Here is a 62,826-nt window from a genome sequence, read left to right on the forward strand (position 1 = left end):
AAGACTCTAGTTTAGACATGAAGCTCTTGAATCTTGGCATGTTGAGTTTTTGAGTTATCTTTAAGCTTTCACTAATTCCTTTGTCTTCATCAAAACATAGGCAAGCTAAGTGCTATCTTGACACTTTGCACTTTCAAGATATAGGATATATTACCCTAACATCTAAAAGTTTCAGCACTTCTTTCCTAACCACTTCTTTCATATTAGGATTTAGTCTCCTCTGGTTTTCAATTGAAGTTTTATGGTTAGGTTCCATGAAAATTCTATGCATACAAAAAGAAGGGTTTGTGCCCTTTATATCATTCAATGTGTATCATATTACCTTCCTATGCATTCTCAGGACCCTTAGCAATTTTTCAATTTCCAAATTATTTAATTTAGTATAAAAAACAATTGGATAAGATGAATTGGGTCCAAGAAATTCATACCTCGGGGTGGAGGGGAGTGTTTTTAATTCAACCTTAAGTGTGTTCCGTCCTCCCAGTCTTCAGATTTGGGCATTACCTTCAAGTACTCATCTTGCGGGTTGTGAGGAAGTGTTGGGCTTGCATTCAGAAATTCAATAATCTCAGTCACTTCCTCGTCAATATCCAAAGTGTCACCATCTACCATGCATCCCGACAAGGGATCTTTAGATTGCACTCAATTGCTTCCTCTTTCATAACTTGGTTTAGCATATCAACCCTGCAACATGAGTCCTCAAGAGATGGTTGTTTAATAGATGTAGCAATATCAAATTCAACCCTTTCATCCCCTATGCTTAGGGAAAGTTTTCCATTTTTTACATCAATTATAGCATCAACGGTAGCCAAAGAGGGTCTACCTAATATGATTGAGATTTGTGAATCATCTTCCATCTCTAGTATTACAAAATCTACTGGAATGAAATATTTCTCAAATTTAATAGGAACATCCTCCAAGATGCCTATAGGGAATTTAACTGACCTATCCACTAAATGAAGTGATATAGTAGTGGGTTTTAGTTCATCCACATCCAATTTTTTGCATACGGATAAAGGCATGAAACTCACACTTGCCCCCAAGTCACATAAGACATGATCAAAACTAGTATTTCCAATTAAACATGAGATAGAAAAACTACCAATATCTTTTAATTTATGAGGTAATATATTTTGAATTAAAGCACTGCACTCCTCAGTTAAAGAAATTGTTTCATAATCCTCTAGTCTTCTTTTTTAGATAAAATATCCTTAAGAAATTTTGTGTATGTGGGTATCTCCTACAGTGCCTCAGTGAAGGGTAAGCTGATATATAATTTCTTAAGAATATCCAAAAAAATCCAAATTTATTTTCTAATTTTGCCTTTGCTAATATTTGGGGAAAAGGAACTAGTAGTACATATGGTGGCGGAGCTACATACTTAGACACCTTTTCAAAATTTTGCTCCCCTTCAGGGGGTTGTGTCTTAGTATGTTCCTCTTCCATTTGTGCATTTTTTCTAATTTGAGGAATATCACTTAGTTCCTTTCCACTCCTTAATTTGACAGCTTTAGAATGTTTATTATTTGGATTTTTTATGGTTGTCCTGCAAACATCCTTGTTTGCCTATTAGGATTACTAGCTTGTTGGGCAATTTGTGTTTCCAGCATTTTACCATGGATGGTCAGGTTTTCTATTTTAGAATTCAAGTCATTGAGCATTTTTGAAGAACCTTTATTAATCATGACTTGATCTTCATGAAAAAAAATTTGGTTAGCAAGCAATTTTTATTGACCCTCCAATAATGTTTTAAGAGTAGGATCAATAGGAGAAGATTGTACCTGTGAAAACCTTCTTGGGGGTTTCCTGTTACCTGGTCCATCCTGGTATAGATGATTCAGAGTGTTGTTGCTCCTCCAAGAAAGGTTGAGATTGTTCTTTCTGTATGGTGGGCTTAATTATTGCTCGCTCTCTCCTTGTAGCTATAATAGTTGCATGATTCAAGTTGTTCATTGACCAATGCTCCATGTTCAGGTTCAGTGAAGTATTTGCATTCGGACCACTCATGACCTTTTGCTCTATACCACTCACATGTTGTATTATACCCAATAGCATTAGCATGGTGTTTTTCTATCTTTCCAAACCTTTGAGAAAGATTCTTCATCATGGAAATTACCTTCTCCATCTGATTGCCTGAATATTATGGACCAGAGTTTCTTCTTAGATGGTGTCTCCTCTCATTCACCCATTGGTGATTATTAGAAACTACATTCTCTATGATCTTTAAAGTAATAACATCAATTCATTTGCACATAAAGGCACCACATGTTGAAGAGTCCAACAATTATTGTGATGGAAAGTCTAGCCCACTGTAGCAGTTCTGAACCAGCATCCACGGTGGAATACCATGAAGAGGGCATGCTTTAGTCAACTCATTTAATCTTTCCCAAGCTTCAGCAATTGACTCTTCATCCTTTTCACTGAAGTTTTGGACGAGGTACCTGTAGTGCACAGTTTTGGAAGGAGGAAAATATTTGTTGAGAAAAGTCTCCTCCAAAGTTCACCATGTTGCTTGAATTTCAGCATTTTGATTTCTTAGCCACACCTTATCTCTGTCTCTAATATGGAAACATGCGGAGACGAATGGCATCTTCAGAAGTCCCATGGATCCTTACAGTCTCACAAAATTCCAAGAACTGAGCATATGGCAAAGAAAAGTTCAATGCCTCAATAGATGGGCGGATTATTCTATGGCGTGATTTAGGAGCATTAGGGGCTGCATAGTCGCGAAGTGGTTTTTTATCTCGTTCGGCCATAGTTTGTACATGCGCGCGTCTTTCCTTTGCTCTTTCTCTTTGTCGCCTTCTTCTTCTATGAAAAATCCTTTCTGGCTCTGAGTAGTAATTTGAACTTTGCATAAACCAAATGGGAAACTTGCAGAGGTACCAAGAAAAAGGAAAACGTGTAATACACTAGAGTAAAGTAATGAATTAATTGAGAATTAAAGAAATTTTGACACACTCCCTGATAACGGCGCCAAAAACTTGACAGGGCAAATCGCAAGTATACGATTATGTCGTCAAGTAATAAAATATCGATCCCACGAGGACTGGAAAATTCATTTAATTATAATAATTAATTTATCCTTAACTCAAATAAGAATTAAAAGTGAATTAAGAACAATTGAACGATTGCCAAGAATAATTATGAAAATATTAAAAAGGATTGAAATCTAATTTAGGAAGAGTTCCCAAGATAAGGGTTACCGCCTTTACACTCGCAAATCTTTATTTTGCTCCTTTTCATGAACTTTAAGGTATGAGGGTGGGTGAATTGCTCTTTGATATGTGTCATCCTCTCTCGAGCTCCGACACATGTACTCAATTGCAGTCGACATGCTCTCGTGGTATGATTATCAATTGAATCATTTACTTGGATCTTTCTATCCAATCACTTTGTAGCAACCCAAGTGAATTCTAGAGACACCCGATAATCCTAAGACTACTCTCGTGAATGAGGATTCTAGTTTGAATAACTGAATGATCAGATAGTTGGGTTCACTTCTCGGTCCTTCCCCAATGTATCTAAGAGGTGTAATTTGTTGGCCACGCAACTCACACGAATAAAACTCAGTTTAATGATTCAAATCACAACACTCAATGAAATAGAAATAAGAACAGGTGTTTATTAAATGTAAAAGGGCATAGCCCCAATTCTAGAAACAAAGGGAATTACTCACTCATGATAGAGAAAGGAATACGAAATTCTAAATTAGAGAACTGTAATGTAAAGTGTAAAGTGTTTGAGAGAGAACCCTCATTTATCCTAATTACAAAATGTTGGGCTAAACCCAACAAAACAAATATAAAAAAATTATAATAAAATATAACATCCACGACTTCTTTTGACCCTTCAATTGGTCTTCATATAGCCTCAACACTGGATTTCATCTTGTTGCACCTAATCTCTACTCTTCTTAGCTTCAATCCGTCCAAACTGCACAACATAGCCAAAAACACCTACTCAACCCGAACAAAGAGAAATAAAAGCTAAAAATAATTCTAAAGTCTTAATTATGTCCTAAAAGGCAAGTTAAATGCAATGCAAATGTAACATAATTTCACCCTCATCATATTCCACGAAAAACTAACTTCACCATTCCATGATTTTAAAATCATGTAAATAATAGTAATTGACATCAATATTCTTAGTCATCTAATGTATCACATGATTTCAGAAAGAATATTGATACACTCACAATTTTCAAATCTAATCTATTCAAGAACATCCTTCACTCAAACAGTGGCAAGCACATGAGGTTGCTACCACATATTCATCTTTTATATAGAAGATAAGATAATAGCTTGCTTCTTCTAGTTCTAGGAAACATTGTTTCACTAAGGAAAAAGACATACCTTGAAGTACTATTTCTTTCATCCAAATCTCTTACATGATAACTGTTTGTATATGCCAAAAGATTCAAAGCAATCACTCTTCTATAAAAAAAACCTAAATCTAACAAACCTTTCTAAATACCTCAAGATTATTTTATAAATCTAAATGTGTTTGTCCTTTGGATTAGCCATGTAGCATGAGATCAAGCACACTATGTACATCATATCCAGATGTGTAGTTATTAGGTACATCAGACTTCCTACTAATTAATTGTACAAGGTTATATGGAGATCTTCCCCAACTTCTCTTAACAAAGTATGTCCACATGTTATTGGATTTTTGACAAAATTAAAATTCCACATATTGAATCTTTTTCGATCTTATCTTCGTTTCTTTTAGTATTGGTGAATTCCATTTGCACTCTGACTTACTTAAATTCCAAGGAAGAACCTTATTTTGCCAAGGTCAATTGACTCAAATTCATTCTTCATTAACTCTTCAACTTTGAACGTAATTCTTCATCGTTACCAGCATATATCAAGTCATCAACATAAAAATTCACTTTGATTAATATTTCTTTTATTTTTTGATGAATAAAGTATTGTTATGAGCAGTACCTCTCAATCATGATAAACCACCATGTTCTTAGCATCTTCTTTAGCTCATATCAAGCTTTGTTATGCATATACACCTTGTCTTCTCTCCTTGTTTGATGAAGCCCTCAGGTTGATCAATGTATACTTATTTCTTCCTTTATCCATATAATAAGGCCCTTTTTCACATCTTGTTGGTATAGATTCCATACTTTTTGCGCTACCACTACCAACCAGATTCACATTGTATCATGTCGAGTTACCAAATCATACACATTAGTATAGTCTACTCTTTTGTTTGTGTATATCGTTTTGCAACAAATTGGGTCTTGTACATGGTAACGTTGCCTTCTTTATTCAATTTCTTTTTTCAAACCCACTTCAATCCAATTTTCCTAGCATGTGCTGGCAGAGTCACTAGCTCTTGTATTTTTTCTCTCGATGGCACTAATCTTAAGTTGCATTGCCTCTGACCATTTTATATCATTCAAAACTATTGGGAACAAGCAAGCAATCAAATAGTAAAATAGTATAGAGAAAAGAAAATAACACAATGGATTTGGTAACAAGATTCGGCCAATTGTGCATATATCCCTGAGAGCATTGAGAGATTACCAATATGTATTATTAAAGAATAAGGATTTGTGTTTGACTATTCTTCTCCTTATTACATTAGGTTTACATAACATAAATATATAGTCATCTACTCCAACCCATATATATCAGCCCAAGCTCATAACTTGTATTGTTGTTATCTAGATAATATGAGTCATTGCACAACAATCTCCACCTTGATGAATATATCAATCTCCATCTTCTGCCATTGGGTTGAGGCGCTCCATAGTCTAGCAATAGTGAATGTTCAGCAAGCTCAGGCAATGCTTGAACTTGTCCATAGTAACCAGCATGGTTAACATATCAACTACATTTTCTGAAGTGTGAACTTCTGCAATAGTATATTCTCATAAGCTACCAAGAAGATAACACTCTAACTATCAAAATGCAGCGGAACTCCAACTTGCTCAATGCCTAGTTCATTTACCATCCCTATAAGTCATATGGCTTCCTTAGAAGCTTCACCAGTTGTCATGTACTCTACTTCTCTTGTGGACATAGCAACAACAAACTGAACTGATGATCTTCACATAATTGGTCCACATCCAAGGGTGAATACAAACCTCGTTGTGGACCTTCTATCATCCAAATTTCTTGCATGGTCTGAATCAACATAACTAGTAATTGAAGACCTACTCTGTTGGTTGCCAAACATAATATCAAGACATGTAGTACCCTTCAAATATTTGAAAATCCATTTGACTGCTTCTCAATGTTGTTTCCCTGGTTTAGACATGTACTTCCATACTTGACTAACTACTTGTGTCAAGTCTAGTCTAGTACAAACCATAACATACATCAAGCAACCCAATACACTAGCATATGGAACCTTTGACATGTACTTGTTCTCTTCATTTGTCTTTAGATACTTATCTAAGGAAATCTTGAAATGATTTTCCAATGGAGTACTCGCTACTTTAGCATTGCTCATATCATATCTCTCTAAGATCTTTTCAACATAGCCTTGCTGGGAGAGCCATAGTTTTTTGCTCCCTTATCCATGTGAATCTCCATCCCAAGAATCTTCCTAGAAACCCCTAAATCTTTCATGTCAAACATAGTACCTAGCATGATTTTCAACTCATTGATATCACCAAAATGATTAGCAGCAATCAGCATATCATCAACATATAGTAACAAAAAATAAAAGAATCATCATCAAGGCTTTTCACATTAACACCACAATCATACTCACAATGTTTGTAACCAAGCTTCAACATATAAGTGTAAGACTGAGATTGCAATTAAGAGGGGGTGAATTAGTTGATTTAAAATTATGGCCACTTTTTCTGCAATATCAAGAGTTAAGAGCAGCAGAAATAATTTGCAGAAAATAATAAGTAAATAATTGAAGAGATAAAGGGATAAGAGAGTACACCATAATTTTATACTAGTTCACCTTCTTGTCCACCATAGGTTACATCCAGTACTCTTGCAGTACAAGAGATTTTCCACTAAATATTATGAGTTGTAATTACAATATCTCATCCCAAGAATTCTATGTACCTTACACACTCACTAATACTTATCACCTTGGAAAACATCTTTCCAAGTAACTCTACCCCTTTTCTTATCACACCCCGTGAAAGAAAGTATTTACAATGAATGAAGAAATACAACACTGGCTTGGATTGTCTTTACAAGTATGAAATGTAATATCACTTGCAATCCAATAACTCTCTTGTATACTAAGTAATATTGCTCAATAAGTTTGTAAAACTTTGAAACAATTACTTCAAGTAACTCAGACAAATTCTCTTTTGAAAGTTTAAGAACTGAGTGCAAAAGTGCAGAAAAATAGTGAGAGAATGTTTCAGAATTGTGTCAGAGTTGTATGAAAGTTGTGTGTAGTGATTATGAGTTTCAATGCCTTTATATAGGCTTTCCAACCAACAAAAACGCCTCTTGGAAAGGGTAGGAATTGATTAGAATGAAACCATGTCTATTGGGTTGAAACTCATTCACTTTGAATTTGAAAATCTCATGCAACAACTCACAATAATCGGTTACAGCATTAGGTTATCGGTTACCCAAATGCTCTGTCCAACAGTGAATTTAAAATTCACTTAGAGTAATCGGTTACTCATATTAGAGTAATCGGTTACTCAAGAACTTCGAAACTTGAGTAATCTGTTACCCAAAGTTCAATAATGGGTTACTCAGTTCAGTAACTTGGATAACTGATTTTTCACTCATGTAACTTGTTACTCAGATTTCAGTAACTTGTTACATAGTATTTTGAAAATTGTTTTATTTAAACTTGAAGTGTTTCAATTTTATTTTAAAGTATTTTGAGCAATACTACTATTATATATTGGTGTCTTCATCAAAACCGTGTCAAGGTCAGGAGCATAGATCTTCTTCACAATCTCCCCCTTTTTGATGATGACAAACCAATATCTTCTAAACAATGTAGTTTTATGAGAACAACATACTTTGTGATATCTTTGACTTGTGTTGAGTATGCTCCCCCTATACTGTATGCTCCCCCTTTCATTTACAGTTGTGTGCCTGAAATAATTTTGACAGAAAATACACTCTCCCAACTTTTCTCCCCCTTTTGACTTCATCAAAAAGTAGAAAAACCATGAATTTTCCAGCACAATATATATAGCATACATGCAATAAGAAATATATCTCATACATATAATAATATGGATATCAATATATAATGGAATTGGAGTAATAGCATAAAAGTAAAAAGATGTTCAAGCAGTAACAATGCAAAACAACAAAAAAAATACAAACAACAGAATAGAAATTTGTCTGAAACTAGAAGAAAAAAATAACATTACAACCAGAAAATACTAACAACAGATATAATCTAAGACTCAGACTCAGAACTGTCTTCATCAATGTCCATGCTACTCAGCTTAAAATAGAAACAGTGAAGTTCAAACTAGATTTGTTGATTCTGTGTATCAAAGGCATCCATCTGGTTAGTGATGTAGCCTCAAAGAGAGAATAACTCATCCATTATCATCTAATTGGTAGGCATGGGAGCAGATGAGGAAGGTTGAGCTTGGTACTCAGAAGGTTGAGCTTGAAACTCATAAGGTTGAGGTTCATAGGGATAAGCAGGGGCACGTTCTGGTTTAGGAGCAGGAGGTCTATCTTTCTTATGCTTGTAGGTCCGGTCACGAAGATTATATGTGAATCCTATTTTGTGTAATACATCCACATCAATATGGCATTCACGAGGGTTAAGCGGGACCTTAGTTTCTCCAGCAGTAGAAACACAGAAATGCTCAAGGATTTTTGTTATGAAGATTGTATATGGCAAAGGGCTTTGGGTTCATCTTACAGACCACATTTGTCTCATTATCATCATAGTCCAATTGATTTTCAGATTAAATTTCATAGAATTCATCAATTGGAGTTCTATGTCACTTATTTGAGAGTGGTTTCAAAATTTTGGTAAGATGACATAGCTCAGAAAATAATGAAGCAAACGGTCTTCCAGTTTGAGATGTCCAGCAGATAGGATATCTCTATTTTTAACAGTTTCACCATAGCCATTTTGCTTAAGCGTTTCTATTTCATCTTTCGTAATTCTACACAGAGAATAATAATAAAAAATTTGATCATAATTATCTCATTCGCATACAAGGCCGAAACCTGCAATGTTCCCCTGATAGGGTATTTTACAGCACAATGAACTCATGGTTTTCAAATCCAAAGTAATGTATTTTCCTTTTACATAGGAAGTAAGATGGTTTTTCCTCAAGTTCATGTTACAGTAAAATACTCTAATCAGTTCAGGATAGATTTCATTTGATTCACAACAGAAATCAAAAAAGTTTTGTTGTCTAACAAGATAAGGAAATAGAAAATCTTCAAACTCAAAATTCCCGAGATTACCGTATTTCGGAGGGAAGATAGTGCGACCATGAAAGTGTTCCTCAAAGATTTTATATTGTTCATCATTTTCTAGAAGTCGCGCTAAGTCAAGAGGGTTGGACTCTAAGGATGATGTTCCTTGCTTCTTTTGAGTCGGATTGGCGTGTTGCTTCTTTGTTCTTGAAGAGGAAGTCATGGATTGAGGTTTTTGAGTTTTTAGGTTTTTGGGTTTTGGAGAATTTGGAGGATTTTTATTTAGGTCACTAAACACGAAAATGATGGTTTAGAAGTGTTTAGGAGAGAAAATGTGATATGAATGCATACAAAGATCACTCAAAACGGATTAAAATGAAGATTTTAGAGAGAGGGAGATGGATGGCCACGAAGAGGGTTTGAGATGAGGAAGAAGAAGTGTAAATAACGGAAATTTCATATAAATATCTGCTGAGAGTAATCGGTTACTCACCTTTGAGTAATCAGTTACTAAATTTAAAAAATTTAAGAATTTCAAACAGCAGGTTTTGGTAACCGGATACTCACTTGGGTAATCGGTTACTGGCCCCAGAGAAATTAATGTTTTATACAATTTTAAGCTATGAATAAGATTTAAACCCAAAATTTGAAATATTTAAACATAAATAAACACTTTTAAGTACAAGTAGGCATGAGATAAACATGATGAAGTACACATATAATCATATAATCATGTTAAGATAAGTAAGCTTCATCAAGAATGCCTAATTCTCGTCTAATTTTATAAAAAGGTTATTTAGCCAAGGGTTTAGTGAATATATCTTCTATTTGGTTATGAGTATCAACAAATTCTACCGACACATCCTTCTTTTGGACATGGTCCCTAAGAAAGTGATGTCTTATATCAATGTGTTTGGCTCTAGAATGTATAATAGGATTCTTTGTGAGGTTTATAGTACTAGTATTGTCACATTTTAAAGGAGAGCACCCCAAGTCTAAGCCATAATATTGTAATTGTTGTTTAAGCCACAATACTTGGGCACAAAAACTACATGTTGCTATATATTCAGCTTCAACAGTGCTTAGGGTAACACAAGATTGTTTCTTGCAAGACCAAGAGACTAAAGCATTTCCCAAAATATGACAAGATACACTTGTACTTTTTCTCTCAGATTTGCACCCAGCAAAATCTGAATCTGAATAACCAACCAAATCATATATACTTCCTTTTGGACACCACAACCCAACGTTAGATGTACCTTTAAGATATTTCATGATTCTCTAAACAACAACTGAGTGTGATTCTTTTGGTTTAGATTGATAGCATGCACACAGACATACACTAAACATGATATCAGGTCTACTGGCAGTTAAATATAAAAGAGATCAAATCATACCTCGACACTTTGATATTTCAATGCATTTTCCTGCTTCATTCGTATCAATGTAACTATCGGATCCCATAGGAGTAGTTATTGGCTTACAGCCATCCATGTTAAATATTTTTAGCAAATCTCAGCAATACTTGAATTGACTTACGAAAATGTCATTATCAAGTTGTTTGATTTGTAGCCCAAGGAAGTAATTTAACTTCCCCATCATAGGCATTTCAAACTCTCCTTGCATCATTTTTCCAAAATCACTACACAAAACCTCAATAGTAGAACCAAAAATAATATCATCTACATAAATTTGAACAAGTAGAGTATGATGATTTATTCTATTTATAAAGAGTGTAGTGTCGACCTTTCCTTTATTGAAACATTTTTCAAGTAGAAATTTAGTTAGACGATCATATCATGCACGAGGAGCTTGCTTTAAGCCATATAGAGATTTCTTTAATTTGTAAACATAAGAAAAATGTTTGTAATCTTCAAAACCAGGAGGTTGTTCAACAAACACTTCTTCTTGAATGTAGTCGTTGAGGAAAGCACTCTTTTCGTCCATTTGATATAACTGAAAATTTAAAGAGCAACCATATGCAAGTAGTAGCCTAATAGCTTCAAGTCTAGCAACCAGAGCGAAGATTTCATCAAAGTCTATACCTTCTTCCTGATTGTATCCTTGGGCTACTAGTCTAGCTTTATTTCTAACAATAATACCATTTTCATCAGATTTATTATGAAATACTCACCGAGTTCCAATAACATGCCTATTTTTCAGTCTATGAACAAGTTTCCAAACTTCATTTCTCTCAAACTAGTTTAATTCTTCTTGCATAGCAAGAATCCAGTGTTCATCCTCGATTGCTTCATCAATCTTTGAGGGCTCTATTTGAGAGACGAAGGTCATGTTTAGACATGCTATATCAAGCATTCGTTGGGTAGTGATACCCGTATTTAATTCAGTAATAATGTTGTCAATAGGATGGTATCGATGAGTTTTCCATTCTTTTGGTAACTCTGAATGAATATGCTCCTCTTGAGAGGATAGATTATCATTCATTTTCAAATGCTCAATATCACTTGTAGGTTCAATAATATAAATTTCATTTGAAGAAGAGCTTGGCAATTCCTCCTCGTGAGGAGTTAACCCATCCTTTATCTCAGGATTGGTTTCATCAAAAGATACATGAACGGATTCTTCCCTGGCTAGAGTTCTTTTATTAAAAATTCTATAAGTATAAGCTTTACTCGTAAGAGAGTAGCCTAGGAAGATACCTTCATCAGCTTTTGCATCAAATTTGCCTAAGTTATCCTTGCCATTATTTAAAACAAAGCATTTACAACCAAATACATGCAAATGATAAATGTTTGGTTTTCTACCTTTAAAGAGTTCATAGGGGGTTTTCTTAAGAATCGGTCTTATAAGAACTCAGTTTGAAACATAACATGTAGTACTTACTACATCAACCTAGAAATATTTTGGGAGGTTTGTTTCATTCAACATTGTATGAGCCAGTTCTTCTAAAGACCAATTCTTTCTCTCTACAATAGTATTTTATTGTGGTGTTCTAGGAGCAGAAAAATTGTAATTGATACCAAGATCATCACAGAATTCTTCAAGTGAAGATTTTTGAAATTCTCCCCCATGATCACTTCTTATAGCAGTGATTTTTAGTGATTTTTTATTTTGAACTCTTTTAGCATAAATGCTAAAGGCTTTGAATGCTTCATTCTTATGAACTAAGAATAGAGTCCAAGTGTATCTCAAAAAATCGTCTACTATAACAAGAGCATAGTAGTTACCACTATAACATTTTATCCTTGAGGGGCCAAATAAGTTCATGTATAGTAACTACAATGGTCTGTAGGAAGAAACCATATGCTTAGGTTTAAAAGAAGTTTTTGTTTGTTTACCCATTTGACAAGCACTACATCGTTTATCTTTAACAAATTTCATTTTAGGTAAACCAACAACTAAGTCTTTCTTAATAAGTTTATTCAAATGGTCCATATGAATATGAGTAATTCCCCTATGCCAAAGTCATGCATCATGATTATCATTTACAACTAAACATGTTATTGGTAAAGATGAATCTAGATGAATCTATGCCAATCATATATATATTATTTATCCTTTTACCAACAAGTTTAGAGTTTTGAGAATTCTTACTTTCAATGATGCACTTATCTAGGTAGAATGCTACATGGAAGCCTTTGTCGCATAACTGACTTATGCTTAGAAGATTGTGCTTGAGCCCTTCAACATATAATACACCTTCTATGGTTGTTGAGGGTGGCTTGCCAATTCTACCAACTCCAAGTATTTTTCCTTTGTTGCTATCACCATATGTGACATAGCCTTTGTCCCTTGGAGTAAGGATAGAGAACTTATTTCTATTGTTTGTCATGTACTTTGAGCAGTTGTCGTCCAAGTACCATAAGTTACAGATGACTCTCAAATTATCCTGCAAAACAAATTAAAAAGATTTTATAGGTACTCAATGTGATTTGGGTCCTGCGGGGTTAACACCTTTTTCTATCCATTTGTATTGGCCAGATGACACACCATATTTTCTAATATGACAAGTGTTAGGTGTGCGACCAATTTTATCACAATAAGAACAAGTGGATAGATGTTTATGTATCTTGTTTTTATATTTGTAGAAAGAATGTTGATCAATATTTTCTTTAGAAATATTATGCATGCAATCATTCTTAGTTTTCACAAAAGTACTCTTTATCATACCATTAGTTTTTCGGCTATTTGTGTAGCCTAGACCTCTTCGGTCATTGGTATGTTTTTTAGTATTTAAAATATTGTCCAACTTATATGTACTCTTCTAGAACATATTCATTTCTGGATTTAATGAAATAATTTTAGTTTCAAGAGTATCACGTATTAGGCAATCAATGCACTTGTCATTTGATTAGGATTTTAAAGCATCCAGATCTTTTTGTACAATTTTATTTTGACTCTAAAAAAGATCTATAGTGTTTTTATGATTTATGCACACTTTATAGAGTCTAATAAATTCTTCATGTAATTCACAAAAGACGTTATGTAACTCATTATATGAAAATTTATCATTTGGTTAACAGTTACTAACCTCTTAATCATCATTTGAATTGTGTACAGCCATCAAGGAAATATGTGATTGCTCCTTAATTTTGAGTTCTGCATTTGAACAATCATCTTTATATTCTGATATAACATTTGTTCTTCTACACTTCTTGTCCTTCTTTCTTTTGAAAGTATGGTGTTGTTGTAGACCTGGACAAGCACATTCAAGATGATCTAGTTTTCTGCATATAGAGCATGTAGAATTTTGCTTTGATGTTGATGCTTCACTATTCGTTGTAGACCTTTGTACTTCTTTGGCTCCATGTATCCTTTCTAAAGAGTCCCAAATTTCTTTCAATGTTTTGCAACTTGACACTCTAAGGAATTCTTTTTCTTCTAGAGTCAACACAAGAATGTTTTTGGTTTTAAGGTCGTATTGCACTTTCTTTTTGTCTTCATCATTCCATGAAGATTTCGGCTTCACTTCCCTTACCCTATTGATAATTGTGAAGTGTTCATAGGGTCCTTCTTCAATTGCATTCCATATGTCCAAGTCTTGAGAATCTATGAAGATACTCATTATTATATGTATGAGAACCTTCTCCTAGGAATGATCTTGAGGCCATCTTCAATATAGGATCATACTTGAGAATAACTTGCTCAAGAAATAGCTCTGGTGCCAATTATAAGATTGAGATTGCAACTAAGAGGGGGGTGAATTAGTTGACTTAAAATTATGGTCACTTTTTCTGCAATATCAAGAGTTAAGAGCAACGGAAATAGTTTGCAGAAAATAACAAGTAGATAATTGAAGAGATAAAGGGATAAGAGAGTACACCATAACTTTATATTGGTTCACCTTCTTGTCCACCGAATGCTACATCCAGTATTTTTGCAGCACAAGAGATTTTCCACTAAATGTTATGAGTTGTAATTACAATATCTCACCCCGAGACTTCTATGTACCTTACACACTCACTAATACTTATCACCTTGAAAATACATTTCCAAGTAACTCTATCCCCTTTCTTATCACACCCCATGAAAGAAAGTATTTACAATGAATGAAGAATTACAACACTGGCTTGGATTGTCTTTACAAGTATGAAATGTAATATCACTTGCAATCCAATAACTCTCTTGTATACTAAGTAATATTGCTCAATAGGTTTGTAAAACTTTGAAACAATTACTTCAAGTAACTCAGACAAATTCTCTTTTGAAAGTGTAAGAATTGAGTGCAAAAGTGCAGAAAAATAGTGAGAGAATTTTTCAGAATTGTGTGAGAGTTGTATGAAAGTTGTGTGTAGTGATTATGAGTTTCAATGCCTTTATATAGGCTTTTCAACCAACAAAAATGCCTCTTGGAAAGGGTAGGAATTGATTAGAATGAAACCATGTCTTTTGGGTTGAAACCCATTCACTTTGAAATTGAAAATCTGATGCAACAAGTCACAATAATCGGTTACAGCATTGAGTAATCGGTTACCCAAATGTTCTGTCCAACAGTGAATTTAAAATTCACTTAGAGTACTCCTTTACTCATATTAGAGTAATCGGTTACTCAAGAACGTCGAAACTTGAGTAATTTGTTACCCAAAGTTCAATAATGGGTTACTCAGTTCAGTAACTTGGATAACAGATTTTTTACACATGTAACTTGTTACTCAGATTTCAGTAACTTGTTACACAGTATTTTGAAAATGGTTTATTTAAACTTGAAGTGTTTCAATTTTATTTTAAATTATTTTGAGCAATACTACTATTATATATTCAACAGTATAGGATAGAAGTACCTATTTAGACTTAGACTAAAAATCTTGAATATCTTGAAGCTTGAATCTTCATTGTCATCATAAGTATTCTTCATTTTCTTCTTTTTGGTGATGTTGGTGTCTTCATCAAAACCGTACCAAGGGCAGGAGCATAGATGTTCTTCACAATAAGTGTCAAACCGCTTGTACCATTATTTGGGAGACGACTTCAACCCATATTGAGACTTCTTCAACTTGCAAACCAGGTAACTCTGTTTAGTTGCACTGAACCCTTCTACTTGTATCATGTAAATTTTCTTCTCTAATTCACCATGGAGAAAGGCAGTCTTCACATCCATCTTTTTTAAGTGCATATCCCAGCTGGCTACAAAGGCAAGCACTGCCCTAATAGAAGTGTGTCTCGCTAGTAGGGAGAAAATCTCATTGTCGTTGATCCCCTTCTAATGTGAATATCCTTTTGCTACTAGACGAGCCTTGAACTATTCCTCTTCTTTTTTTGATACTGTTGGCTTCCTCTTTTACACCCACTTGCACCTGATCGCACGCTTGTTTAAGGGCAATAGGATAAGCTCTCAAGTTTGGTTCTTGTGTAGGGACTCCATCTCCTATATCATGGCACCCACCAATTGTTCTTTCTCCTAGATATTTATAGCCTCTTGAAAGCTATATGGATTTCCTGAACTTATATGGAGAGCAAATGAAGCCATACCCTCAAAGTCATATCTCTCTAGAGGATCGATAAAATGTCTATCCATGTCTCTAGCAAGTGGATACTCCTACATACCTAAACTCTCCTCCTGAGAATGATCATATTCTTGACTTGAACAAGTGCAAGGTACCTTGCCTTTATTTGCATGAACCATTTTATTCTTCACTGGAATTATATTTGATTCCAAAGTCTCTCCATTTGGCTTGGGCACCTCTGTCAAAACTAATTGTTTCAACATGAAATCTTCATAAAACACTACATCTCTACTCAACACAACTTTTCTAGAAATTGGATCCCATAACTTGAACCCCTTCACACCTTTCATATATCAATGAAGATGCACCTCTTTGACTTGAGATCATGTTTAGATTGTTCATCACTAGGTACATGTCCATAAGCAGGACAACCAAATATGTCTAACATATTATAATTGACTGGGTTACATGTTCATACTTCTTCTATAACTTTACTATCCAATGAAACTCGTGGTGGTTTATTGATGAGATAGAATGCCATAATAAGTGTCTCTTCCCAAAATCCTTTAGAATGTCCAGCATCTGGTCTCATACATTTGGCCTTCTTTGTAAGAGTTTTATTCATCATCTCTGTAACACCATTTTGTTGAGCAGTCTTCTTCACTGAAAAGTGCCTCTAAATACCATGTTCCTCATAGAATTTCTGAAACTATGAGTCTTCGTACTTTATATCATTGTCTAACCTCACGTATTTGATTTTTCTACTAGTCTAGTTCTCTACCTCTGTCTTCCAAACCTTGAACTTGGCAAAGACTTCTGACTTATGCTTCAGAAAATACACCCAGGCCTTACGAGAAAAATCATCAACGAAGGTAACAAAATACTTAGAACCTCATAGGGATGGTTTCTGAGTGGGTCCCCACACATCAGTGTGGACATAGTCTAGAATGCCATGAGTCTTATGTTGGCCAGCCTTGAAACTAACTCGTGTCTATTTCCCAAGCACACAATATTTGCACAAGTAAAGCTTATATTTGCTGACTCCCCTCAATATTTTTATTTTGCATAGTTTTGTCATGCCACACACACTAATATGACCCAAACACATGTGCCATAATTTTGTAGTATCATGGTTTGAATTTACTGAAATCTCTTCAGCCACTCCAGCAACTCCACCTATAACTATTATCCCTAACAAGTGGTAAGTGTTCTGAGCAGTCCTCTTACCCTTCATCACAGTCAGAGCACCTTTGCATACTATAAGAATATCATTGTCCTTATCAGCTCTATAGCTAACTCCTTTATCTTTCAATGTCTCCAAAGAAATCAAATTCTTCTTCAAATTTGGTATGTGTCTAACCTCACATAACATCTGAAAGTGCGCATGTCAAGAGGAGCACTTTGGAAAGCTTCCTCACTATGTGTTTGGTTTTGATGAGGACAACTTGTGATTATAAAAGCTTGAAGATCATCAACAAATCAACGTGCTTAAGTCTCTAGATTGGTATTAGACTTAGACTAGTAATTAGTTTAGGTTGAGTCTAAGGCTTAGGTAAACTCAATACATGTCTCATATGCATAAAACTTTAAATCATTTTAGTTTTGAGATATGTCATTTATAATATGTTCATGCATCACATTAATACATGTAATCTGTGCATCCTAGCCATAAACTTATGTTGAACATGTATAAATTAAGTGCATAACGTATTTGAGTTTTATAATTTGAAAATATACTTGGAAATATGCAGTTCATCGATTAAGGCATGATTTAATCGATTAACATAAGTTTTTGAAAAGTTGTTGAAACTAAAGCTTGGACAAACAGAATCAGTTACGTTTTTTAAACACGTTAATTGATTAACCAAGGTCTTAATCGATTAACTAGGATGCTGAAGTGATTACGTTAATCGATTATTTCTATTCTGTTAATCGATTAATCTGGGATTATTTCAGCATTAATTGTTGTTTTCGAAAAGCGGATACTCTGACCGCTACACCTATTCAACCCCCCCTTCTAGGTGTATTTTAGTCACTGATACCTAACAACATCTTCATTACACCATCATTCATGCCAATAATTCCACATGCTTTATTATTTTCGAGATACACGAAACCAAAATTGTCTGCCCTGTACGTGGTGGACCATTCTCTGTTTGGCGTCATGTGGTGGGAACAACCAGTATTAAGTATCCACTCATCTGCACTATGATTTGATGATATAGATTTTAGACCAACTTCACTATTATAACTGGAGTCATCTTTCCCTACTAGCTTTGTAGGACTCCATTCATTGGGACAACCATTTTTGTAATGCTTAATTTGTCTGCACTTATAGCACTCTACTGGTGTTCTGCCCCTAGAATTTGGTGTTTTCCCTTTGGCAGGACCTCCATTTCCTTGTCTCCTCCCACACGCTTGGCTCCATTTCACATACAGACCATTACCCTAAGACCTTTCGCCTACATTCTATCTTCTTTGAGTGGGAGACAAAAGTACAGATATGATATCATCCAATTTGATTGAGTATTTCCTGTACGTCAATATTGTCACCAAGTATTCATAGGAATTTGATAAAGAACATAATAATATTATTGTTTTGTCCTCATCATCAAACTTCACATCAAGTTTCTGCAAGCCATTGATCACTTGATTAAAGTTGTTGAGATGTTGTTGCAAATCAGCACCCTCCTACATCTTCAGGACATAGAGTCTTTGTTTCCAATACAACTTATTTGTTAGAGACTTGGACATGAATCACTTCTCTAATGTCTCTCATATCTCTGTTGGTGACATCAAATCCATAACATGATACATCACTTCATCTGATAGATAGAGCCATATGGTTCTCGTAGCCTTCTCCTTCAACTCTTCCCAATCTAGTTGATCTATACCATCTGGTTTATTCTCATGCAATGTCTTTGATAGACCTTGTTGAGCCAACACGTCCTTAACCCTCCTTTGCCACAATCTGAAATTACCAGTTCCATTGAACTCCCCCGCGTCGAATTTGACACTTGGGTTAAGAGTCATCTGATACCAATTGTTAGGAATAAGTGAGCAATCAAATAGTAAAAGAGTATAGAGAAAAAAGAATAACACAAGAGATTTGGTAACGAGGTTCGACCAATTGTGTCTACGTCCTCGGGAGTGGAATAATGATTTGTGTTTGACTATTCTTCAACTTGATGTATTAGGTTTACATAACATAAATATGTAGCCCTCTACCCCAATCTCTTTACATTAGCTCAAACCCATAACTTGTATTGCTATTGTCTAAATATTATGAATCATTGCACAACAATAACTTTATTATGAATTGTGGGATAATCATTCACATGAATAAAACCACACATCCCTCTATTTCTTCTTCATAGATGCCTTCATAACTTTGTACTTTTGTAATCTTGTAGCCAACTATGACTTTTCTTTCTCTTAGTTATTCCTCAAGCTATATTGATTGCTCAAGGTTGCCAACATTACTCATTTCTTTTTCTACATTTGATTCTTCATCACAATCCTCAACGTTAGTTCTATCACTGCCTCAAACAAGAGTATTATGTATTGTTTATTATATGTTTAGGTTCTAATTCCATTTTCTCCTTCAAATATGACATCCATCTTGCCTATGATTTTCTTTAACATTAGATTATACAAAGGGTAAGCCTTGGATACGTCACTCACTCTAAGTAAGATACCTTTGCAACTTCTATCGTCCATTACACTTATCTTGGACTTAGGTATATGGGCATGTATAATAGATCCAAACACCCTTAAATGGTAAATCCTAGGTTTCAGTCTACTCCATCTTTCTTATGGAATCATCTCCTTTTACTACTTTGGTAAGTCTTTTGTTGATGACATGATTGGTCCACTTTGCAACTTATGGTCATAAGGTTTTTGACATCTCTTTCTCTCAAAGTAAGCAACACACCAAGGGCGGACCTTCATAGGAGCGGGGGCAACTGCCCCCTTGAATTTCTTAATTTCCTTTATTGTTGTTTTATTTCTTTTAAAATATTTACTGTTTAATTTATTAAAATAAAAATGATATATTCTCTTACAAATCAACCTACTTCATATGAAATATAACAAGTAATATGATCACAAAATGTATTAATGAGTTTTTTACATGTGACATATGTCAATTTCTTGTGGTGTAAGAGGATTTAATAGGAAAATAGAACATTAATATTAAAGTATTTATTTTATTCATTAAGTGAGTGTTTAAATTAAAACCTAATTTATCAATTTTGAACGGCACATAAGACAACAAACAAATTCATTATTCTCTTCACGCTTTAGGACACAGCCACGCAACATTTTAGGCTTGCAGCAACATTAAAAAATCAACATTGCACCATTGAGAGTGCAATTTTGTATGCGTTTTTGTTACCAAAAATTTTGTTACAAGATTCTCATAATCACTCATAAATTTTGGAGTGTTTAAAAGTTATTTCACTAATACTTTGTTTAAGTTATATTCTTATTTTCTTAATTGATAATTTAATATTACACTATAATTACTCCATATTGGAATATAGTTATAGACATTATTGATATATTATAAACTTCACTTATAGCAGACATTGATTTAATCATTAATTAAGATGAATTTGTTGATGACAATATTATTATGATTTATATTGAAAATAAAATAATTGAAATTATATATCTGATTTGTTTATTGGTGAGTTTAAATTTTTAAACGAACGAAAATCAATACTTTAAATGAATGTACTCCTCATTTTTTGTTGTTGTGTGAAACCATATGTTAATTGTTATTTTGATGTCATGCTTTATGTAGAATCGGTTGAACTTTACATGCAAATATCTTCTATGTCATACGCCATCAAGTTTTCCTCTACATTTCCCCCCAGAGAATTATAAGTTTTGGATACAGCTTCTTTTATTATGACTACCATACGTCTTTCTTGATTTTGACCTATGCGTAACAAATTGTTGGTTAGGTTTGACACAAAGTAAGCATCACCCACATTTTGATTTATTCCCTCCCCTTCAAACCTAACACTACTTTTTCCAAACACATTCCTTCTCAAGAAATCTAACAATACGCATGGAACATCATCTAGTTTTATGAATCACTTTTTTATTTCATGTCATCTGTTTTGAACAACAAGAATCACGAAACCATGCCCCTTTATCTTTAGTATCTTCGACATCATCATAGGTCACCAGGAACAACTCATTCCTTGTCAAACTCAACATAGTTTCCTTTCTTTTCTAGATCCGAACTTTCAAAATGGTAGTATCCATACTTTTGACACCGATAAAATATAATAATACTTGTGTTTACAAACGTCATAGCTCTTCCTCATTTCCCTTACATGGCTGCTACTTCATCTTTGAAATTTGTTATTTCCTCTCACAAGTCCATAACATCCTATCAACCTTTACGCGATCAATGTTCTTCTACTTTTCAATTAAGCATACAACAATTTAGAAGTTGTTTGTCAAAGATATAAGTGTCTTCTCAATGATTTTCACATTTTTCAAAGATCTAAGTGACTTCTCAATGATTTTCTGATTGGTTATATCTTCCCTGCAATTCCTCATGACATTTGTTATTTCCATTCACTCTTCCAATATAACCATTTACTGATTCACCTGCATTCATCTGTAAGAAAGTAAAACCAGAGAAGATGAAGAAGAGAATCGTGTGTGAGTGAGAGTGAGAGAGAGAACAGAAGAATAGTAAAAAAGAAATGAAAAGGAACTTTTATTAATGAATTGATTAATTGAAAAGTGAACAGATGATGAGTATTTATAAGTGCACAAACTAGAACTCTAGCACTAAAACTGAATCAGTTTATATAAAACTGATTTAGTTTTATCTTAACAACTTTCTAACTAATCAACCAACCATAACCATTATAGTATTCTATTATACCCCCTTGAAGTTGAGGGTGCACAACTTGATTAGCTTCTTCAATGATTATCTTGGAATCTGAGTTGATTTCGAAAAGTTATAAACTAATTGTGAGGAAGAGGTTTAGTCAAAACATTAGCAGTCTGAAACTCAGATGGTATATGCTTCACAACAAGAGTCTTGTTTTGAATTTTGTCCATTACAAAATATAGATCCAGCTCTATGTGTTTGGTTCTGCTATGTAGTACAGGATTGTGAGACATAGCCATTGTACTTAGATTGTCACAGAGTATATAAGGAGTGTTGAAGGGGATTCTGATTTCTTTAAGAAGAGATTCCATCCACATTAACTCTTGAGAAGCCAAAGCAAGACTCATATACTCAGCTTTAGTGCTTGATCTTGAAATAGTGTTCTGCTTTTTTGGACCACCATGTGACAAGATTAGGACCAAGATATAAGCATGCACCAGATGTAGATTTTCTATCATCAATATCAGAGGCCCAGTCTGCATCACAATATGCAACTAGAGGGAGAGATGTGTTATGATTGGCAGTAGTGATAGTCAGTCTCATAGACTTGGAGCCTTGAAGGAACCTTAGTATTCGTTTCACTACTATCCCGTGAGAGTTTAAAGGTTTGTCTAAGAATTGACATACCTTATTCACATTGTAAGTGATGTCAGGTCTAATGATAGTGGCATACTGTAATGCTCCAACTATGGACCTATAAAAGGTAGGATCGTCAAAATAATCAGTGCCATGCTTAGATAACTTGTAGTTACTAGCCATTGGTGTGTTACTGGCTTTAGTAGAAGAAAGATTGGCTATGTCAAGTAAGTCTCTAATGTACTTGGACTGAGATAAGAATAGAGAACCATCTTTCTTGTGTTTGACCTCAATGCCCAAGAAATAATCCAGAGGACCTGATTGTTTTAATGCAAACGTGTTACTAAGATCCTTAATGACTTGTTGAACAAGATGAGTTGACGATCCTGTGACGATGATATCATCCGCATACACCAAAATAAAGAGTTGATGTTTCTCAGATGTTTGAAAGAAGAGAGAGTTATCACACTTGCTGACTTGAAAACCAAGTTTGATGAGAGAGTCTTTTAGCCTTTCAAACCATTGTCTGGGTGCTTGCTTGAGGCCATATATAGCTTTATTTAATTTGCACACTAGAGTCTTGTCACTGTTTTGGAATCCAATAGGCTGAGTCATATATACCTCTTCATTTAGGAAACCATTGAGAAATACATTGTTAACATCTAGTTGCTCAATTGTCCAATGATGTGTAACAGCTAAGGTCAACAAAATTCTAATGGTGACTAGTTTAACAACAGGAGAAAATGTCTCATTATAATCAACCCCTTGTTTTTGATGAAAGCCCTTTGCTACCAATCTAGATTTGTATTTATTAATAGAACCATCTGGATTTTCTTTTATCCGAAAAACTCATTTGCATCCAATGGCATGCTTGAGAGGAGGAAGAGGAACCAATGTCCAAGTGTTGAGAGCCATGAGAGCATCATATTCAGCTTGCATTGCTTTCTGCCAGAGAGGTTCAGTGAGAGCAACTTTAGCACTGGTAGGTTCATATTGAACAAGTTGAACACTTGGAAATTTTGGTTTATAGATGCTAGATTTAGATCTGGTTTACATAGGATGAGTGGAAATAGTGGAAGCAATATCAACATCAGAAGAAGGCAACGGAATAGAGGGTGAATTAGCTGATGTTTGTATAACCGGAGATGTAGTAATGGTAACCGGTAATGAAGAAGAAGATGATTGAGTATAAGAAGGTGGATGTGTCGACACCAGAGAAGGAAGACAGTGAGGATTAGAATGATGAATAGATGAAGAAGCAGGGATAGTGGAGTAAAGAGGAAAATTATGACAGATAACAGATGGATTGGAGACATTAGTGTGTGAAGGTTTTGAGTCATAACTGTGAGAGGACTTGGCAAAGGGAAATTTAGATTCATTGAAAATCACATCCTTTGAGATATAAATTTTTCCATCTTTGGAAAGACACTTGTACCCTTTGTGATTTAGGGAGTACCCAAGAAAGGTGCACTCAGATCTCCTAGGATCCATTTTATGTTTGTTGAATGGTCTAAGTAAAGGGAAGCAAGCACAACCGAATACTTTGAGAAAATTGTAATTAGGTGAGTGACCAAATAGAAGTTGATAGGGTGAGTTATGTTGAAGAGTATTGGTAGGAAGTCTGTTTATGAGAAAGACTGCAGTTATAAAGGCATGATCCCAATAATTCATAGGTAGTTGAGCATGAGTGAGCAAGGTTAAACCAGTCTCAACTATATGCCTATGTTTTCTCTCAACAGTTCCTTGTTGATGATGTGTGTGAGGACAAGAAATTATATGCACAACCCCAATAGTTTTGAGAAAAGTACTAAACGGTCTAAACTCCCCACCATAATCACTTTGAACACTTTTAATAGTAGTGATGAACTGGGTGTGAACAAATTTCAGAAAATACTGAAACACTGATAATGTTTTAGATTTCAGTTTTAACAAAAACATCCATGTGTGCTTAGTGTAACAATCAACAATGGACAGATAATACCTAAACCCTGTGACAGAATGAACAGGTGCAGGACCCCAAAGATCAACATAGACTAACTCAAAACAGGTATTATAAACAGATGTAGATCTAGGAGCATGAATTCTATGACCTTTACCAACACAACATGAATTGCAGAATTCAAAATCAGTGTTATTTGCACAAGGAATCTTACAAAGTTTCAAGACATCCTTTACAATTGTGAAATGAGGATGACCTAATCTATAATGCCATAAGGAATATAAACTAGTTTTATTGCAAGGATTGGAAATAGTCAAACCAGTACAATCCTTAGTATGAGTAAAAGTAGATGGTGGACAACCGAAGTTAGGAAGAAGACCATAAAAAGCATAGAGACCCTCCTTAGTAAGAGAACCTTGGAGAAGAAGTTCATTAGTAACCTGTGATTTGACAAAGCAAGTATTAGGATGAAATTCAAAATAACAGGAATTGACCTTTGTAAATTGAGATACACTTAAGAGATTTTTTGTAATGGACGGAACATAAAGCAAATTATTGAGAGACAACGACACAGTAGAGTTTAAAGAAGAAGTAAAGTGAGAGTTGCCAACTGATTTGATAGAAATACCACTTCCATTGCCCATGTAGATTTGTTCATGACCAAATGTTTCAATAGGTTCATGAACAAGTGATGCATCAGCTGTGAGATGATTAGTAGCTTCGGAATCTAGATACCACGTTACCGGCTTGGAGTCACGTGAAGGAGGAGGTTAAGCTTGATCTCTGTTGGCAATGTGAGCTGACATAGGATAGTGGTGATAGTTGGAGTGCTGATTGTGAGTTGGGCCAGGTCCAAGAAGAGAAGTCCTTGTATGAGCGGATCCATAATGTCCACCATTCCCTGAATAGAAATCAAGAGGGTAATCCGGGTAGAAATGGGTCGGGTACCTGGATGGTCCATGTGTGTTCTGAAACGAGTGAAGTGAGGGATGACGTGTATCAAAACCAGATGTCATGTGAGGCACGTGTTGGCCAACTGGAGAAGCGTATGATAGCATCCCTCCAAAGTTAGGCGGCGCATAGTAGCAAATCGCCACGTCATGACCATGACGATTACAATAGACACAGAACATAGAAGCACCACGATGAGATCTGCCTCCACGATAACCACCACGGCCTCCATAGCCACCGCGACGACCTCCATATCTAAAATGAGACGAAACCGGAGTTGAAGAAATTGGTGAATCTAAGGCAACATTCACTGAAAGAGCATCTGAGATGGCTTTCGTTTTGTTCTTTTCAAGTCTTGATTCAAATGTCAATAGAAACGATTCTAGGTTATGAATAGTAGGTAAATCAATTTGACTTTCAATTGAAGTTATCACTGGTTGATATTCTTCATTTAAACCATCAAGTATATAGTCAATGTGTTCGGATGAAGAAATTGGAGTTCCGATGAAAACGAGAGCATCAACTAATCCTTTTATTTTTGTGAAGTAATCCGAAATAGAACACGGACCTTGTGAAATTGAACGAAGTTGAGAGCGCAATTGACAACTTCGAGCTTTTGTTTGAGAATTGCAGAATGCATCTAACTCCTCCCACAATTGCCAGGAGTGAACGCATCCTACGACTCGCGGTTGAAGACTTTCTGAAAGCGAGTTGAGAATCCAAGAGAAAATCGTTTGATCAACTTCCTCCCAGCGTAGATATGCCGGATTTACACGATTGATGAGTCTATCATCGTCATTCAGAAACCGATGAGGAATTTCCGTTCCCAAAACATATATATTTGCTTGATTAGAGGTTAATGTGGCTTGCATGAAGTGTCTCCATACCAGATAATTTTTCTCAGTGAGCTTCATTGAAGGTAGAGGAGAAGCAACGGTGAAGACGCCGCTTGAAGCGGTGAAGCAGCGGAAGGTGAAATCGGAGGAGAAATCCCAGTGTTCGTAGTGTTGGTAGTCATGGCGTGATACCATGTAAGAAAGTAAAACCAGAGAAGATGAAGAAGAGAAGCGTGTGTGAGTGAGAGAGAGAGAACAAAAGAATAGTAAAGAAGAAATGAAAAGGAACTTTTATTAATGAATTGATTAATTGAAAAGTGAACGGATGATGAGTATTTATAAGTGCACAAACTAGAACTCTAGCACTAAAACTGAATGAGTTTATATAAAACTGATTTAGTTTTATCTTAACAACTTTCTAACTAATCAACTAACCATAACCATTATAGTATTCTATTACTTCTCAATGATTTTCTGATTGTTTATATCTTTCCTGCAATTCCTCATGACATTTGTTATTTCCATTCACTCTTCCAATATAACCATTTACTGATTCACCTGCATTCATCTCTAAGGTTTCAAATATCCTTTGAAACTTGTACAATTGTGCACGTTTTACCCTAGTGCTTCCCTAGTACTTGACTTTCATGGATTCGTTTCTTTCTAATAGTATTGAGAATATATGTTAATGGCCTGAAATAGGCAATTCTTTACTTTTAGTTCTTTGAGCTTTGCTTCATCTAATGCCTTTTGTTATGCTACACTGCTCGACTCATTCTCCTTTGGTTCCTTGATTACAAATTCAATAACATTCTTGTACTCCTATGATCAAAGTAGTTTCTCCGGTAGCGATCATACTCTCCATCAAATTTGGGTACACATGGTATGGTAAAGTTTTCTTGATTTTGTCATTTCATTTCCTTCATTGTTTTTCCTCTCAAACATGTTTAGTTCACTAACTCTATCCTACCTCCTAGTGGAGCTCTAATGCTAAATGTAGTAGTAATGATAAATTGTAATGATTTCTTATTCCTCAAAATACAAACTGATAGCTTTAAATAAACCTTGCAACTTTAACATAAACAACTCAAAGAAAAACTAAGAATTACAATCCTAACAAACTAGAATAATTCAAATACTTATTCACCTCCTAAAGTCAACTTATTAAACTCAAGCAAACTAACAAACCTATCTTTCAACAATGGTTACTACTTCCTGATAAAGATTAATTAGTTTAGTTATAGTACGCACTAGGCACAACTCACTCCCTAAAATGTCCTTGATAGCGAGAGAGAAGCACAATCACCACTTAATTTAACTTTACTAGTAACGTTCCCATTATGCCCTTTGGAAAAGGGGAATTTAGGATTCAAATATGACAGAGGCTTATGAGAGATCCACCTCTTGAACATTTCAAAGCATTCCTTTCTCTTGTACTCTGGTGCTGTGTGACCAGCTCCCTGCACCCAAACAAACAAATTCAATTGTTTGCCCCTCACAACAACTTATATGTATAACGAAAAATATATCTCATATAAAATACTCAACTAAGGATTCTCTCCATTATTAGAGTGACAATTACTTTAAAAACAAAATAAGTCGAACATGTAACGACACAGTTATCTTTTTAAGTATAATGGAATTACACTTTTGTCATTGGAATACCCATGCTTTTTGTTATAATCTCGAAGGGTGTCATAACCAAAGTTATATAATTTTCTCATTTACCCTGTATACCGAATCTGTCCATACTGCATACCTCGTACATAAATAATCTCTCATAAAAGTAATGTAAAAAAGTGACCAACTGTGTGTGTAACATGTGATTACCAGGTAACTATGGTTATGATAGTTTGTGCTCACAAGTGTACATATAAAGGGACTCTATATAAACACACACTTACCTTGACAGTGGCAAAAGTGATATAGTTGGAGTACTCTTGTACATAGCTGCAAGCAAATTTAGAGAGAATTGGAAGCTGAAAGTACAAATCATGTGATTGAGTGCATTTTCTATTAGAGTATACTTACCCTGCAATTTGGTCCCTGACAAACCAAGGTTTCCATTCCTCCAAGATGGTAGAATTCAGAGAATTGATCCACCTCAGAGTTCCTAAGTATGACATTTGCATGTCATGGTCACCACTGCAAACAATGAATGATTTATAATTAGTGTTTCATTATTCAACAAAATATGACTCATCACTATTCCATCCAGTATTTTAAATCGTGGGTGCGGTCGCGATTGGGGTCGCGATTGGGGTCACAGTTACAGTTATTGTGATAGTTACGATATGGATTATGGCCGTTGCAGTGTGGATTATTTTGTGATTAAAAAACTATTTTTGAATTTGATGCGGCCTGATGCGGTCCGACGCGATCTGATGTGACCCAAATGCAGTCCAATGCGATCTGATGTGACTCAAATGAGGTCCAATGTGGTTGTGTTGCAGCCTAATGTAACCGCATCACGTAATGTGATATGCAATTTGAGTCACTGATTCCATGAAATAAGAGCATTTATTATATTCCAATGATAGAGCTTAATTTGTAAGCAGAACCTGTATATTAGAGCCCAAATATGTTTGGTTCTAAGATGTTGATGATAGCTAAGAACACTTGGGACATCGTATGTGTGAATTATGCTGCGGTTACACCTTATCCAAACAGCCACATGTCCCTGAATTTTTATACCTATAAGATGAAGGTACTAACTACTAAGAAAGTTGTCTAATTAAGATTGATTCGTATTTATTTGTTGCATACCATACGGACATGTAACGCCTTTTGAACATGTACATTGTTGGCCCATTCGTGCACCAATAGATTCTCGTAGTTCTGCAATATGGATATGATTCAGTGAATATGTGAGATCAATACCAAACATCAATTCCAAAATTAAACAATGAGGGTATGTGAATGAAAAATCAGGAATTACCTACCCTGCACCCAAACTGTAAGATTTTTAGTGGAGCATGCAACACCATCCTCTGAAATTCTTCTCGGGCTTTCTGGTCGGCCGTAGAATAATTGAATAAAAACCCATCTGTTGGACAATTAGGCTCTAAAACATGTTCCTCGTTTATATTATGGATGCACTGTAAAAATCACATTGATAAAAATCTAATGAAGGCTAAGTGGATAAAAAGTGATAAGCAAAAAATATGAGTGTATATTATGACTTATGAGTAATGACCTCTGTGATTGCTTGGAGATCCTTTTGACAGGCTAGATTGTCTCTCTTCACATCAACATACTCCCCTCTGCAAGTCATTTTCGCTGACTGAGACAAATTCAAAGAAACTAATTAAGAATCTGAGATGACTAATTCTATCTAATATGCACAAACTCATCTTCACTTATATTAGTTATAACTTATAAGATATACTTATATTGTATGAGTCGGCGATAGTTCTATGATAAGAATCCTCTAAGGTGAGATCGAGTATAATGTTAGCAAATATGTTAATTAGTTATGTATCTTGAGATCTTTGTATGATTCAACTAATCAAATATGGACACATTTATAGTTGCACATTTTATACTCAAATATAGAGTAAATTTTGTCACTAACCTTGTACAGTTCGTCAGAAATAAGCGCCATGCGATGAACAAATGGAATCTTAGCATTCCAATCAAATTTTGGATCTGTTCCTGGGTTCCCAGCCATATATCCCTATAATAAGTACTGTAAAACATTACTACATCTACTAAACTCTAGCATTAGAATAGCTTGAAGTGAACATACTTTTATATCTATTTTTGGTTTTTCGCCTGCTTCATTACCTGCAACAACATAATCGTAATCTAGTAAAGGCTCCAAACATCAAATATTAGAGCTTTGATAATAACTACTTAATAGCTTAAGGTGCGAAATTACCATCTGAAATATATTTCGTGAGGATTGGTACCGGTATGCCACCATATGACTCACCTCCAATATAGAATTGGTTACCAATAAATTTGGGGTGATATACCAACCACTGCATATAGACAAACAATAAAGGAGGTATAATTCATTGTATCAAAATTCTCAACATTTTTTTCTTATTTCCAATCTTTAAAAATGTTACTGTTGATGCAAGAAAGTTTATGACTAAGGTTGACATATTCCGGTCCATAGTTTTTCTTTTATTTGTATACCATTTTCAAAAGCATGTCCTAATATCTATGGATTGGTCGCAAACTCGCAATAGTCGATTAAGAATTTAACCTTTCTCATGAAACTGTGACAATGTTGGGCATGGATTTTGTCTGATGTCTTGTACCCGGACATGGTTCTTGAATATGCGAATCCAGAGCCAACAGGTGCATCAATAAAGATTATACTTGAAACCTTAGGAAACATCATTGTAGCCAGCAAAATTCCGGAAAAGTAAAAAGAAAGGAACTTCTCAGAAGAATAAAATTAAAATTCTATAAGTAAGCATGCTTCATCAATTAGGTAACTAACAATTCACCAATCATTTTCTAAACATACCTTAGTCCACGAGTGTGGATTGCGAGAAAATGTTGGCAAACTTCCATTATACTTCACCATATTGAACTTCAGAGGGCCTAAACAAAAACAGCAGCAAGATAACAAGATCTAACATTCCTCAGAAACAAGGCCTAAAAGCTATGGCATGTGTCAACCATGAAAATTATTAGTTTTTAGTCAAATGTTAATGTTAACCATATCATCACTAGATATTAAAACCAAAACTTTGGAATATAATGACAAAAAATGTGGGCAACAAAGATGAAATGCCTAACCGCTTGGTCATAAAAGCTCTAATACCATATTAATGGTCTATTTACAAGTTGAGTTTTGGAAGGGAATGAAGCGAAATGGAAGGTGTAAGAACCATGTAATGCACACTTCTGAGATAGCTCTAAAATCTTCTGTTTCCCCCATTCTCTTCCGAAACTCAATTCGTAAGTTATGCAGAGGAAAAAGAAATGAAAAGAGGCAATACCTATTTCAAAGAAAAGCCCACACAAGCCAGAACATCCAGGACCACCAGAAAGCCAAAGTAAAAGAGGATCCTCTGTTGGATTCCCTTCTGATTCAACAAAGTAATAAAACAACTGCACAACTTCATTCTCACCCACACCAATGTATCTACATGCATAATCCATTGCAAATTTATAACAGAAAAATATCATACTTTATATATATAAGGAGTATCGACGAGGCATTGGTCTAGTTGGGTAAGGTCGCGCTAAATTTCCAGAAAAATCAAAAGGTTAATAGTTTGATTCCTGAGAGCGACACTTGTTGGGCGAAGCAGTCACGCCCCTCAAAAGGGATTAGTTCCTTACCCATAGGGTTAAGGGATACCAGGAATGAGTTGACCCATAACCAAGTTATGCAATAGAATACTAGTTAACTTGTTTCTAACTCACCCAGTCTCTAATTTGAAGGGAAGATCACCATGAAACCCAGGCAAAGACCTTATGATATGGGAAGAAATTGTTGGCTTTGACAATATCAAGATCATGCTGATTAAAAAATGTAACCACATGAAACATTTCATAGAAAAGGACATGGTCTTTATGAAATAAAATAACTAAGTGGGACACTTGATTATCACTATGTCCTTCTAGCAACAAGTGATGATGATGTGAAGTGAATAACATAACATATTTGATAATTGATATATAGTAATGGTTCTATAGATTCTGCATGGCTTGGGACAAGTGTTCATTTCTTAGAGTGCATCATTTAGTATGCATGACACAGATGTAAACAAGTACTTCATTAGGATGCATACCATACATAAATGTCAACAACATTGTGCAGATGCTATGATGATCACCATGGGGAATCTGTTACCACCAACATTGAATATTTGTCGTTAAGGTAAGGGTCCAACCAGCATGCTAAAGTGCCGGTTAACAAAAAAAATAAAACCAACGCTCCAAATTATATTAATAAATAAGGGTGAGCATGGGAAAAGTTATTTTTTACACATTTCCTATATATTTCAAAATATTTACGAAAGTAATGTAGTTTTTTAGGGAATTCGTGGATGAGATCCACGAGTTCGGGATAGAAGTCGCGACTTCCCTGACACATTCTCTTTCCTCCATAGAAGTCGTGTTTCCTATTCACGACTTCCACTTTTTTTTAGAAGTCGTGTACCATAAAAATGATTTTCATTGTATATTAATATCAAAAATACTTTTTAACATAGTGGTTATTGGTTTACATGATAACCTAGAGTTCCATGATTCAACACTCGCCCAAATTGTGTTTAGAATACATGACTTCTAAAAAAAGTGGAATAGTTTCATGATGATTTGACTAATTTAGTCCCTTTTATTCCAATTTAGTGAATTGAGTCCCTTAACTCTCGACTTTTGGCACATTGATCCATCATTCATTCATCACTACCCTAATCATGGTGATGAGGCTGACAATGAAACATGTGTTGCAACATGAGACGTCACACTCCAAATTATGATTTCTTTTAATTAATAAAACTATTAAAAGTATAGGTTTAAATGTACTTCTATCCGATGTTTTCTTGATTTAGAGAATTTACACCCTTCCTCTTTTTTTGAATTAGTATCGTAAGTGTCTATTTGAGGGTTGAGTTTTCGAAGGGGAAATAGATAAATGAAAGGCTTCAGAATTATTTTATTAGTGTATTTTATGGTTCTCAAGCCTTTCATTTCTCTTCATTTCTCTCTAAAACTCAACTCACAAACAGACCTTGCAAACCAAGAAGACATTGATATAGTAGTGTAAGGTCTCACTGGATTTTCAAGGTTGGGGTTCCATTCCTGGGAGTGGTACTTGTTGAGATTGACAGCCACAAACCCCCAAAATAGATTAATTCCTTACCCAAAAAGGTGAAAGAACACATTTGGTAGTACAAAAAAATATACCCTTAAAGATTTATATAAATAAATATAATAATCCATTTTTAATGTGATATATTTCTGAATGCATTTTTTGTCCCCATATTTTCTCCATTTTCAAAGATATATTATTCACTTTCAAGGTACGTTGCATATCTTGTATTGCACCAAATTTAACTCAGAGCAATTGGCTTGTTAACAGTAAAAGTGAGGAAAAAAATGTATACAATAATAGTGTATGAGTTTTATTTAATATCAATATATTATCAACTATTCATATTTAATTATCATTGAAACAATATAAATGAACTATAAATGATGTAGCAATTGTATATAAATCTTTAACTAATAATGTTTAAATATTACATAATAAATTGAGAATACATATTCTATCAACTAAAGAGTTATGTAATTATAATAAATCATTTTAGAATATTTTAAAATTTTAATTGTACTAATTACTATTTGAATAAAATACATAACATTTTTTTACAAATTTACGTACTATTTTTACAATTTAATTATCTTACATGATTTATGTATGATCTTGTACACATTTTATCATGTATATATTGTTAACATAGATATTTTATTCAATGGTTACAATTTAAATTACAAATAAATATTAGTATATTTACAACAACAAAAACATTTCTTTCAATGTGATTGAAAATATTGATTAATCGACAATATAATGTTCTATCGTAATTATATTTACTGATATTTGAGTCTTTTTTAATCATTTAATCTAAAGTTTTTCTTGGTCTCCATTTGATTTACTATTTTTATTAGGTTTCTACTGTCCCCTCCATGAATGTTCAAACCACGTAAGATATGAATATATCATAGAAATTACTCAAACTTTCTACCTAATATATTCACTTTTAGTCTTATTTTATCTAGTGTGTCCATTCATCCAATATAATATCTCATATGTATTACATAAAGTTTATATATAATTAATATTATATATAGGCAGTCCTAAATTGAGATAAAAAGTAAAAGTTATATTAATAATCTACAATTAAAATAAAACTTTAGAGAATAATATACATCAACATATTTAAAACTAAAATCATATTAGTAATTAGTAGTTGAATAAAATATTTTTGTTAAATATATATAGGAAGCGACTTGGATGGGAACAATTGTTAACCGGAATAATTAATATAAAGAGTAAATTACACTCGTATATTATGAGTTTTAGTGAAATTATACAAATTATCTCTTCATGTTTTGTCATTACATAAATCACCCCTAATTTTAGACATATACACATTACATTAACTATCATTACATAAGATATAAGTGTAATTTTTTAAAACAAACAAGTGTATGAACATTAAGTTAAACAAAATAATGTATACTGTGTAGACAAGTCCAAGTAGTATAAAAGTTAATGCGTATTCATTATTTTTTGTTCCTTACAAAAAAATATAAGAGTTACGTTAGTTGAACACCTCCTTAGATTTATTAATATATTTTGTATGAACCAAAAATAATAAAGAAACACCAACTCTTATATTATTTAGATTTATTTACCTAATATACAATATTTTGTTTAACTTACTTACACATATTACATTTTTTTCTTTAAAAGATTACATCTATATATTATTAAGAGGTAGTTCGTGTAATATAATCTATGAAATATTATTTCAATGGTCAAAATTAATCATGTCATCAATGACAAAAGAAAAAATATGTATGCATTCAAATTATATGAGTTATATATATTGTCATTATGTTATTCACTAGTAATTTAAAAAAAAATAGTTCAAAAATGAATAGTGTTTGATGTGGTATATGTATATAAATATTTTATACTAACAAGTTTATATTATAATAAAAAATTGCAAGTGAAATCATAAAATAAGTAGAGAATATTGGGGTGTACCTACACACTAGCACCATCTTTGTTAACGCACTTGCTGTTTTAGTTTCATTTGTGCTCCCAATCTTGTATTCAGCGCGAGCATCAATAATGGCTCGTCAAACCATCACAAAATTAATGCTCTCAATTGCATCACGCACTAAAACCTCTCAGATCCGCCACTTCACGGCGTCTCCGGCGCCACCTCCCGCCGTCTTCGTTGACAAGAACACCCGCGTTATCTGCCAAGGCATCACCGGCAAGAACGGAACTTTTCACACAGAACAAGCCATCGAATATGGAACCAAAATGGTACCTATTTCCCTCTATTTCAATCCATTAACTGTTATTTCCATTTCATTTCTTTTTGCACTTATATGAGCATTTATTTGCGATTATTGTCTGCTGCTTAGAACATCACTATAAATTCTCAGACTATTGAATACTCTTTTTCAATTTTATTCATACTATATGTCAGTTCTAAATTACAGTTGTGGTCACTGTCGTGTTTGTGTTTGTGTTGCATTTACTATAATTGTAGGAAAACGCGGCCACGATTGTGGTCGCGATGCTGTTTTGATACTCCCAAAACCGTAATATTGTTACTCTAGTTGTGGTTGTGGAGTGAAATTTAAAACATTGATCTATGCTATGAATATAATATATTCGTCTGAATGACACTTTTTAAAATATGGTAATTTTAGGGGACTGGAATGAGCTTTGTTTGACTACACTGCTTATTATGAATATTATCAGCCCTATGAACATTTTCCATTGAACCACCAATGAATGCATCGGAACTCTTTATTAGTTGATAATCAATGCAAAGGGCCATAGATGCCATCTTAGAAATAGGTGAGAGTGTTTCACAGTAAAGAAGGACAAAAATTGCAGTGGAACGATCAGCCACAAGATGTACTTTGAATAGTTTCACCTATCCATCAGGGTCTACTTTGAGAGTAAACACCCTTTGACAATCATCTATAGGTTTTCTAGGAGGGGATTGAATCAGAGTCCATGTTGGTTGGAGTATAAGACAATCATCTCATCAATCATAGTTCGTTGTCATCTTGAATGGGAAAGTGCTTTGTGGAAAGTCTTTGGAATAGAAATGGACGATAAACCAGATACAAAGGCGTAATGGGATGAGGACAAGCAATGATAGCTCGAAAAATTGTTAATGGGATGAGGATTACATATCGAACATGTGCCTTTACTAAGAGCAATAGGCAAGTGGTTGAAAGGTTCGAATAGGTCCAATGCTGGTGGGGGTGTTGGAGCAAGAGATTTATCACTTGAATATGGACTGACAACAACCTCTTCAATCACAATGACGTTGATGGTGAAAAGTGATAAGCGGACTTGGAAATGATCGTATTAGAAGACTAACTGATTGTATTAGTAATCAGTTTTGCCTTGTGTATGCGGTTTGCCTTATTGGCTTTGTAACTAAGCAATCTAGTCAGTTAGGATAGATGCTTCTAGAAGAATGGCAGTTACAGTTATGTAACTGCCACATGCCTTGTAACTGCTTCTATAAATAGAAGCTGAATATTGTATTCAAATCAATAATTTAGAATATCAATAAAAAACAGAATCAGTTATAATTCTCTTTCTCTCTCTCTCCTTCAATTTCTTTCCTTTACATGGTATTAAGAGCTTTTATGGCCAACGCCGCTACTAATCCTCCTCCTTCCATGTATTCTCCACCAAACTCTTCCAGTACAATGCCAGTTCAGGTTGTAGCTTTTGTTCTTTCTCTTCCAGTGCCAATGACGAAGCTCACTGAAAAGAACTATCTCACATGGAGTCAACTCATGATAGCAGTTCTGAAATCAAATCGTGTTTTTAGGTTGTTAAATCCAGAATTTTCTCCTCAATTTCTTACAGAATCAGATTGCACCAATCATCGCACCAATCTAGGATTTCTGGCTTGGGAAGAACAAGATCAGACTGTGTTCTCCTGGATTCTCAATTCAATCTCGGAATCTATGCAACCACAAGTTATAGGTTGTAATTCTACTTTTCAATTATGGCATGAATTGCATTCTTTCTGTAATGCGCATACTAAAGCACGTAGTTGTCAACTTAGGGCACAACTTCGTGGAATTTCTCAAGGACCTAGTTTAATTTCTGATTACTTCTCAAAAATTAAAATGCTCACTGATTCATTAGCATCAATTGGAACTCCAATTTCATTAGAGGAACATGTTGATTGTGTTTTAGATGGACTTAATGAGGAATATCACATTGTAATTACAACAATTGAAAGTCAAGTTCATCCCCCTTCCATTAATGAATTGGAACAGTTCTTACTCACATATAAGTCTAGGTTGGTAAAGAACAAACCTAAAACTGTCTCTGATGCACTATCTGCAAATGTTGCTGCTGCTGAACCTTCATCACCAGTCTCTGTGACTCATACTGCTCCATTTCCTTCATCACAACCACCATATCGAGCAAATTTTCACTCAACACCATAAACACATGGTTATTCTGGACAAATTCATAGTGGTTCTCGTGGTGGAGGAAGGTTCAACAAGCATGGTAGTTGTGGTGGAAGGTCCTTAGGCAGAAGTTCTACCTATTTCTGTGATTACTGCAACAAATATGGGCATGATGTGGCTTGGTGCTATTATGCACCATATGATCCTTCCTACACTATGCATCACTCCTATGGAAGTCACTATGCTGACACTTATCCACATATGCACTATCCAGCTCCTCCTATACCTGGATATGCTCTGCCTTCTCCTCCTACTAGGCCAAGACCATCATTTCATTCATATAGTTATTCAAGGCCTGCTTACAATCAGCATCCCAAAAGAACTACCAGACCTGACTCATCCTATGCCTACCCACCTCTTGATGCAATGAATGTCACACACGCTGATCAAGATTCCAGCAAGCCATCTTTGTGATATCCTGACTCAGGTGCCACAAACCATCACTGCTGATCCCTCCTTCCTAGCAAAACCAACATAACAGTTTTCCTATGAACACATCTATATGGGTAATGGTAACAAAGCTAATATTGCAAGTTGTGGACATGCTTATTTTCAGTCTCCTTTTAATTCCAAAGTGTCTATGTCTTTACATAACCTTCTACTTGTTCCTACCATTACAAAAAATCTCATTAGTGTGTCACAGTTTGCTAGGGATAACAAATGCTTTTTTGAATTCCATCCTAATCATTGTTTTGTCAAATCTCAAGCTACTATGCAAGTGCTTCTTCAGGGGTCTCTCATTGCAGATGGGCTCTATGCCTTCTACAATGTCATGTCCTCAAACACCTTACATTGTAATCTCAATTCCAGGCTGCCATCATATGCAAATAACACTGTTTTTTCTAGCTCTAGGAGTTTATCTTCATACTTACTTTGGCACTATAGACTAGGACATGCCCATGAGCCTGCTGTAAACATTGTCCTTCAACAATGTAATATCTAACATTGTAATAAAAATAGTCTTGATTTTTGTACTGCCTGTTGTTGTGCTGAAGCTCACAGATTGCACTCTCCTACTTTTAGTTCCATTTATAATGAACCATTTGAACTCTTATACCTAGATCTTTTGGGCCCTGCACCTATACACTCTGAAACATGGTTTAGGTACTATTTGTCTATTGTTGATGCTCACACAAAACATACTTAGATCTATCTCCTAAAGAAAAAATCAGATACACTACGCCTATTTCAACATTTTGTTAAACTTATCCAAACATAATTTCACCTAGATATCAAACTCATTCAAAGTGATTGGAGTGAGGAGTTTAGACCATTCACTGAATTTCTCAATTCACTAGGGATAATTCACAGAATCTCATGCCCTCATACTCATCATCAACAAGGAACTGTTGAGAGAAAGCATAGACATATTGTAGAAACTGGTCTAGCCTTACTTTCTCATGCCTTCTTTCCCTTATCCTATTGGGAATATGCATTCACCACTGCAGTCTATCTTATTAATAGATTACCATCACCTATACTGAATCAATCTACTCCTTATTTTCTTTTATTTGGGGAACAACCTAACTATTCATTTCTTAAGGTGTTTGGATGTACATGTTTTCCACTATTAAGACCCTACACAAATCATAAACTTAAATTCAGGTCCTCTAAATGCACTTTTCTTGGCTACTCTCCTCATCATAAAGGATACAAGTGTATGGCAAAAGATGGCAGAATCTATATTTTTAAAGATGTCATATTCAATGAACATCAGTTTCCTTATGCTTCACTATCCTCTCCTATGTCCAAATCTGAGTTATCCTCTATTCCTGTGTCATCTCCCACTACCTTAATTCACCATTCTCTAGAAAATGTTGTCTTCAATAATGACACTGTCAACACTACATTCTCATCCTTTCTTCCAATTCCTACAAATTCCCCTGGTCATTTTCTTGAGTATCCCTCCATGTCAAGTACTCACAGAGTCTCTCCTTCTACTTCAAACCTGCCACTACAAGCAGTTACAGTTATGTAACTGCCACATGCCTTGTAACTGCTTCTATAAATAGAAGCTGAATATTGTATTCAAATCAATAATTTAGAATATCAATAAAAAACAGAATCAGTTATAATTCTCTTTCTCTCTCTCTCCTTCAATTTCTTTCCTTTACATGGTATTAAGAGCTTTTATGGCCAACGCCGCTACTAATCCTCCTCCTTCCATGTATTCTCCACCAAACTCTTCCAGTACAATGCCAGTTCAGGTTGTAGCTTTTGTTCTTTCTCTTCCAGTGCCAATGACGAAGCTCACTGAAAAGAACTATCTCACATGGAGTCAACTCATGATAGCAGTTCTGAAATCAAATCGTGTTTTTAGGTTGTTAAATCCAGAATTTTCTCCTCAATTTCTTACAGAATCAGATTGCACCAATCATCGCACCAATCTAGGATTTCTGGCTTGGGAAGAACAAGATCAGACTGTGTTCTCCTGGATTCTCAATTCAATCTCGGAATCTATGCAACCACAAGTTATAGGTTGTAATTCTACTTTTCAATTATGGCATGAATTGCATTCTTTCTGTAATGCGCATACTAAAGCACGTAGTTGTCAACTTAGGGCACAACTTCGTGGAATTTCTCAAGGACCTAGTTTAATTTCTGATTACTTCTCAAAAATTAAAATGCTCACTGATTCATTAGCATCAATTGGAACTCCAATTTCATTAGAGGAACATGTTGATTGTGTTTTAGATGGACTTAATGAGGAATATCACATTGTAATTACAACAATTGAAAGTCAAGTTCATCCCCCTTCCATTAATGAATTGGAACAGTTCTTACTCACATATAAGTCTAGGTTGGTAAAGAACAAACCTAAAACTGTCTCTGATGCACTATCTGCAAATGTTGCTGCTGCTGAACCTTCATCACCAGTCTCTGTGACTCATACTGCTCCATTTCCTTCATCACAACCACCATATCGAGCAAATTTTCACTCAACACCATAAACACATGGTTATTCTGGACAAATTCATAGTGGTTCTCGTGGTGGAGGAAGGTTCAACAAGCATGGTAGTTGTGGTGGAAGGTCCTTAGGCAGAAGTTCTACCTATTTCTGTGATTACTGCAACAAATATGGGCATGATGTGGCTTGGTGCTATTATGCACCATATGATCCTTCCTACACTATGCATCACTCCTATGGAAGTCACTATGCTGACACTTATCCACATATGCACTATCCAGCTCCTCCTATACCTGGATATGCTCTGCCTTCTCCTCCTACTAGGCCAAGACCATCATTTCATTCATATAGTTATTCAAGGCCTGCTTACAATCAGCATCCCAAAAGAACTACCAGACCTGACTCATCCTATGCCTACCCACCTCTTGATGCAATGAATGTCACACACGCTGATCAAGATTCCAGCAAGCCATCTTTGTGATATCCTGACTCAGGTGCCACAAACCATCACTGCTGATCCCTCCTTCCTAGCAAAACCAACATAACAGTTTTCCTATGAACACATCTATATGGGTAATGGTAACAAAGCTAATATTGCAAGTTGTGGACATGCTTATTTTCAGTCTCCTTTTAATTCCAAAGTGTCTATGTCTTTACATAACCTTCTACTTGTTCCTACCATTACAAAAAATCTCATTAGTGTGTCACAGTTTGCTAGGGATAACAAATGCTTTTTTGAATTCCATCCTAATCATTGTTTTGTCAAATCTCAAGCTACTATGCAAGTGCTTCTTCAGGGGTCTCTCATTGCAGATGGGCTCTATGCCTTCTACAATGTCATGTCCTCAAACACCTTACATTGTAATCTCAATTCCAGGCTGCCATCATATGCAAATAACACTGTTTTTTCTAGCTCTAGGAGTTTATCTTCATACTTACTTTGGCACTATAGACTAGGACATGCCCATGAGCCTGCTGTAAACATTGTCCTTCAACAATGTAATATCTAACATTGTAATAAAAATAGTCTTGATTTTTGTACTGCCTGTTGTTGTGCTGAAGCTCACAGATTGCACTCTCCTACTTTTAGTTCCATTTATAATGAACCATTTGAACTCTTATACCTAGATCTTTTGGGCCCTGCACCTATACACTCTGAAACATGGTTTAGGTACTATTTGTCTATTGTTGATGCTCACACAAAACATACTTAGATCTATCTCCTAAAGAAAAAATCAGATACACTACGCCTATTTCAACATTTTGTTAAACTTATCCAAACATAATTTCACCTAGATATCAAACTCATTCAAAGTGATTGGAGTGAGGAGTTTAGACCATTCACTGAATTTCTCAATTCACTAGGGATAATTCACAGAATCTCATGCCCTCATACTCATCATCAACAAGGAACTGTTGAGAGAAAGCATAGACATATTGTAGAAACTGGTCTAGCCTTACTTTCTCATGCCTTCTTTCCCTTATCCTATTGGGAATATGCATTCACCACTGCAGTCTATCTTATTAATAGATTACCATCACCTATACTGAATCAATCTACTCCTTATTTTCTTTTATTTGGGGAACAACCTAACTATTCATTTCTTAAGGTGTTTGGATGTACATGTTTTCCACTATTAAGACCCTACACAAATCATAAACTTAAATTCAGGTCCTCTAAATGCACTTTTCTTGGCTACTCTCCTCATCATAAAGGATACAAGTGTATGGCAAAAGATGGCAGAATCTATATTTTTAAAGATGTCATATTCAATGAACATCAGTTTCCTTATGCTTCACTATCCTCTCCTATGTCCAAATCTGAGTTATCCTCTATTCCTGTGTCATCTCCCACTACCTTAATTCACCATTCTCTAGAAAATGTTGTCTTCAATAATGACACTGTCAACACTACATTCTCATCCTTTCTTCCAATTCCTACAAATTCCCCTGGTCATTTTCTTGAGTATCCCTCCATGTCAAGTACTCACAGAGTCTCTCCTTCTACTTCAAACCTGCCACTACAACTCTCATAGTCCACTACAATAGAGTCTTCCTCTGTTCCATCAACTGCCATGATCCCTAGGTCTACTCATCCAATGCAAACTCGTTCTAAATCTGGTATAGACAAGTCTTTTTTTCCTAGAGTTCCTAGGGTCCTTCTAGCTCAAACTGAACCTACATCTGTCAAGATAGTCCTAAGTGATCCTCTCTGGTTTCAAGCCATGCAAGAGGAATACGATGCTCTCGTTCAGTTGGGTACATGGTCTATTGTTGATTTACCCCCAGGAAAACAAGCCATTGACTATAAATGGGTGTTTAGAATTAAAGAGAATCCTGATAGAACAGTAGACAGATATAAAGCAAAACTAGTGGCAAAAGGGTTTCATCAAAAACAGGGAGTTGACTATACTGAAACATTCTCTCTAGTTGTAAAGCCTATCACCATAAGGATACTACTCACCCTAGCAGTGACCCTCAAATGGCCTATGGAACAGTTAGATATAAATAATGCATTCCTCAATGGTCTACTCAATGAAGAAGTATATATGATGCAGCCTGCTGGATTCATCAGTAGTGATAAAAGTCAAGTTTGAAGACTTCACAAAGCACTCTATGGCCTCAAGCAGGCTCCTAGGCGGTGGTTTGAAAGACTTAAGGGCACTCTACTTCAATTTGGTTTTCAAATCAGCAAGTGTGATAATTCTTTGTTTATTCACACCCCATCTACTTACAAACTCTATGTGTTAGTCTATGTAGATGATATTATTGTTACTGGATCCTCCATTCCTCACATTAATCAGATTATAGACAAACTCAACACTGCTTTTGCACTAAAAAGGCTAGGTTCTTTGGATTATTTTCTGGGAATTGAAGTTCAACACTTGTCCAATGGGTCCCTTTTTCTATCACAAGCTAAGTATATCAAAGATCTTTTCAGAAAAGCCAAGATGGACTCAGCCAAACCATCTTCTACACCTATGTCCACTTCCTGCAAACTGACCAAAACAGGATCCTCTGGTTTTGAAAATCCTACATTGTACAAATCCATAGTAGGTGCTCTACAATATGCAACAATTACAAGACCTGATCTTACATTCAGTGTCAACAAAGTATGTCAATATATGTCTAATCCCTTAGATCACCACTGGGTTTTTGTTAAAAAAATCCTAAGGTATTTACAAGGGTCTCTCACTATGGGTATTCAACTTAGACCTGCTAGCACCACTATTCCTCTACCCATCACTGCCTTCTGTGATGCAGATTGGGCATCAGGTTCTGATGGCAGAAAATCTGTCTCTGGTGCTTGTCTCTTTGTTGGTCCAAACATTGTTACATGGTGGTCCAAGAAACAACAAACTGTCTCAAGATCCAGTACTAAAGCTGAATATCGAAGCCTAGCTCTAGCCTCTCAAGAAATTATCTGGATTGAATCTTTCCTCTCAGAACTCCACTTTGCCTATCAATCTCTACTGGTTTTATGTGACAATCTCAGCACTGTGGCCATGACTCACAATCCTGTGCTTCATCACAGAACTAAACACATTGAGTTGGACCTATTCTTTGTAAGAGATAGAGTCCAATCAAAGCTCCTTCAAGTCAAGGATATACCATCTGAATTTCAGACAACTGATTCACTTACTAAACCTTTGTCTACTTCGAGATTTCTCTCACTAAGGACTTCTTCAAGTGGTTGGCAAGTCTTCAACTCACCCTCAGCTTCAAGGGGGGATATTAGAAGACTAACTGATTTTACTAGTAATCAGCTTTGCCTTGTGTATGCGGTTTGCCTTATTGGCTTTGTAACTAAGCAATCTAGTCAGTTAGGATAGATGCTTCTAGAAGAATGACAATTATAGTTATGTAACTGTCACATACCTTGTAACTGCTTCTATAAATAGAAGCTGAATATTATATTCAAATCAATAATTTAGAATATCAATCAAAAACAGAGTCAACTACAATTCTCTTTCTCTCTCTCTCCTTCAATTTCTTTTCTTTACAGATCGCAATGGTTGGGAAAACATTTCTGGAACTTGAGAAATCGGAAAATAAGGAACAAAGGCTACTGCTTCCTCATAAGTAATCAACATGAAATGAGAAATGAAGTTTGTTTCTACTTGTCAAGTGAAGTAAGGTGTATCCTCAAAGAAAGTCTGTAGAAATATTGAAGCAATATTTGGAAGTAAAATAACACTGATGTCCTTCTGAAATCAAGAGTATCAAATGAAAACACATCTAATAGCATGGGAAAACAACTTATCAATTATTGGGGAAAGATTATGCAGAAAATAAGTAGAACCAAAAACCCAAGTGTAAACTAAGAAGAGAGAATATAGAATCTGAATCTTCTTATTTTATTATCACAATCATCAAATGATTACCCAAGACATTAATCAGATTATAGACAAACTCAACACTGCTTTTGCACTAAAAAGGCTAGGTTCTTTGGATTATTTTCTGGGAATTGAAGTTCAACACTTGTCCAATGGGTCCCTTTTTCTATCACAAGCTAAGTATATCAAAGATCTTTTCAGAAAAGCCAAGATGGACTCAGCCAAACCATCTTCTACACCTATGTCCACTTCCTGCAAACTGACCAAAACAGGATCCTCTGGTTTTGAAAATCCTACATTGTACAAATCCATAGTAGGTGCTCTACAATATGCAACAATTACAAGACCTGATCTTACATTCAGTGTCAACAAAGTATGTCAATATATGTCTAATCCCTTAGATCACCACTGGGTTTTTGTTAAAAAAATCCTAAGGTATTTACAAGGGTCTCTCACTATGGGTATTCAACTTAGACCTGCTAGCACCACTATTCCTCTACCCATCACTGCCTTCTGTGATGCAGATTGGGCATCAGGTTCTGATGGCAGAAAATCTGTCTCTGGTGCTTGTCTCTTTGTTGGTCCAAACATTGTTACATGGTGGTCCAAGAAACAACAAACTGTCTCAAGATCCAGTACTAAAGCTGAATATCGAAGCCTAGCTCTAGCCTCTCAAGAAATTATCTGGATTGAATCTTTCCTCTCAGAACTCCACTTTGCCTATCAATCTCTACTGGTTTTATGTGACAATCTCAGCACTGTGGCCATGACTCACAATCCTGTGCTTCATCACAGAACTAAACACATTGAGTTGGACCTATTCTTTGTAAGAGATAGAGTCCAATCAAAGCTCCTTCAAGTCAAGGATATACCATCTGAATTTCAGACAACTGATTCACTTACTAAACCTTTGTCTACTTCGAGATTTCTCTCACTAAGGACTTCTTCAAGTGGTTGGCAAGTCTTCAACTCACCCTCAGCTTCAAGGGGGGATATTAGAAGACTAACTGATTTTACTAGTAATCAGCTTTGCCTTGTGTATGCGGTTTGCCTTATTGGCTTTGTAACTAAGCAATCTAGTCAGTTAGGATAGATGCTTCTAGAAGAATGACAATTATAGTTATGTAACTGTCACATACCTTGTAACTGCTTCTATAAATAGAAGCTGAATATTATATTCAAATCAATAATTTAGAATATCAATCAAAAACAGAGTCAACTACAATTCTCTTTCTCTCTCTCTCCTTCAATTTCTTTTCTTTACAGATCGCAATGGTTGGGAAAACATTTCTGGAACTTGAGAAATCGGAAAATAAGGAACAAAGGCTACTGCTTCCTCATAAGTAATCAACATGAAATGAGAAATGAAGTTTGTTTCTACTTGTCAAGTGAAGTAAGGTGTATCCTCAAAGAAAGTCTGTAGAAATATTGAAGCAATATTTGGAAGTAAAATAACACTGATGTCCTTCTGAAATCAAGAGTATCAAATGAAAACACATCTAATAGCATGGGAAAACAACTTATCAATTATTGGGGAAAGATTATGCAGAAAATAAGTAGAACCAAAAACCCAAGTGTAAACTAAGAAGAGAGAATATAGAATCTGAATCTTCTTATTTTATTATCACAATCATCAAATGATTACCCAAGATCAAGTGAGAATTTATAGACTCACATAACAATTAATAAATGTCAACTCACACTAAGCAAATACTTAACCAACTTACTAAGCCTTGCAACTAATTATAGTAACAACTGAAAGCAAGGGTGGTTGACCAAACTAGGAAAAAATGTAATTTTTAGTTTCTTCCTAAGGGACAGAAATCCGATAGTTGCTAGGGTTTAGTAAGGGCATCAGCTATTTGATATTCTGAGGAAACATGCTTGACTTGAAGAGTATTGCCTTTAGTCCTATCTCTTACAAAGAAAAGATCCAATTCAATGTGTTTTGTTCTGCTATGAAGTATTAGATTATGAGCCATTGCCACAATCAGTGATTTAAATTGCGGACCACATCACATGATGAGGTCGCAATATTGCGGTTGTAGTGATCGCCACAACTACATCACACCACAATTGCGGTGTGATACTGAATCACAATGATGCGACTGCATTGGGCTGCAACGCAACCGTATTAGGCCGCAACGCAACCACATCGAGTTCAATTTTTTTTTCTACTCACAAAATAATTCACACAGCAACGGCCGCAATCGCAGTAACCGCAACCGTGACTGCAACCACTATTTAAAACATTGGCCACAGTACTAAGGTTATCATAGAGAATGAGATGATCTTGATAAATAAACTTGAATTCTGTCAACAAAGATTCAATCCACATGATTAATTGAGAAGCTCAAGCAAGGCTTCTGTACTCAGCCTCTGTGTTGGACCTAAAAATGGTTTGTTATTTCTTGGACCCCCGGTTTACAATATTAGGACTAACAAATAGACATGCTCCTAAAATTGATTGTCTATCATCCACATTTGAGGCCTAGTCAACATCACAATATGCTCCAAGAGATAAAGGACTAGAAAAAGCAGGATGAAATATAATTCCATAGGTAGGAGCACCTTGCAGATTCCTGAATATTCTCTTGACCACAGTCCAATGTGATTGCAAGGGAAGATACATAAATTAACACATTGTATTTACACATAAAGCTAAATCGAGTCTAGTTATTGTAGCAAATTGATGTGCCCCCACTCATGACCTATAAAGAGTAGGGTTTCCAAAATAATCAGCTTTTTATTTTGTAAGTTTGCAATTACTAGCCATATGTGTGGAGATAGGTTTAGCTGAATTCATATGAACATTTTCTATGAGATCCTTTATATATTTGGATTGTGACAGAAACAAAGAACCACGAGATAAATATTTGACTTCAATACCCAGAAAATAATCAAGTTTGCCATGCTTCTTTAGTGCAAATGTAGAATTCAGCCTGTCAATCAGTTCTTTAACATGAGTCACACATGACACTATAACATTTAATATCATCTACATAAATTAGGACTTACAGTCTATATAGAGAAGAAGTATGAACGAATAGGGAGGTATTACATTTACTGTTCTAAAATCCTAGTTTAAGAAGAGTTCCCTTCAGTCTCTCAAATCATTGTCTTGGATCTTTTTAAGCCCATAAATGACTTTGTATAATTTTTACACCAAACTCATATAACCATCCTGAAATTCTTTTGGTTGTTGCATATACACCTCTTCATCAAGAAACCCATTTAGAAAGGCATTAATTATGTCTAGTTGTTCAAGGGGCCAGTGAAAAGTAACAGCCAGAGTTAATAGTATTCTGATGGTAATAGGTTTAACAACATGGGAAAGGTTTCATTATAGTCAACCCCTTGTGATTGATGAAAATCCTTTGCAACAAGTCTAGCTTTGTACCATCAAGGTTTTCCTTTATTTTAATAACTCACTTGCACCCCATGGCCTATTTATGAGGTGGTAGAGGTACTAGAGACCATGTTCCCAAGGCCATCAAAGCATCATATTCTTCTTTCATGGCCTGCTACCATACAGGATCAGCAAGAGCTAGTTTGGCACTTGTAGATTCAGACGGAGCTAGAAGGGTTCTTGGAACAATGCTTTTAAAAATACCAGATTTGGATCTTGTTTGCATAGGATGCAAAGAAGAAACAATAGGACAATCAGGAATAGAAGGAGGGATAACAACATCAGAGGGTAATGCAGTAAGTGGTGGTAAAGATGGAAAAAGTTGTGGTATAGAGAGAGGACTTTCTATGTTAGTGGCAGAATGAGAAGGAACTGAATGAGATGAAAGAGAATGATTAGGGAATGTAGTAGAAGATGAAGATGGTTATTGAATGAATGTAGAAAAAGGAACTATCTGAATGTGATATGAATGTATATTAGATGTAGAAATAGACAAGGGGGAGACATGCAGGGGATTTAGATGTATAGGGAAACACCATTTCATTACACAAGACATCTTGGAAATGTACAATCTACCTTTTTTTGAATCATTCATAACCTTTATGAGTGGGAGAATAACCTAAGAATGTACATCAACATGTCTAAACTCAAGTCAAGTTTCTGCTTGTTATAGGGTCGAAGGAGTGGAGAACAAGCACAACCAAAGACTATTACAATAGTATAGTCAGGAAATTTTCCAAAGAGTAGGAAGTATGATGACTTATGTTTTAAAGGAGCAGAAGGTAACCTGTTAATGAGGTAGACAGAAGTAATAAATGTATTCTTCCAATAAGATATTGATAAGAAAACATGGGCTAAGAGAGAAAGACCAGTTGCAACTATATGTTTGTGCTTTCTTTCTACGTTACCTTATTGATGATGAGTATGAGGACAATAGACCCTTTGGGTAATCCGTAAGGAATTGAGAAAAGCAGTAAGAGGTCTGAACTCTCCTCCTCAATCACTTTGAGTGGTTTTCACTGAGTTGTACCAATCGAAGAAAATGCTTAAGCATAGTAACAACATCAGACTTCTGTTTTAGGAGATACTATCAAGTGTGTCTAGTGTTGCCATGTTGTGCACAAATCTTAAAAATACCTCAGAATGGTTTTCAATGAATGCTATGGACAACAAGTATCATATAATTGTTGTCAAGGATGTTCAAGATTTTCCTAAGATTGTCACCGATTAGTATCAACTTGATCTCCTCAATAGTAGACAATGCTTTGTTTCGAAGGGAATGTCGTGATCTGTCATTTTAATGTTGCCATGTTGTGGACAGAATCTTAAAAATACTGCATTCATTAGAGTAGACATTCTGTGCTTTCTTCCAAATGTTTTAGCATGTTGTTGTTGGCTTCCAAATGTTATGATGGACAGCTTTGTTTTGCACCGTACTGTACGGTTTACTTTTTTTGAAATTAAAGGTTTAATGTACTAAGATTAGATTCTGGAACTCACAATTCATGTACTAACTATTATGGGCACACACATTCTAAAGGTGATGTCTAAATGCAATACATCTCAATACTGGTGCTTCTCTTGTGTCTTTTTGTGACAGCCCCTTTGTCTTTGGTTGTTGAATATGGGGGTGTTTCTTATGTCTTTAATGCTATTTTGTCCAAATAGGTAGGTGGTGTAACACCAAAGAAGGGTGGAACAGAACACTTGGGACTTCCTGTCTTTAACACTGTTGCTGACGCAAAGGCTGAAACAAGGGCCAATGCTTCTGTCATTTATGTTCCTCCACCATTTGCCGCAGCTGCCATTTTGGAGGCATTGGAGGCAGAATTGGATCTTGTTGTCTGCATTACCGAAGGGATTCCACAGCATGATATGGTACGTTTTTATTTTAGACATTGTGTTTGGACTTTTGGTTATGGCATTATCAATTAATATCCTATAATGTGTCAACTCTCTTTGGCATGTGCTCATAACCACTTGTGTGAATTATAGAATTTATAATTCTTTCTATTTCTACAAAGCGGTTTTATCTTATTGCGTTTAAATGTTTTCATTTTGATGTTGGCTTTTTCTATCGATATTGGTCTGTCTATTTTTGTAAGATTAGATGGGCAATCGGCCACTGCATCCCTTTCATTAGATTAGTTCATTTTGTCAATATTTTTTGGGAAAATGGACACATAAAATATCTGTTTGAACTTGTCAAGAATGATGTTAAAATCCAATTGCAAGTTATGGGACTTCCGTCCTACATCATAATTGTGGAATTCCGGTGCGGGATTTATATGGTTTTTGGCTCTCCAACCACAATTGCTAGGTTTTGTGGTTGGCTCTCCCCAGGTTCATATCAAATGACTTGTACGTTAAGGCCATTGGTAGCATGTATAGTGCAGTTTTGTTTATGCTCTTCACCACTTATATGGATGATGAAATTGAAACTTTTCATTTTCAGGTACGAGTTAAAGCTGCAATTAACAGTCAATCCAAAACTCGTCTGATAGGACCAAACTGCCCTGGTATCATCAAGCCTGGGGAGTGTAAAATTGGAATCATGCCAGGTTACATTCATAAACCTGGGCGTATCGGAATTGTTTCTCGTTCTGGAACCTTGACATATGAGGCGGTGGGTCCTTATTTTGATGTCATAAAGACTATTTTTTTATCAGTGTTTACGATGGACTTATGTGTATTGGTGATACGATTCCTTTTTTTTCAATTTTTTTTTCATGGCCAAGGGTGTCTTCGTGACATGTCACTGACATATATAGACAAATCGTACTATAGTAGTGCAGTTACTTCTGTTTATGTTATTCCAGTTTTCTTCAGAGGAAAATGAACTTGTTACTTTTCCATATGTGACCTTTGTCTTGTCCCTCCAACAGTAGAGTTGAAGCACTATAGTGCATTTCCTTTGCTTCTTTGGAACAATTTACTGCTCAATTTGATGAACATTGTACTACTTAATCAAAAGTCTTGACTATCTATCTCTTTTTAAATTTTAGTCAGAGCTTTCAGTACTACATATGCTTGCTGTTATCTTATTACTGTGAGCTTTTGTCATTCAAACTTTTAGGTTTTTTCCTCTTCTTTTAGGCTCTTTGATGCATATAATAATGATGGTTACCTATGAATAAACCATTTAATTATCATTAACAATTCAGGTTTTCCAAACAACTGCTGTTGGCCTTGGTCAATCCACTTGTGTGGGTATAGGGGGGGATCCCTTTAATGGAACAAACTTTGTCGATTGCCTTCAAAAATTCCTAACAGATCCCCAGACAGAAGGTACTTTGTCATATTTTATTTTGTTTATGTATATTGACTTCAGGCTCATCTAGGTGAAGTCTGCTATAGTTCTTTCTTTGCTGAGTGAACAACCATTTTGTTTCTTCAAACATACATACGACATCAAATTAGTCCACTTTTATCAACATCCAATTGGTCCTTCAATTATGATAATGTAGGGGTTGGCAAAGCTTTTTTATAAACTGAATTAATCCATTAAACTGCAGCTACTGCACTAAACTATGCTTAAATTAACCGAACTGCTGGAACCGTTTACAGATCAATTTGGTTTATGTTAAAGTGATATGATTTGTAACTTAGGATTTACAATTTTCTTAGTCATAGTAACCCAAACCTAACCATAATATTAGCAACCCCACCTATCAATTTATTATGCTTCATCTCCATTCTCGCAACCGCCAGCATTTCATTGTAGTAAGTGGTCAGCTCATAGTCCCCTTGCTTGTTCCAAAGCTGCATTCTAAGTGCAAATATTTGAGCTGAATTATCTAAGTCAGAGTAGGTTTCTTGACTCCATCCAGTACCTCCTTTGCTGTTGGAAGAAACTATTTCTTTCTAAATTGAAGGTTCCATTGAGTTCACAAGCCATGCCGTAACTGCGTAATTTTCAGATCTCTAGGTCACATAGGTAGGACCATTCTCGACTAACTTCCTAAGTAAGATACCCTTGGTTTCCCCTTTTCCATCAGTCATATTCACAAACTTCAGTCTGTGCCCGCACCAGGTAATTCATACCATTTAATTCATGTGCAGTCCACTGATGACTGTTGACTGTGGAGGAAACAGATCAACTCCAGTTGCCCGGGTGGAATATCTGCGATCAAACTCGAGTGTGATTGACCTCAGGAATATGATAACTTTTTTTCTTGAGGCTTCTGTGCCTCTGTTGGTTCGTGACATGGCTGTGGTTCCTGGGTCTTTGGTACTATATAGAAAGGGAAACATGAATATTTATCAAGTGCCAATAGATTTTACACATTAAGGCATTAAGCCATATCCAACTCAGTTACATTGATATTTATTTTAAACAAGTTTAAATAAATATGAAAACAAATCTGATCCTAATGTGATATTCTAACTTTTTCTTAATGTTTACTGTTTCTTTATGTGATTCAGGTATAGTTCTTATAGGAGAGATTGGTGGAACTGCAGAAGAGGACGCTGCTGCACTGATTAAGGTTTTTGCTTTTAACCACTAAAATATTATCAAGTATAGCTTCCTGCATTTTTTTATTTTATATTTTATTCCCATTACTGTAACTCGTGGATTACTATTTTTTTGGCAATCAAATCAATGTATAATGTTCTTACTTCTTACTTAGTAATCAGCTGTAGATTATCTTTTATTGTTTAGACCAATTTTATTTTTCATATTTTGTTCTTGTAAAATACATTTTTGTTGGCTACTTGTGCTACATGGATCCTTTCCTTATTGCATTTTGGAAGTTGGAACCTCTCATATTCCTAATGGCGATGTCATGATTTGATGTAATAGGATATAAAGCTATTGATTTGATTTTTAATTGTTATATATGATTTTGTTAACATAAATTTCAAAATGAGGGAGGTTGTTTTTTAGGTACTTCTATCCTCCTTGGAATCCACTAGGTGGAAGCCTCGTACACTGCTGTCCGTTTTTATATAATTGTTGTTGAATGGCTAAAGGTAGACAGTAGATATATTGGGAAAATGGTCATCAAAGATAGAGAGTATACATGACATCATTATATGGGAAAGGATTCAAATACACTTTTAGATAGCTCAAACCCTTCTCTTGACTTTGGGCAATGTCAAATATGTCCCCCCCACCCCCGAAAATAATAATAATGAAGAAAAAACTGCTTCCAGGCATACATTGTATAAAAGAGGGTTGTAGTGGTTATCAACATGGAAAGGATCCATATGTTATAATTTGCAAATGTCACACCTTTTCTATTTTGCTGACAAAGAAGTTCAATGTTCACAAGGTGTTGCTTGCCGATTATTCTGTACACATGCCCTCAGTTATTGTATTATCTTTTGAATAGACTATTTTCATGAGTTTTAAATTTGTTTCTATCAACGATTGTACAGGAAAGTGGGACTGAGAAGCCTGTTGTTGCATTTATTGCTGGATTAACTGCTCCCCCGGGCCGTCGTATGGGTCATGCTGGAGGTAAAAAATATTTATAAAATTTTGGAACGGCTTACAACAAAAAAATTTCAGCATGCTGCTTGTGACACTTAAATGGCTTGCTTCTTGAACTGTTGTTTTCTAAAGCTTCATAGCTGTAAACCCTACATCTATGCCTTGTTGTAGGGCTGGCAATGCCAACCAAAACATATTAACCACTCAAATCTAATCTTAACAAATGGGCCGAGTCGTTTGTTGACCTGGTTAGATGCAGGTTTAAGTAGGCTAGCCAAGACTTTGATCACCCGTATGCATAAAAAATTCATCGTCTACCAAAAATCTTTTAGAAACATCAGCCATATATCTTCAATGAAGCTGTGACGTGAGTGGAGAACACCTAACTGGTAAGGATGGTGTGGGTGCTACAATAATATAGATTGGAGTAGGCCATATCATCTTGGACAAAATTGCTACATGATGTGGCATTTGTTGGTGTGCTTAACAAGCAATAAAATTCACTGATGAGGGTTGTACTTGTACCCCAGAAAACAAAAACATTTGTCAAGGTTGATATTCTTTTTTGTTGTCTTTCTTCCATAAACTGTGTTGGTGTTTGAGAATTAGGAAATTAGCAAGATATGATCAACTGTATGTTTGGCTCTCGTAAAATAATCTAAGCTTTAAGATGATCGGAAGAATACACAAACTACCACAATTAGTTTGGGAAAGAATTTGATAGTTTGATCATCATCTTGAATGAAGTGTTATTTTTTTGGTACTATCAAGAGTATCCCATCACCTTTTTAGATAAGGAACTAATCCCTTTCGGGGTTCGTGGTTGCCCCTCTTAATAAGTGCCGCTCCCAGGAATCGAACCCTGGACCTTGGGAATCCAGTAGGGTCTTACACCAATAGTTTGACTTTAGTTTGCTGTAATAAGTTTTATCTTTGTTACTAGAGTTTAGTTAACTTTTCATTTTTGTATGATATTACTTCAACTTCCACATTGTGCTTGTTGTTGTTTGTAGCTATTGTGTCAGGTGGAAAGGGTACTGCACAAGACAAAATTAAGACACTCAGAGAAGCAGGGGTCACAGTAGTGGAGTCCCCTGCTAAAATTGGAGCTGCCATGCTAGATGTTTTCAAGCAGAGGGGCTTGGTGCAATAGTTCAGGACTTTGACTTTATTTAGTTTTAACAATACATTTTGGCTTTTACAGTATTCACTATTTTCAAACACTCGATTAAGATTTGGTTGTTATTGTATTGATTATTTAAAAACACTATATTCATAAAATTGGACTATTTTTCTTTTAATATACGGCAAGGAAAAATGAGAGCTGCATTATGTAATTCAAGAAGCTTTACCTTTTATACTGGTTTTAGTTGTGGCTAGTGTATAGACACTAGACACTAGCACTCTCTTGTGCAGTGAATTTTGAACAACAACTATGGCAATTGTTTGTGATAATTGTGGTAGCATTGTCACATCCGCTGTCTTGTTTAGCATGAACGATGTAGTGTGAGTCTATTCCAAGTATGAGAGTAGCACTGTGAAAATGAGTCTGTCCTAATCTGCAAATGCAAAGGATCCAGATAGCATAGATAACTTATTATATGTCTTTGGGCTTTTTAACTTGAACTAGAAGAGCTATTTTAAACTGAGTTCGGGCTATTGTTTGGGGGTGTAACAAGTACCTTCTAGTTAATTGTACTACATGATTTTACACATAATTTTAATTTTCTTGTAAGCTCCACTAGTTGAATTTGCCTTCATAATGCATCATTGTTGCCCTCATGCTCCAGGTTGTACTGAAGTTGAATTTTGTATTAACTTACACACTATCTTAATAACTAGATCTCTAATAGTAAAGTATACATGTAATATTAGTAGAGGAGTATTCACTTACTCTAGTCATTAATTCTATGGACATCTAATGATTTAGATCTATTTACTAATTCAAACTATTGGATTTCCCTATAATTGATAGCTACGATGAGGAGTAAGTTTAAAAAACTCACTCTTGGAGTAAATGGATTCCTCATCATATTAGTAATACATTCTTAATAAAACATTACCTAACAATGATAAAAAAGTTCTAAATTAATTTTCAATGATACATATGTTCTTAAAAGAGTTTAAAAATGCTTAAAATTTAAATAATTTTTCTAATGTTACATTTTAGATTTGTATGATTTAACATAGATCTTATGTGGACTAGCCCAAACTTATTTGATTAGTTGGTTTTGACAAGTCTATGAGAGGGATATGCAACATATGAATGACTTACACATAACAAACTCATTAATATACTCGTTGGGTTTATTACCTGTGAATTTTTGGGTATTTGGAAGATCTTTGGTACCTAGAAATTCAGAAAATATTTAAAATTACAAATAATTTATATATTTGTATCTGTATTACCTCTACAATAAATCATATCAAATGTATAAAATGTCTCCATTTATGTAACATTAATGACGGTTTTGTTTGACAATATAACATCACAATTATGACCCAAAAAAATATTTAGTTATGTTACTATATAACACACCTAGTATATCTCATTACCCATGCTCGTTCAAAAGTGAGTTTCAAAGTCTTTTGTCTCAACTATCCGGGATCCAAAAACACGAGCATGAATCCGATTTGTTGTGGACGTTACGGATAGATATCGTGGATGCGGGTACCTAATGCATCATTATGTATCAGTCATATCGTCCGGTTTTCATTTAAAATTATAAAATTGTAATGAAAATGAATTTATTTTTGACCAAAATGTTACCGTGGATTAGAGATAGCAAAACGGACCGTCAAACCTGTTTTTCCCGTGCTCGCAAATGCCCAAAAAATTTAAGTGGGTGTGGGTATGTCAACATTGGCTTAACGGACAAAATAGCATGTCCTTCCTGTTTTAAAATGAGCTAATTGACATGTAGGTGGCCTACGGGCATTTATGAATAATTTAAAAATAAAAATATAATATAATAAAATAAATAAATAAAGTAGTTAAAAGAGAATAAAATTTAAAAAAAAAAACTTTGATATTCTATATAAATTTTACTAAAACATATTACAACATAATTTTTTGAGATATTAAATTACATTAGAAAATAATTTATTGATTTTTTTCTTCTTTTTTCCATTTTTATGCCCATGAACTGACCGCATTATCTATTATAATTTCTCACGGGAAACGAGTCGGACAAAATGAACAAACAAACAAATTTTACATATCATGTCTGCAAAAAATTGTGGGATATACGAGTGAACCCATAAACAATGCCCATTTTATCATCTATATCATGGATGACCATAAACATAATTATCTTATAAAACATAATATACCACCAAATCATATAGTTTGTTTTAACATATGGTATAAATTAAAATTTTCATCTTAGTTTTTCAACATTTGTGTTATTCACCTTAAGCATTTTAATCACTAAACCACTAATTTGAATTATATGATTAATACAATATTAATAAGACTAAATATAATAGCATACCAATTTTGAAAGAATGACTTTAAAAGTTCACTCCACCGTTATCCGTTGAAGAAAACAATTTGAAAAGAAAAGGAAACCAAAGTCGGTCCCATATCGGTATTTAATTATATTTTGAAGTTTACCATTTTACCCTCACATATCTCTTTCTCTCTTTCACGTCCTTTCTCCCTTCTTTGGTCTCTCATTTCATTCTCCTTATAACTTTCCCCCTCCCCTCTCCGATTAACATGTCTTCTGCCGGCGGCGGAGACGGCGGCGCAACCGCTCCTCCTCCTCAATTTTTCTGTTACCAATGCAACCGCACAGTCTCCATCACTCCCTCCTCCGATCTCGCCTGTCCCAATTGCAACAGCGGCTTCGTCGAAGAAGTCGAAAACCCAACCCCTCAGCTTCAACCACCGTTCTCCTTCACCTACGAACTCCCTCCCCTCTTCGGCGGTCGATCCCCTTCCGACGACGGTGACGCCTTCAACCCTCTCGTCTTTCTCCAAAATTACATCCAAACCCTCCGAGCCGGCGGCGCCAACGTTCAATTCGTCCTGGATAACTCGCCGTCGGGGGAGTCGGTTAATCTTCCGACGAATCTCAACCTCGGAGATTATTTCTTCGGCCCTGGCCTCGAGCAATTGATTCAGCATCTTGCGGAGAACGATCCTAACAGCTACGGCACTCCTCCGGCTTCGAAAACTGCCGTCGAGGGGCTCCCGGATATCGCGGTTAACAACGAATTGCTTGATTCTGATTTGTCACAATGTGCAGTGTGTAAAGACACGTTTGAGTTAAATGAGATTGCTAAGCAATTACCTTGTAAGCATATTTACCACTCTGATTGTATCCTGCCTTGGTTAGAATTGCATAATTCATGCCCTGTGTGTCGTTACGAGTTACCGACTGATGATCCTGACTATGAGCAGAGGGCTCAGGGTGGGGGTGGGCCCCAGGTGAATGAGAATCAGAATGAGAATGCTGGAGATAGCTTGCAGTCGCAGTCGCCGAGGGAGCTTAGGTTTAGGGTTTTGCCATGGTCGTTTAGGCAATTTGTTGGGGATACAAGCAATGTTGGCACTGAGAATGATCATGATAACAACACTGGTGAGGAATCAAATATTGGAAGCTGGGGAAATCCGAATTTTGAGTCAGAGACCAGACAAGAAGATCTGGATTGAGTGCCAATGTTGATGTTTCAAATGCAGGTATGGTTCTGAATTATTTTTCTTTTATTTAGTTAGCTGCAAATCATGCTTTAATTTTTTGTCGCATGTTGTTGCTTCTTTTAATGCATGAATTTAAATGATAAAGTAGCTTTAAGCTGCTAATTTGTGCACTTGATTTTGGATTTTTGTAGATGTAATCATATGATAACCACTTTTAATTTTACCCTTAATTTGCTCTTTGTTTGATTCTCATGGTTTGAATATAATGAGCTTCTAAAAGTTGCCCTCTCTGGTTAGATGATTGTTTTCTATTTAGTCACCTGTTTAGATATCAGTAATTGGTGATGTTGCATTGAGGAAGCAGTGACCAAGTACTGGGAACTTATTGTGTTTCACATTATGGTTGGAGGTTGCTCAATCCACGAGATTTGAGCTTCCTGAGCTTTTTAACTTAAGCTAAACAATATTTGATTATGCAACTGCTACTTTAACATACATTACTCTATCCTTTATATGTTGCTTGGTTGAATGAATTGGGGGCTAGGGGGTTTATGACGGTGAATGGTTATTCTGTTTTGGTTGATGCATTCAATTCATTGATCATTGTTATTGCTTCTTTCAGAAGTTACAATTAAAGGACATGAGATTGTTTTCTCTTATATTTGCCTGACTTAAAGCAAAGGACATGTGTTAAGTAGTGCATGCTTTATGCAACACTCTGATAGGAGTGGGCCTAAACCGACTATCACTAAAGTGTACACAAGGAGGCACAAACTGAAGGCGGGAAACACGCCAGGCGGGAAATAACTACTTTTTGAATTGAGTAGTTAGTTAAGAAGTTATAAATAGCAGAATAAGAAAGGAAAAGACAGTTTTTGTAATAAGTAAGTAGTGTAGGAACTGATTTCTGGAAATCAGTTAGGAATCTTGTAATCTCTCTTCTCTCTCTCTCTCTCTACACACAATTTACTCACATTGAATAAGATACTAGATTTAGGGTTGCCTAATCCAAGCAATTCATTGAATTCGTGTGCTCTCTATCTCAGTTCCTCTTAAATTCTGTACCAGTTCTAACACTGGTATCAGAGCACCGATTTTGGTGCCCTGAAAATTTTCCACGATTCCTGGTAGCTGCGTATGAAGACAAGGAGCATGGCGAGGTCAGCGGAAGAATGGGAGCAGGAACGAGAGGAGATGCGGAGTCGATTGGAGTTTGCGGAAGCTTTAGCAAGAAAGCACGAGGAGCAGATTGCTGAGTTAATGGCTAGGGCTGGCCAAAATCCCAATCCAGCAAGTCCCTGGCACGAAGGAAGGGGCAGTACGGAGGGAAGGGGTGAGGAATTTGGACGCAAAGAAAAATGGAGGAAGTTGGAAATACCAATTTTCGCAGGGGAGGATGCATTCAGATGGACACACAGGTTAGAACGTTATTTCTCGTTGAAGGAAGTCACTGGAGCAGAGAAAATGCAAGCCACAGTAATGGCTTTAGAAGGCAAAGCATTGAGTTGGTATCATTGGTGGGAGAAATGTAACCCTAACACGAATTGGGAGGGGTTTAAGATCGCGGTAGTAAGGAGGTTTCAACCATCGATGATCCAAAATCCTTTCGAACAACTATTGTCGCTCAAACAAACAGGTGCCGTGGATGCATATATTGAGGACTTTGAGAAGTATGCTGGAGCAATGAGATCAATAGATCATGAATTTGTACGTGGTATCTTCTTGAACGGACTTAAAGAGGAACTCCAAGCTGAAGTAAAGCTTTACGAATTAGGTTCCCTTTCGGAGATTATCCAGAAAGTATTGTTGATTGAGCAAAAAAATGTAATGCTCAATAAGAAGAACAACTATAATTCTAACTCCAGAGTCTCAGGAAGCTATAGGCAAGGACCTTATTCTAGAACAGTTACAGTGGAGTCCAAACCTAACATGGAAAGGAAGGGAGAAAGTGCCAATAACAATGAAGTCAGTGGGGGAAGCAGACCCAGGGGAGGGGAGTTTAAACAATTGTCAAATGTTGAACTCAAAGAGCGAAGGGAGAAAGGGTTATGTTTTCGGTGTGATGAACCGTATAACAAAGATCATAGGTGTAAGAATAGACAATTCAGGCTAATCCTTATGGAAGAAGAGGAAGAGGAAGAGTTGCAGAGCCAAGAAGAGGGGTTGCAGAGGTTGCAGTCTTTTAAATCACTTCATCTCTCCTTGTGTTCAATGTCGGGGTTTACTACTACAAAGTCTTGGAAGGTAGAGGGAGTAGTTAAGGGGGAATCAGTGGTCATTTTGTTGGATTGTGGAGCTTCACACAACTTCATAGCCACTGAGTTGGTGGATAAGATCAACTTAACAGTAGTAGACACAGGTCCTTATTGTGTGGAGGTGGGGGATGGTCACAAAGTGAAGTGTCGAGGAAAATGTGCTCATTTGAAGTTCCAGATGCAAGACTTACATGGCACACAGGATTTCTATTTGTTCACTCTGAAAGGAATTGATATGGTCTTAGGCCTGGATTGGTTGGCAGGGTTGGGGGAAGTCAAGGTTGATTTTGGTAAGATGGAGCTTCAAGCTATGCAAGAAGGGAGGTTGATTACCATTAAAGGGAATCCAGCTTTAGCCAAAACCAAACTGCCGTATAGAGCATTAATGCAGATCCTGAAAGAAGAAGGGGAAGGAGTGATGGTTCAATGCCAAATTCATTCCAACAGTCCAGGAGTACAAGGAGATTGCTATGCACCACTGGGAACATTGTTGGCAGAATTTGAAGATCTGTTTACAGACCCTCAAGGCCTACCTCCAATCAGGAAGCAGGATCATGCTATACACCTAATTGCAGGAGCTACAACCCCAAATCTCAGGCCATACAGGTATCCTCATTACCAAAAATTTGAAATAGAAAGGCTAGTAGGTGACATGTTGGAAGCAGGGGTCATAAGGCATAGCATAAGCCCTTATTCCAGCCCCATTATCCTAGTCAAGAAAAAGGATGGGGGTTGCAGATTTTGTGTTGATTATAGGGCTTTAAACAAGGTAACCATACCCAATAAATTTCCTATCCCAGTTATAGAGGAACTATTGGATGAGATTGGGGGAGCTACTGTCTTTACTAAGCTGGATTTGAAGGCAGGATACCACCAAATTCGAATGAAGGACTCTGATATTGAAAAAACTGCATTTAGGACCCATGAAGGGCACTATGAATTTGTGGTCATGCCTTTTGGTTTGACCAATGCCCCATCCACCTTTCAAGCTCTAATGAATGAAGTGTTAAGACCCTTTTTGAGGAAGTTTGCCTTGGTTTTCTTTGATGACATCTTGGTTTATAGCCAAAATGTAAAGTCTCATGAAGGTCATCTCAGGACAGTGTTGGAAGTTTTGAGGATACACTCACTCAAGGTCAATAAGAAAAAATGTAGCTTTGCTCAAAACAGTTTGGAGTATCTAGGCCATATCATAACTGATTCTGGGGTAGCAGCAGATCCATCTAAGGTGGAAACCATGGTAACTTGGCCTATTCCTAAGGATGTGAAGGGATTGAGAGGATTCCTAGGATTAACAGGTTACTATAGAAGATTTGTACAAGGTTATGGCAAAATAGCCAAACCCTTGAATGAATTGTTGAAAAAAGGCAGTTTTGAGTGGAATGAGGCAGCTACTGTAGCCTTCCAATCCTTGAAGAATGCTATGATCAATTTACCCCTGCTAGCAGTGCCAGACTTTTCTAAAACATTTATTCTGGAGACTGATGCATCTAGTAAGGGTCTAGGGGCAGTTTTGATGCAGGAAGGGAGGCCATTGGCTTTTTGGAGCAAGGGATTATCCAACAGAGCACAACTGAAATCCGTATATGAGAGGGAGTTGATGGCTCTGGTTCAATCTGTCCAGAAATGGAGGCACTATTTGATGGGTCAACATTTTGTGATTCGAACAGATCAAAGAAGCTTGAGATTTCTCACTGACCAGAGACTATTCACTGAAGAACAATTCAAATGGGCAGTCAAGTTGATTGGATTGGATTTTGACATCCAATATAAATCTGGTAAGGATAATGCAGTAGCTGATGCCCTGTCCAGGAAAACCATGTATGCTGTTTCAATAGTAAATCTGACAGAAGAGGAAGAATGGTTTCAAGAGATTCAGCTTGATCCTAAGTGGCAGAGGGTTATCCAAGACATCTTGTGTGATTCTAAGTCACATCCAGGGTTTCAGTTTCAAGCTGGGAGGCTATTATACAAGGGTAGGTTGGTGTTACCATCAACTTCTAACAAGATTTCTCTCATTCTGGCTGAATGTCATGATAGTCTTTGTGGAGGACATTCTGGATTCTTTAGGACTTACAAAAGAATTTCCAGCTTCTTCTATTGGGAAGGAATGAGAAGGT

The 62,826-nt window shown here is 35.6% G+C and overlaps 3 protein-coding genes across 4 annotated transcripts; 2 read left to right on the forward strand and 1 right to left on the reverse strand.

Annotated features, from left to right (window-relative positions):
* Positions 1-27,486: 27,486 nt before the first annotated feature.
* On the reverse strand, positions 27,487-32,077 carry LOC109341282 (serine carboxypeptidase-like 13). 2 transcript variants are annotated; one of them, XM_019579150.1, is made up of 14 exons: positions 31,872-32,077; positions 31,442-31,587; positions 30,964-31,040; positions 30,697-30,819; positions 30,364-30,466; positions 30,232-30,269; positions 30,058-30,159; positions 29,680-29,766; positions 29,426-29,581; positions 29,250-29,321; positions 29,045-29,163; positions 28,515-28,628; positions 28,388-28,433; positions 27,487-27,943 (listed from the first exon to the last, which is right to left on the reverse strand). In XM_019579150.1, the coding sequence occupies exons 1-14, from the start codon at positions 32,012-32,014 to the stop codon at positions 27,752-27,754; spliced, it is 1,518 nt and encodes a 505-aa protein (XP_019434695.1). In that variant the 5' UTR covers positions 32,015-32,077; the 3' UTR covers positions 27,487-27,751. The 2 variants fall into 2 exon arrangements, with proteins under 2 accessions (XP_019434695.1, XP_019434696.1); XM_019579151.1 differs by having other exon boundaries at positions 27,517-27,943; positions 31,900-32,077.
* A 3,146-nt stretch (positions 32,078-35,223) lies between these two features.
* On the forward strand, positions 35,224-55,019 carry LOC109341281 (succinate--CoA ligase [ADP-forming] subunit alpha-2, mitochondrial-like). The gene is made up of 7 exons (XM_019579149.1): positions 35,224-35,517; positions 50,035-50,244; positions 50,822-50,992; positions 51,531-51,654; positions 52,792-52,853; positions 53,749-53,830; positions 54,817-55,019. The coding sequence occupies exons 1-7, from the start codon at positions 35,317-35,319 to the stop codon at positions 54,954-54,956; spliced, it is 990 nt and encodes a 329-aa protein (XP_019434694.1). The 5' UTR covers positions 35,224-35,316; the 3' UTR covers positions 54,957-55,019.
* Positions 55,020-57,425: 2,406 nt separating this feature from the next.
* Positions 57,426-58,842, forward strand: LOC109341293 (E3 ubiquitin-protein ligase RING1-like). The gene has a single exon (XM_019579169.1). The coding sequence runs from the start codon at positions 57,525-57,527 to the stop codon at positions 58,461-58,463; it is 939 nt and encodes a 312-aa protein (XP_019434714.1). The 5' UTR covers positions 57,426-57,524; the 3' UTR covers positions 58,464-58,842.
* The last annotated feature ends 3,984 nt before the right edge of the window (positions 58,843-62,826 follow it).

Source organism: Lupinus angustifolius, unplaced genomic scaffold, assembly GCF_001865875.1.
Source record: "Lupinus angustifolius cultivar Tanjil unplaced genomic scaffold, LupAngTanjil_v1.0 Scaffold_421, whole genome shotgun sequence".
Taxonomy (NCBI): Eukaryota; Viridiplantae; Streptophyta; class Magnoliopsida; order Fabales; family Fabaceae; genus Lupinus; species Lupinus angustifolius.

Coding starts and splice junctions, on each gene's coding strand:
- LOC109341282 (XM_019579150.1), bottom strand. CDS start 32,014: ATGTCCTTTTCTATGAAATGTTTCATGTGGTTACATTTTTTAATCAGC. Junction 30,467..30,696: donor GTCACAGTTTCATGAGAAAG/GTTAAATTCTTA, acceptor GTCTATATGCAG/TGGTTGGTATATCACCCCAA. Junction 27,944..28,387: donor TCACTTTTGCCACTGTCAAG/GTAAGTGTGTGT, acceptor GTTTGGGTGCAG/GGAGCTGGTCACACAGCACC.
- LOC109341281 (XM_019579149.1), top strand. CDS start 35,317: ATGGCTCGTCAAACCATCACAAAATTAATGCTCTCAATTGCATCACGC. Junction 35,518..50,034: donor TCGAATATGGAACCAAAATG/GTACCTATTTCC, acceptor TTGTCCAAATAG/GTAGGTGGTGTAACACCAAA. Junction 52,854..53,748: donor ACGCTGCTGCACTGATTAAG/GTTTTTGCTTTT, acceptor ACGATTGTACAG/GAAAGTGGGACTGAGAAGCC.
- LOC109341293 (XM_019579169.1), top strand. CDS start 57,525: ATGTCTTCTGCCGGCGGCGGAGACGGCGGCGCAACCGCTCCTCCTCCT.